Raw genomic sequence first — 72,089 nt, 5'->3', positions numbered from 1 at the left:
TCTCAGGACCCGGCTTACCTTACATGATCTCAGAGACTCTTCCTGGCATGATCCATTGTACCACATAATCGCAGCACTGGGGCAGTTGAAAGAAGGCTTGCAAAGTTTAAGGACAGCAGCTACTATAGGGAAGTTGCAGATACTACAGAATGAGATGTCTTCAAAGGTGGGGAAAGAAAGGTATGAAGGGAAAGAAAAGAAAGAGATGCTATTTTATAAGAAAATGTATTTAATATCTGGCCCAAATAATTAAGGAAATTTGTCCTAAGAGAACACAGCGGGCTGTGAGATAGCTTAGCTGGAATTATAGGAGTTGCTGCTTTGCAGTGGACCTAGGTTCACCCCAGCACACATGGTGTTTCCAGCACCAGGCATCAATCTCTTCTAACCTCCTCAAGCAACAGGCACCCATGTGGTATTATACACATGCAGGCAAAAACGATATAAAATAAAAGGAATAAATCTTAACTTCGAAAAGTTAAAGAAAAAAAGAGCAGAAAACATTGTGAATTTCCAGGTCAACTTATATTTGTGTCTATACTGTCACCTCCATCTCTAATACAAGTTCCACTTGCCTGACTTATCCCTCAAAGTGATATTACTTTTGAATGTGGGAGGTCTAATAAATAAAATGTTCAAATAAGAAAGAATATGATTTCTGAGTTGTCAAATGGCTCAACAAAACAAGTAGTTGTTTGCAAGCCTGAGATCCACAGAGTTCAATCCCAGAACCTAGATTTCCAAAAAATTGTCCTCCCCCCCCCACACACACACACACACCACACACACCCCCTCACACACACACACTCACACACACCACACACAAATAATTTTATTTTAAAATAAATATATTTAGTCTGATGTTTCATTTAGATCATGAGATAAAAGAAAATTCTTCCGTCATGAATAATTTGCCACTTTTATTAATAGATGCAAACAATAATACCTCTGATAAGGAGTGGACAAGTACTTAGATACCAGTGGTCAGTTCAGGATTTATCCTCAAAGCTAGCCATACATTTTAAGACACATTTATGACTCACCGACACTAGTTTAACACTAGCAAGCTATCTTAGTCAGTGTTCTATTGCCATATGAAGAGACACCACCAAGGCAACTGACAAAAGAAAAGCATCTAATTAGGGTTTGCTTGAAGTTCTAGAAAGCTGCTGCTCATGATCACCATGGCAGGGAGCATGACAGCAGGCAGGCAAGCAGGCATAGTGCTAAATTAGTTAAGAGCTTACATTCTGATCCACAAGCACAAGGCTGGAGGTGGGGGGGGAGAGGGATAGGAGGAGAGGAATAGGAGAGCTCACCTGGTAGGACTTTTGAGAACCCAAAAGCTAAACTTAGTGGCACATCTTCCAACAAGGACCTACTTTCTAATCTTTTCCCAAACCAGTTCCATCAACTACAGACCTAGTATTCAAAATATAAAACCTAAGGGAGTCATCTCTCATTCAAAACCACCATACAGGCACTGAAAAAAGTATCAACTTTTTAGATTCAGTTTCATTCCTATAACATAAAATGTGTATCAACACTTACTGTAAAGAAACGATGAGAAAAGTGAGTGGAGTTTAAGCTGTGCTGAGGATATTCTAAGATAACATATCTGCCTATAAAGCATAGGGAGGATAATGTGATATGATGTCAATGACTTTGATCAGAAAAAGGCTTTGAAGTTAATGCATTTTAGAAATCCTAGACTTTTCAGTTACCCTCACAATCTCCTTTCTTTTCATCCCAAGAGTACCTCTTGCACCTCCCTCACAGAACACAAAATGGAGTATACTGAGAACCATACCCCAAGGTAAAGATTCATTACGTGATTGGAGAGGCCCAAAGAAGGTTAGGATTTTAGCCATTCACAAGTGAAAGTTTCTAATAATTTGAAAAAAACAATAAAAAGAGTAAAGCAATGTTCTCCCAAGGCCACCCCAGTGCTCCTCCTCTTCAATATTTTCCATGAATGGATGTTGCTGCCAGGACTCTGGTGTGATTAGTAGAGGGAATTTAAGTCATGGTCCGCTGCATGGTGTTTGACTTATTAGTAGCATTTATACCTGACAGCCCAATAAATATGTAAGAAGACAGGCACTTGAAAAGGCCCCCAGATACACAGCTTCCAATGGGTTAACATAATGAGGCAGTATAAATCACAGTTGGTCGATTCGCTTGATTTCTAAACGCCCCATTTTTACTGTGTAAAAATTTCCTACAGGAGATTTCAGAAATCAATAACCCCATCAGCGGCTTTTGAGGAAGCAAAGAAAAACCCTACCCTTGTTGCCTGCTGGTCTCTGAGGGAAGACTAGATCGATCAGGCTCCAAATCCATCTCCTTAGCTCCCTGCAGCAGCCTAATTAAGGGATAAGCCATAATGCCTTTAAAATGTCCTCCACGCCTGTGCCTTCCTTTGCACAGCAGTAAATTTTTAAAAATCAAATTTCCAAGAGCTGAGATTAAATTTATCCTGCCTCTATTTCTGATATCAAATGTAAAATCCTTCAGCTTGCTGTCTGATTCTGAAGAGCCTGTTTGAGGTTTTTAACAATTTAGTGGTTTGAGGGATTTTGAACACTCATTCTCCCTTGGGCAACCTGTTGATAACTCAAAGTACAAACTTTGTGCTCTTATCTCGTTTTGATGCAGAGCATGGAATTCTCAAACAGCAAATGAGTGTGACTGAAGACCTCTGAACCTGCCTGGCTTGTATGCTCAACAGGACAAGGTCCTTTTGCCTCAGCTGATTAAACACTGACCGCAACAAGTAGCTCAGGGGGTACAGACAGCCCATTTACCACTTGCTGTGGTATAGCTTTTCCTAAACGTTTTAACAAAGTGCCCAGACAGGCTAGTTAAAGAAGAACTGGACCTAATCTTACCAAAGCAACACAAGAAAACAATTAGGCAGAAATGGACAAATTTGATTGTGGTTACCTGAAATCATTATTGGTCACTCTGTACCTCAGCCTTGGCAGTAGAGAACACTATTCCTTTCAACATATGGCAAATGGCCCATTATTCTTTTAAAACAGTTGTTTTACTCTTTTTCATCATTACTGATGAGAAAGAGGGTGGCATATTTAAATATGCATGCCCACATAGGCACACAGGCTTATATGTATGAAGATACACGAAAGGATTTAGTCAACATTTATTGAATGCAGAACACTGTGTGGCAGGAAGTACCAGGGGAAATTAAAAAAAAACTAATTTCTGCCCACATGATAGTTGTTACAGTCTAATGGACACCTAGATGCACAGAATGATGAGCAAAAATTGAATACCTGGGAGATAACAGTTTCCTTTGTAGCATTTTTCCCAACCATGCAAAAAGTAATGTATATTTTGCAAAAAACTTTAGAAAGCAATCACCTGTGTAGCACCAGTGGGAAATATGTATTAGCATTTAAAGATATATCCTGGAAGACGTGTCTTTCTGAGGCTTATAAAAATGTATTTTTAAACAGTTGGATAACAGCTGGGAGGTGCACATCTGTAATCTGAGCACTCAGGAAATAGAGATAGAATTTAGAACTTCAAGCCTATTCTCAGCTACATAATGAGTTTGAGGTCAGCAGTGGCTACATGGACACCCCTTTCTCAAAAATGAAATAAACTGGGTGGCATGTGTTTAATCTCAGCACATAAAAAGACAGGAGCAAGCAGAACTTGCAAGTTGGAGGCCAGCCAGTCTCCTGGAGTAAATTATAGGTCAGCCAGGGCTATGTAGGGGAGATTTTTGTCTCAAAACCAAACAAACAGAGGCTAGAGAGATGGCTTTCGCAGGGAGCATTGACTGTTCCTCCAGAGAATACAGGTTCAATTGCTAACATCAACATGGTGGTTACATGTAGCCCCAGTTCCAGGAGATCTGAACCTTTCTGGGCCAGGCATATACAGACATATATGGAGACAAGGCACCCATCTACATAATATAAATAAGTAAGTAAAACATGCAAAACCAAAATAAATTGTAACTATGCTCAGTTTAACCTCAATTAACTATACCCATTGAACCCATTGTAGCTATATCATTTACAAAATTATTTTGTCAGAGCCAATTCACTGAGTTGCCAGACTGTCAGACACCCATCCACCCTTAGGACTTACCAGGATCCAGAGCTTCTAGATACAGACCTCAGAGCCAGTCTGCTCCTCCCCATCTGCTCATCTATCAGCCATCACACCAGCCACCCTAGTCTGGGGAGAGCATGAAGTCCAAACCCAGAATCTGGGCCAGAACACCATGGAGAAATTCTCAGTTCAACTAACCCACCAGACGGCTAAAACATCCCATCTATTGTTGGATTTTGGAGTTTTAGGATGGACACCCCCCCAGAGGCCTAGGCGTTAAAGGCTCTATAGCCAGTGTCCCCTCATCTACCAGGTACCCCATCCACCATACAGATCTGGGACCCCATGGAATCTGAACGAGAGGCCAAATCATAAGTTTAAGTAGGAACTCACAGAGCCAGTATATCCAGTAAATCCTTCCCCATGAATGCCAGCCTACCGACCCATTGCACTTTGTTGGTACCTTTTTTTTTCTGATATCACAAAAAGTTTATTTAGCAAAAGTTTATATGAAGATGTACATGACCTAATTCTACATCACAATCAAGCATGCCTTTGGGGAGGGATGTGGACACACTGCTGGATACTGGTTAGACTCTTTCCAAGGCTTCTAACATGACGATGCTGTTTCCTCGGATGACCACCATCCCGATGTTGTTCTGCTGCCCACTGGTTGCCATCTCCACACCATCAATCACAAGGCCATAAAAGGGTCAAAGCCCCAAGTAGTATCCCTTGTACATGCCTTTTGCCGTTTAACTTCAAATGATTTCTTTGTCCATAAACTTTTTCAGTTGGAGGGTGGGCTTGTCATGGGACTCTTCGTGAGCTCAACACAGCCAAGGAGTGGGCGGCCCTGTTGGTACTATACAAAATCTGAGTTTGAATCTGAGTTCCAGGAAGTTATCCCATTCTTCCTCTCAGGTATTCAAACACTCTCAGCCCTTTGGTTTTATAGAGCTTGACGCTGAACCCCAAGTTAGAGATACCCAAAAGCAGTATCCTCCCCACCCACTGCTGAACTATTAGCCAGTCTACTTACTACTTTGATCTGGAACCACATGGAGACTGAATCCAGAACCTCAATGTAACCCCAACACTTAGAAACAAGTAACTTTGAATATTTGTTTGTAAATGCTATTTTTACAGTTTCAGAGCTCAAAGAGGGATATGAATAAATGTCTAATGAAAATGGTGAAAACATAGTTGAATGAAATAATAAATAAATAAATAAATAAATAAATATTTTTAAGATGTAAAATAGAATGTAATAAGAAACTCTTTTGGGGAAAAGTAAATATGAAATAAAATCAAAAATAAAAACTTAGGGAAGTTCTAGACCTAGTGGTGCCGGATTTTAATCTCAGAACTTGGGGAGACAGCGGCAAGATGATCTCTTTGAGTTCGAGGCCAGCCTGGTTTACATAGTGAATTCCTGGAGACCCTGTCTCAATAGATAGATAGATAGATAGATAGATAGATAGATAGATAGATAGATAGATAGATAGATAGATTAAAAACAAATTTGGAGAGTCAAATAATGAGATCAAAGGATTGGGTGGAAGAGAAAATGTCAGGCCTGATTTCCCTTTGACTTTTATATGTTATTCAGTTGTCTCTTCCAGTACTCAATATAGAAACCTAGTGGGAACTCTCTGGAATCTATGAGGATGACCTAGTGAAGGCTTCTAGTAATGGGGGGATATGGAGCCTAAACTGGCCATCTTTATAACCAAGAAAGGCCCTAGCTGTGTGGGACTGCAACATCAACCCAATCACCAACTTTTGACCTACAATTTATCCTGCTCAAGATGTGCTGGGGTAAAAGTGAGGAGAGCTCTAGGGGATGACGACCAATGACTGGTCCAACTGCAGGCCCAGGGCCACAATAGGGAGCCCACACCTAATGCTGACTGGACGGCCAGGAACCAGAGGCAGACAGCCTAAAACTCAAGATAGAACTGAACAGGACCAGAAAACAAGTCAATGAAGTGATTCTAATAATACTCTTCTGTTGTACTTGTAGATCAGTGCCTAGCACAATTATCACCAGAGGAGAGTCATCCCAGCAACTGGTTGGGAGCAGATTAAAAAAAAAAATCCATAGCCAAATACTAGGCGGAGCTAAGGGAACCCGAACCAGAAGACGGGAGGAAGGATGAAAGAAGTCATAGAGGTTGAGGGCACCTGGAAAGCACCACCCACAGAATCAACTAATTAGGGCTCATTGGACCTCACAGAGACTGGGAACTGACAGTCAGGGAGCCTGTACAAGTCTGGACTTAGGTCCTCTGCATATATGCTATGATTGAATAGCTTGTGTTCTTGTAAGACTCCTAACAGTGGGAGTCGGAGGTTGTTTCTGACTCTTCGGCTTGCTTTTAGGACCCTTTTCATCCTACTGGGTTGCCTTGCCCAGCCTTGATATGAGGGTTTGTGTCAAGTCTTACTGCAACTTAATATGCTATATTTGGTGGATATCCCTGGGAGGCCTGCTGTTTTCTGAAGGGAAACAGAGGAAGAATTGATCTGAGGAGGAGTTGTCAGGGGAGGGACTAGGAGGAAGGGAAACAGTGGTGGGGATGTAATATATGAGAGAATAATTTTTAAAACTAAGCAAATAATTTTAAGAAATCCACAATAGCTAATGAGATTTTTAAAAATAGTACTAAAAATCTCCCAACTGGAAAAGGCCAGAGCGAGATGCATTTAACACAGAATTCCGTCAGCTTTTTAACATTTTTATTTACTTACGTATTTAAGACTGCTATTCTGCATGTACATGCACATGCCAGAAGAGGGCACCAGAACCCCAGTCATGAACCACCATGTGGTTGCTGGAAATGGAACTCAGAACCCCTGAAAGCAGCCAGTCTCTTAAGTCCTGAACCATCTCACCAGCCCCTTCATGAGACTTTCAAATAAGCCCTAATGACAATACTCCTCAGTATTATGCAAAACACACACAAAAAACATCTTTAAAGTTTTTCTATGAAGCCATAATTACCCTGATACCAAAACCAGAAAAAAGACAGAAAAAGAAAAAGTATAGACCAAAATCTTTTATGAACATGGATGTAATGCAATCCAAAAGGACAGTTAAGAACTACAGGGATGGAAATGGAGAAGAGCCTGAGGACAGACCCAGAGTGGAATCCAGCTCAAGGGGAGGCCCCAAGATCTGACACCATTACTGAGGCTATGGGACGCTCACAAAAGGGACCACCTGACTGCCCTCCAAAAGACCCAACAAGCAGCTGAAAGAGTGGGATACAGGGGTTGGGGGATTTAGCTCAGTGGTAGAGCGCTTGTCTAGCAAAGGCAAAGGCCCTGGGTTTGGTCCCCAGCTCCAAAAAAAAAAAAAAAAAGAGTCAGATACAGATATGTGCACCCAACCAATGGACAGAAGCTGCTGACCCCTGTGGTTGAATTAAGGAAAAGCTGGAGGAAGCTGAGGAGGAGGGGGGCAACCCTGTAGGAGAACCAGCAGTCTCCATTAATCTGGACCCCTGAGGTCTCTCAGACACTGGATCACCAACCAGGCAGCATACACCAGCTGAGATGAGGCCTCCAACACATATACAGCAGAGGACTCCTGGGTCTGGCTTCAGTCAGAGAAGATGCACTCCTTACCGAAACAAAAACCATATGCTAGCCAAAACAATCCCAAACAATAGAACAGCTGCTAGAAGTATCACCATTTCTGTTTGGAAGCGGTACCAGAGAGCTTTAGTAATAAAATCAGCATAGTATCATAAATACAGACACATTGATCAATGGAATGGAACTGAGGACACAGACCTAATTCTAACACCCACAGACACCTAATTTTTGACAAAGTAGTCAAAAGTACACGCTGTAAAGGAAAAAAAAAAAAACAGAATCTTCACCAAAGATGCTGGTCAAAGATGATAGCTTCATGAAGAAAAATAAAACTAGATTCTTCTGGGAGTTTGGTTTTTTTCAAGCCAGAGTTTTTGTGTGTAGGCTTGGCTGTCCTAGAACTTGCCTGCTTCTGCCTCCTGAGTGCTGGGATCGAAGGTGTGCACCACCACAACCCAGTTCCCCATTTGTTTCTCTAGGAATTTGCTTTAAGTTGAATCTATTTGGCTAAAGGATGTGAGGAAAAAGCAGAAACCTTTTCTTTCTTTTCACTTAGAAACTGAGAGGACTACAAGAAGTCCTGGCAGGCCGGACATCTCAAGTGAGATTTTTGCCTCAAAAAGTCTTTAAGGTGAAAACAGGGAACTGGGGGAAGGGTCACCTGGGAGATGTTGCATACTTGTAACCCAAGCAACGGAAAGGCAGACGTAAGAAGGTCATGGGATTTACTGGCCAGCCAGTCTAGTCTAATTGATAAGCTTCAGGCTAGGAGAGGTCGTGCGTCAGAGGATGTAGATTGTTTCCTGACAATGACGCCTGAGATGGTCCTGTGGGCCTCACGTGCACATGAGACATGTATGCACACAACACTAAAAACTAGAGCATGGAGTGCTGGTGGGATGGTTCTAGGGGTGAAGGCATTGGAAGGCTGAGGCAAGATGACCATGAATTTAAGGCCAACCTGGTTTACATAGTGAGGCCTGACCCTCACTTCTGAAAACAACTAATGTTTCAGCATCCAGAAAAGCAAGTGTCCCTTGCAGTGTACTACCATTTCTTTCCGCTTTCTTATTTCTCCAGTACTGAAAGGCACACTTGCAGGTCTTTTGAGATCTAGACTGACCTCAGGTTGGACATCCTTTGGTTTCAAACTGCCCCCCACACACCAAGTTCGAGATTAGAACGTTTGTTTTTGCTTTCTTTGCTTTGCAGCACTGGGTATTGAACCCAGGGCCTTGAATATGGCAGACGAAACTCTCTGCCACTGAGAAACAGCCAGCGTCCTCCAATTTTTAAATCATCTTTGAGAAAACACATTTCCAGCTAGAAGTATAGCTCAGTGGTAGAACATTGTTTTATATATGTAAGGCTGTGGGTGTACTGCCTATTATATACATATATATATATATATATCTCCTTTTTTAGCCCATTGGTGTGATTTTGGGGTGTGCTTATACAGTGTTGGTGTGAAAAATTATCGTATGATTCTCCTGAGCTCTGATTTTGGAGCCAAGAGATGTATTTAAAAGTCTCGACATAGCACGGTCTTTTACCTTTTAACAGAAGGCATATTTGGGGTTGGGTGCAGTTTCTCACTGCTTTGGCCTTCGTTGTCCTCACTTATAGTGCTCATAATATCTTCAAGGTTTGTCTGAGAACTAAATACGACGCTGTACCCGTTTCCATTACATGGTAGGGATACGGTAAATATTGTTTCAACTAAAGGGGGGACCTTCCTAATACCTCTGCAAATAACCCTAATCTGAACCTTTTTTCAAATTCCTTTCCTTTTTAAAAAAAATATTATTTACTGATTTTTATGTATATACGTGCTCTGTCTTCGTGTATACAAGAACAGTGAATCGGATCTAGTTACACAAGGTTGGGAGCCACCATGTGGTTGCTGGGAAATGAACTCAGGACCTCAGGAAGAGCAGACAGACGGTGCTCTTAACTGCTGAGTCATCACTCCAGCCGCCCTAATTTGAATCTTTGTAGGTGACCCGAGCAGCATTTAAAATGGAAATTCCTAAAATCAGGTGGCAGTGGACTTGTGAAATGCCAGCTTTCAGGAAGAGGAGACAAAAAAGTCAGTAGCTGCTTATCTGAAGCCCGAGGGGTCTAAAATAGCAAGTTCCAGGCCTGGCAGGGGTGCTTAGAGACGCTAGCTGAGAACAAAACAGAACAAAACAAAACCCTCTAAGTAATTTAAATAAATAAACATAAAATTTAAAGCCTGGAAATTCTCAAGTTCCCACCTAAAACTTCTGGGCCCGAACTTTAGGGTGGGGCGGGAGTCTGTCATTCTAACCGAGTGTCTTTATCTCTCCCCAGGAGGGCTGTGAGTCAAAGAGCTTAGAGCAGCCTTGGAATTTTTCCCTGGAGTTCTATGGGGGTGGGGAAGACATTTGGGAGCTGGCGGTTTCCAGTCAGCGTGCTGGGAAGGAGGGAACTTCCTTCTCTGAGGAGACTGGGAAGGCGGAGGAGCGACTTTTTGTTGAATGTGGTTCCCTAGAGAAAGCAGCTGTGCATCTGGGGCGAATGTGGGTGAACTGTGTGGGTGGACACGGTACAGGCCTGACATACGACCTCTGTGGAAAGTTGAGGTGGATATGCTCAAGATTATTTTTTTTTTCTGACTGAGGAGACTAAAGAGGCAAAGACCTGGTCTCTGTTCTCCAGAGAGACCCTTAGTATATTTGATGTCAGAGCATCATTAACCTGATTCAACTTTAAACATTTTATTCTTCACAGCAAAAAGAATTTAAGTAAAGAAAGGAATTTACTTGTTAAAATGAGTTGCTACTCATAAGAAATAGCATAAACGTGTCTTCTCTAAATCCACACCTTTGCCTTCTGTCTATGACCCTAGTCTTAATTTATTGAAAAGGCTACATTCTAGTTGCTTTGGCATGAGTTGCAAGAGTGTTCTGACTTCGGGACCCCAAGTCTGAGCTTTTCTGTTTTTGATACTGAAGGCGCATCTCACTACGTTAATAAGGGAGGTTGCCTTGAAACTCCCTAGACAGCACAGAGTGTAAGAAAAAGCAATGCTGCAAGAGCAGCCGGGGCTGGGGCTGTGACTATAAATCTACTCTGAATCCCTTTAATATCAGTGCAATTAGCCAGAACTCATTGTATTTTAGTATGCAAGCATTTGCAATAATACTTCCATCCTAGAATTTATTTTCCTGAGGATAACAACTCCAGTTAATTAAGTTACAGGGAGGTTGTGGGAGAAACAATATGCACCACAATGAATTTTGCAGAGATAATAGTTCTGAGGGATCTGACAGTTTTCAATAACAATGCCAGGATAAACAGGACGTTTGACAGGCTCGTGCCTATAGTCCCAGCAAAATGGGGCCATTGTGCTAGAAGTAAATAGAATTGTATCGTTTGCCACACGCATTTTTTGAAGGGTTGGGGGCTTTATGTGCTCTGTGTGCTTTACGTTCTAATCTTTCCTTTGTTCTGTTTTTTATTACAATGTATTAATTGTGCAAAATAATGGCCTTCATTTTGACCTTTTCTTGTTTCATCCCTGTGACATTTTCACACACACACACACACACACACACACACACAAGTTACTTTGATCATGTTAATGCCTTCTGTACCCTCAAATGAATCACACATGGGAGAATTCCAGGGCTGTCAATGGAATCTACACACACATCTTTATAAAAGTGACGAAACTACATTCGCCCAGGATGCTTCTCTTCCACTATGGGATTAGGACAGAGCTTGCGTCTGTATCCCAGAGCCCCAAGGCCTAATGAAGAGCATTGGCTCAATATTTATTGAATGAATGACTTAATCCAAGGAATAAAATGAATGAATAGAGGCTTGGGAATCTGATTCAGTGATAGTGCTTGCTTAGTGTTCATAAGATCCTAGGCAAACGTTCAGTTTGGTCTCAGTGCCAAAATAAATTAATACTTAATTTATTTGTTTAAATAAAAACACTAGTGAATATTTACCTTTGTATCTTTATGCGCTTCCTTGGAACCAACTGAAGAAAGCATTTACACTTCACTCATATCTTAACTGTTACCTTGAACCTCCCTAAAGAGCAAGCTGGTGAAATGGAAGCACTGAGAAATAAATGGTTTTCTGGTTAAGAGATTTTGGCCAGTGGATTTTTTTTCATTTATTCATTTATTCAAATCTATTACCAGTCAGCGATCTTCAAATGAGGCAGTATTTGTTCTCACGAAATAGACATGCAATTTACAATGCAAAATGAGTGTGTGTTAAGCCAAGTGAAGATGAGGAGAACAGAGAGTAAAGCTCTGTTGTGATCGTACCTGCGCTGAAACCCAACCGAAGGACAATGGAGAGAGGGGCACTGGTAGAGGCAGAGGCTGAGGGAATTCCATAGGGTGCTCAGTGTGTGGAATGGCAAAGTGAAAATAGTGGCATCAGAGAAGTCCATGATTGTTACTCAAAAGATTCTTAAAAAGACATTAGAGGCAGTAGGTAAACTAAGTAAATATTCAAGTTGTCTTTTCCACACAACCTTTGAGTGTCTTAAAATAGCTCTTATATTTTAAAATAGTGGAGATATTTCTAGGGAGAAAAATGAAGTTTCAAGCACATAGCAGCTGTAAATGCTATCCCTCAAATATTATTTTTTAAAAGAAAATCCAAAAAACCCAAACAGATAGCATACATAAAGAGCTTAAAAACAAAAACAAAACAATATTGAATCAGATACAATCGATCTTCCTTTAAAAAAAAAAAAACCTAACGATTTCCATTGCTATTAGGAGAGATTCAAAATCTGCAATAAAAACTACATACTAATTTGTTGATTCATTTAAAAAATATTGATTGAGTGCTTGTTAGCATTTTAAGATGGGGAGATTCTGGTGTGAGGGGGCGGAGCCAAGCTTCAGTTCCCACAATGTTTACTCTCAGAGGGGTAGGAGCCAGCAAGCAGGAAGACTGATAGATTATAAACATACAAATAAAATCAATATATAAACAAATGGACTAATTAAATTCTAATGTGTGAGTGCCGTGAAGAAAATAAAATAGAATCTTTGTTGGAGAAAACCATCTAGGGCTTCAGCACCCCAGGTTCCATTTTCTCACCCCAGGGAATGTAAATAAGGCTGTTGAGTCTCTCCCAGTTCCTCCCTCATTTTCCAGAACCACCTTTTCAGGTCTCAGGCACAAATGCAGCTGTTCTTGGTACTTCCATTGGTACACACCTCCCCTCTCCTTTAATGTTATTTACATTGATATCAGTTCAATGACTGTCTTACTACACCGGTCTTGTGATGAGAGCTACTGATAGATCTAAATAGTGGCCAGCAGATCATAATGAACACAAGGAGGTTTTTTTTTCCCCCAACCATTTCATTGTCACATGGAAAACATAAGTAGGCGGAGCAGGAACTAAATATTCAATAGTGTTTGTTTAGATGATTCTAGATACTCAATGGCATCATGGGCCACATGTGAATAGTTTCCTAAATACCTGAAGCAAACCTGTTAAACACATGTACATTGTAAAATCTCTACGACAATACAGAAAAAGATAAAAGAAGATTTAAATAGCTAATAATGGCCATACTTTACTTGCATGTATGTCCATACGTAGGGGTTGGGTATTTAGCTTAGTGGTAAAGTGCTTGCTAAGGCTATCCCTAGTACTGGGGATATCTCCCCTCTCCCTCTCCCTCTCCCTCTCCCTTTCCCTTTTCCCTCTCCCTCTCCCTCTCCTACTCCTACTCCCTTTCCCTCTCCCACTCCCTTTTTTACTCCATCTCCCTCTCCCTCTCCCCCTCTCCCTCTCTCTCCCCTCTCCCTCTCCCCCCCTCTCTCTTCTCCCTTTCCCTCTCCCCCTCTCCCTCTCCCTCTCCCTCTCCCCTCTCCCTCTCCTCTCCCCTCTCCTCTCTCTCCCCCCTCTCCCTCTCCCCTCTCCCTCTTCTCCCTTTCCTCTCCCCTCTCCTCTCCCTCTCCTCTCCCCTCTCCCTCCTCTCCCCCTCCCCTCTCCCCTCTCCCCTCTTCTCCTTTCCCTCTCCCCCCCCTCTCCCCTCCCCCTCTCCCCCCTCTCCCTCTCCCCTCCCCCCCTCTCTCTCTCCCCCTCTCCCTCTCCCCCTCTCCCTCTTCTCCCTTTCCCTCTCCCCTCTCCCTCTCCCTCTTCCTCCCCTCTCCCTCCTCCTCTCTCTCTCCCTCTCCCTCCCCTCTCCCCTCTCCCTCTCCCCTCTCCCTCTCCCCTCTCCCTCTCCCCTCTCCCCTCCCCCCCTCCCCTCTCCCCTCTCCTCTTCTCCTTCTCCCCCTCCCCCTCCCTTTCTCCCTCTCCCCTCTCCCTCTCTCCCTCTCCTCTCCCTCTCCCCTCTCCCTCTCTCTCCCCCTCCCTCCCTCCCCCCCCCCCCCTCCCTCCCCCTCTCCCTCCCCCCCTCCTTCTCTCTTCTCCCTCCCCTCTCTCCTCCCTCTTCCTCTCTCTCCCCCCCTCTCCTCTCCCCCCATTCGTCCTTTCTTTCCTCCCTCCCCAAAGGAATGTAGACTTCTAGCTAGATATATTTCTCTTTTTTTTGCTTTGGCCTCCTCATCTGGCAGCCCTGAATTCAATCCCTGGGACCACCCACAATGTGGGCGGAAAGTAACAACTTTGAGCAGCACAGCAGGCTCAAACACACACGCACACACCAAAAAAAATGTAATTTATAGATGAAAACATGCTATATTATGTCTAGTATTTTTTTAAAGACAGAGCCTCACTCTAGCCTAGGCTGGCCTGGAACACACTAGGTAGCCCTGACTCACCTTGAATTAGATGCAATCCTGCTTGATCCACTTAGGTACCCTGATAACAGGCAAACACTGTGGTACCCAACTACACTGGGGCTTTTGACACATTACCAGATTGTGTTTTAAAAGTTACATGACTTTTGAGCAGGGTATGGTGGTACAGGTTTGAAATATCAGTACGAGTACTTGGGAAGTAGAAGGTTGACTGTAGATTCAAGGCCAGTCTGGGACTCATAGGCGAACTCTCCATTTTAAAATGTCTCACACTTTAATCTCAGGCTGGCCTGGAATTCATTATGTAGCCCACAATGGCCCCCAACTCTAAGCAATCCTCCTGTTCTCAGCCTCCCCCGTTCTTGAGTTTTTATTGTGTTCTTTTTTTAAAAAGAAAACGATTTATTTATTTTATGTATGCGATTACACCGTCGCTGTCTTCAGACACACAGCAGATGAGTGCATCGGATCACGTTACAGATGGCTGTGAGCCACCACGTGGTTACTGGGAATTGAACTCGGGACATCTGGAAGAGCAGTCTGCGTTGTTAACCGCTGACTCATATCCTCCAGTCCTTTACCGCGTTCTTAAATGGTGAGATAAACAAGTAGTTTAAGTGCTTTACAGAAAATTAAATAGGTAAGGGCACTGGAGAAGGTCAAATAGAGTGGTTATAGGTTTCTCTGGGAGGTGAGGCCTAGGAGATTAATGTAAAAATATCAAAAGAAAAATATTCTAGTGTAGTTTATGTGTGTGTTTTTGTTGGTGTTTTGGGGTTTGTTTGTTTGTTTGTTTGTTTTTTCTTTTCTCCTTTGATTTTATGAGATAGAGTTTCTCTGTGTAGCCCTGGCTGTCCTGGTACTCGCTCTGTAGAGCAGGCTTGCCTAAATTCACACAGAGATCTGCCTGCCTCTGCCTCCTTAAGTCTCGGAGGGCTTTACATGAGCCAGTATCGCCCAGCTTCCAGTCTAGTTTAAGCAAGTGATGTAGTAAATGTTAGGTTAGATTTGGAATAACAGTAAAAAGCTAGTCTACTGTTCTTTTTCAGAAAACAGAAAAATGGGGGTGGAAACACAGAGGCGTCCTTAAAACGCGAGTTAAGGTTCTTTTCCCCTTTAACTAAACAATGGGAACCGAAAGCAGCATGGCACATTCCCTCCCTTTCTTTAGGCTTAAGCATCTAGGAGATGCTTCTTTAACTGCCCTTTTAGAATTCCCTTTCAGACTTTTCCCATCGATTTACAAATCAACGCCCCCTTTTAAAGTACTCTAGTTAGAGCCCCGTGGAGTCCTTTGTACTCTAGTTAGAGCCTCGTGGACTCCTTCGTACTCTAGTTAGAGCCTCGTGGACTCCTTCGTACTCTAGTTAGAGCCTCGTGGAGTCCTTCATCTCCACTTTTTAATATTGCAAATTCACTTTTGTCCCTACCGTACTCCTCCATCCCTTCCCACGTTTAATCTCCAGTATTTAGCAACAAATTGTTTTATAAATGTATTTACCCTAGATTACCAAATCCCATAAGGACTGAGAATTCCTAAACTATTTCAACTTAATTTATGGCTCAACTTCCTCAACATCTACAGCTGTGCTTGATCGACAGTTGGCATTCAATAAACACATGTTGAATAAAATGTTGGCTGCAGTCTACACTAGTCGGGACTGTGTGAATCAATGCAGTTACAGTGATAATACATTCGTGTTCTCTGAAAAGGGCTTCAAGCCGCCCGACTGTGACGTCCTTCAGCTTTCAAAATGGGAAAGCGAAGGTTCCCACAATTCTCAGAACGCGAATTTCTCGCTACAATTCAAAATGGCGAAGGAGGGTGGGGCCTGTCACATGGTGGGCGTCCCAGCAGCATTTTTTTCCCGACCCGCCGCCCGCCTGGGCGGGTAGTCTACCGGTCTCCTCCTTTGCCCACTGGCCTTTTCTAGGACTCAACTGGGATTGGCTGGCTAGCATTCTGGGAGTGGAGCTGTGAAACTAGGACCGCACCATCACTTCCTGTTGTGGGCAGTCGTTTCCTGTCACTGCTAGGTAACAATGGGGAAGATAATGGCTGCTTGAGCTACGTCTCTGAGCTGGGCTGTACTAGGGAGGCGGGTCTCTCTGCCGGTTTTAGAGGCGGGCGAGAAGGTGGCGGCAGGCGGCGGCGCGGCGGAGCCGAAGTGGCGGCAGCGAGCCCAGTGAGTCCACTCCCTGGCCGAAACATCCGAGTAAGAAAGGCACAGGTACTCTGAGAAATGGGATGTCGGGCTGGAGGTAGGCAGGGGCGTCGCGGCTCTCAAATGGCCAGGGTGGCCAGCCGCGACCAGGCACCCAGTACGGCCTCCTGACTGGCTCACGGCTGGTGGGGGGGCTCCAGGCGTAGTCGCCACTGCCATTTTAGTTTGGGTGGCGTGTGGCGGCTGGCTCTTGGAAGAAGGGGAAGGAGGTAGGACTTCTCCCAGGGCCTGAGTCGGGGCCTCGGCCCCTCCCAAACTACGGGAATGCTTTGGGGAGGCGATCCTGACCTGGGCCCCAGGCGTGGGAATGGCTCCAGTGCTTCTCACTCAGAGGTCCTTAACCTCGTCGTCCTTGCCTATGTTGCGTATCGGGCCAGGGTTTGGGGAAGTGGGGTGGAGGTGCTTCTTAACTCAGATGTTAAACTCTTGAGCCTTCAGATTTTTTCACAGAATACGCGGAGCCCCATTTTGAACCCTTCTGTGGGCATTACCAGTTTGTTACCCTTCTGGGGCTACGATAGTCTTCCCAGAGGATCGGGGGACAAATGTGGTTTGCGCCCTGCCTTTAGCTCTAAGTGTATCCTTGGCCAGATATTACTGGAAGGGTTTTCCTTCTCCTTAAAAGAAAACAATCAAAAACCATAAAAACGGAGGGAAAAGACATTGCGGGTTGTTTTCCCTGGTAAGTGTGGGAATTGAGCCAGACTATTTTCAAGTTAATTTCCGTGTGATCTGCCAGCAGTCCTACCCCTCCCCCACTCAGAAAAAACCCCTAAGGGTCTCAGCTTCTGCGGGCGGTACCTGCCACGTACGCCATAGCCTAGTAACTAGTATTAACCGGTTGGCTTCTGCTTCCTGAATACCAGTCCCTTTTCCCCCTTCTGTGATTAATTTCAAGATGGAGGGACAGCCACGTTCTTTCCTGGACAGTTTCACCCATACTTATTCCACAGGTTAGTCTGGCAGTCTGAGGCCCAGCAGACTACTTATTTAGGTCATTTTTTTTCTCTTTTGGATGTGAAAATGATTTATAGCATATTCTCTTTCACTCCTTGCAGTCCCCACAATATTTTTTGCTAGAAATAAGTTACCTATATTTCTTGAGTCATAATTACCCACAGGGTTGGGACGATTGAAGACAGAATATTAAGTGTAGTCCTAATCATTTCTTTGATTCTTTAGAGTTAAGAAGCAGGCACAAAAGGTAGATCGCCTCTCTTGGCCTTTAATGGAAATCTTTTATCTAACTCCTGGTTCCTCTGGCCTTGGTTGTCCAAATATCCTAATACTAATAACATTAAATTAGGTTGATTTATGATATTTCTAAACTAAAAATGTGTTTTAAGAATTTGTTTTATTTTGAAGAAAATACGGTTTAACAGGAAGAATAATGAATAATTTTTTGTTTTTTCTAGAGCGGAGGAAGAAAACTAAAACCAGTTTTGTTGGATTTCAGTACTATGTCATAAAGCAGGTAATTATTTTTTGTGTTGTCTCCTGGTGATTTATAATATAGAATGCATTTTACAAATATCGTTCCGTTCTACAGCCCTGTGGTTGAATGGGTTCATTGGTGTTACCTATTCTTCATGATGGCTTTTTTAGTGTGAATTCAAGGGGGTGCTTTTTCAGTACCTGAAAGTCATCTATTGCTTTTATCTGTGGCATCCTGTCCATTCATCTGTCTCCCCTGTCTGTCTTGTCTCATTTATCTATCTATCTATCTATCTATCTATCATCTATCTATTCATCTATCTATCTATTTTCAAGACAGGGCCTCTCTATGTAACACTGGAACTAGCTTAGTAGATCAGACTGGCCTCAACTCAGAGATCCATTTATCTCTGCCTTGTGAATGCTAGGCTTAGAGATAAGGTGTGCACTGAAAGAAAAGTATGCTGCTTTTTTTAAGATTGTTAGAGACACCTGGGTATAAGAAATTGTTTTTTAACTGTTCAGTGAATAAAAATGAAATATCAATAGAATATGAGTTACTTTTTGTGTGTCATAATTTTCTCCTCAGGATTCAGCAGTCATATTGGTATGTATTACTGTAATTGGAATTAATTTTTCATTATTATCAACATTGTAATATAACCATATAAATTACTTCATGCAAATCAGGATGTAATAAGTATTCCTAGAAAGCAAATGTAAAACTTGGATTGTCCTAAACAAACTGGTCTGGATAGTTAACTTGAGGTCCATTTTAACTCTATTCTTGAAGGAGTATGTGCAGGCTCTGTGTTTGGCATGACATTACTTCACAATCTTAACAGTCAGGACTTCACGGGATATTAACTGTTTTTTAAGGAGGAAACAGACTACCTTGAGTAAAGGTTGAGTGATTTGTTAAATTGTGGAGCACTCTATTTTATCTCAGGTCTTTGGTCCCAACACTGAAGTCACCAAACTTTAATATCGACATACCTGTTGCTTTTCCAGTTACCAGGAAACTATTGGAAATTAAGCGATAATCTGTAAGTTATCTTGTATCCAAAACCATTATTAATGCTAAAAGTCATTTGGTCTCAGTGGAACAGGGAGAGGGGGAGAGTAATCTAGCAAAGCATTGCATTATTAGGGTGATTTGCTATAGAGTTCCTGTTTCATATATTAATGTTCTTGGTTTAAGTTGAGAAATTTACTTTTAAAAAAAGTCAGTGACGTGGTGGCCTGGCGGTTGGATAGCCAGACATAGGAGGATCACCACAGTTTGAGTCCAACAGATCTAGGTAGTGAATTGCAGACAAGATGGTGAGATCTTGTTTCAAAAGAAATCAGAAGGCTTTTAAAGAAATAGCTTAATAATGAAATCTTTAGGAATGTTAGGCAGATTTTTTTTTAAGATTTATTTATTTATTCTATAGAAGTACACTGTAGCTATCTCCAGACACACCAGAAGAGGGCATCAGATCCCATTACAGGTGGTTGTGAGCCACCATGTGGTTGCTGGGATTTGAACTCAGGGCCTCTGGAAGAGCAGTCAGTGCTCTTAACCACTGAGCCATCTCTCCCAGCCCTAGGGCTGATTTTTTTGATTAACATTGTAAGTAAGACTTTCAATAAGAGTAGGTCAAGTGGAGCATTTGCGTTATAGAATTGTATTATATGTACTTTTCCCATAATCCAAGAGGACTGGGAAATAGAATATTCTCTGACTAGCATCCTGGTCCTTTGATTTTATAGAGTGGGTAACAGATAACAAAGTCAAACCAGACCAACAAGGTTCTGGACTTTTCATCACTGCCTCGGAGGACATTTTTGTTTGTAGGTATACTTATAAGATGGAGACTTCTATATCCTTCGGTCCATCTATAGTACTTTGAAGTTTTGATAATTAGTGCCAGGTATAATGGTTGCATTTTTTCCCCACATTACTTTATTTCACCTTTGAATAGGAATATTTCCTAGATAGTGTAAAGCAGTTTATCTTTTTTCAGTTAACTGAGGTGTTTTTCAAAGATGATTATCTTGTTTTATGAGTAGGGTATGTTTTTGACCATAGGGTTTTTCATGGAAATTTTAAAAGATTTAAAATATATATAATATATATATATATATATATATTATTTTATATATATTATATATGACTTACACTGTAGCTATCTCTGTGCACACCAGAAGAGGGGCATCAGATCTCATTATAGGTGGTTGTGAGCCACCACATGGGTGCTAGGAATTGAAATAGGGTCCTCTAGGGGAGCAATCAGTACTTTTAACCACTGAGCCATCTCTCCAGCCCCTGAAAATTTTAATTATCAGTTTTGTTTAGATTTTCTCATATTACAATGCTTAAATTTGAGATTTTATTCCTTTAATCCTATTAGCTCCAATAGATGTGGAACTTAAAATATCTGCAGTAAACAGCCACACAGTTGTGTATCTGCCATGTGTGTGAAAGTGAAAGGTAGGTTAATGGTAATAACCACACATCTATAGATTTTAGTGTATTAGTCAGGGTTAAAGGCCCCACTCGGTGATTTTCTGTGTAGAAATGACTACCTCAGAAGGACAGAGCACATGTTTATTAAAGACTTGTTTTCCTCAACTAAAATGAATTTGTTGGTATAGGTGATAAAGCCAGTCCTTTTTTTTGGCTGTGTTTTACTTTTATTTTTATTTTTTTGAGGCAAGGGTCTCTTCTGTAGTCCAAGCTGTCCTGGAGCTCATTATATAGCAACCCCATGGAAAGCTCTCCCTGTCTCATCCTCTGGATGTTTGGAAAAATATTTTTGTTTTGTTTGCTTTTAATAAGATTTGTTGTATAGCCCAGACCATCCTTTGAACTCATGGTATTCCTACCTCAGCCTTCCAACTGCTAGAATTATAGGAGTGTTTCACAGGCCCAGCTTGATAATTTCTTTAATTAATTAATTTATTTATATACAAGTACACTGTAGCTGTCCTCAGACACACCAGAAGAGGGCATCAGATCCCATTACAGATGGTTGTGAGCCATCATGTGGTTGCTGGGATTTGAACTCGGGAACTCTGGAAGAGCAGTCAGTGCTCTTAATTGCTGACCTATCTCTCCAGTCCTGATAAGAAATCTTATATCCCAAAAATAGTATTGTAAAGTTACTGGATTATTTGTCCAACACTGCCAATAGTCAGGGATTTTTTTTGTCAGTTACTTTTTAAGATAAACATAGACATATAGGATATTTTAACTTTGGAATAATAAAATTCAAATTTGAAGCAATTCAAAATTGAGTTTATAGAGAGTAAATTCTGATCTAACGAAGAAACAATAAAGGAAATATGGACTGGGTGGCTGTAGATTAAATTCTGTCTGAATGACTTGAATGAGATGCAGTGTCAGCGTGGCTTCCTACTAACCTGATCCTATAAATTGGAGGCAGTACAGTTTTTCCATCCTTTAGTTTTACATTCCCGATATAGTTATTAATACTCTTTCAATTCAATTATTTTTTAGAGGACTTTACAGTTGGAATTGCAGAACTGTAAGTCCGAACTCTTCCTGCCAAGAGCTTTCATGAGGGACATTCTGAATCAGTTTTGATTTTCAACTACCTTTTACAAGAGGTAAAGATAGGAAATATAAAAGCAATGCTAAGTGTACATTATTATTTGGGTAATAGGTAATCTCCTTAATATGGTGTCTCAGGAGTGTTGAATGCACTGTATGGTCTGGCTAGTGTACTACTGAAAGTTATCAGCAAATTGTGTGGACGGTGAGCAGAATCTTCCCATAAATAAATGCACTAAAACAACCCCTGTCCAGTGTTTTCAATTGACAACAGTATTTCACCTGTATGTATATATACATCCTGTGTGTGTCTGATGCCCATGTAGGCTAGGGGAGGATGGATCCTGGAATCCAAAGTTACTGATGGTAGTGAGCATTGTGTAGTGCTGGGAATCAAATCAGGTCTCCTGTAAGAGCAACAAGTAAACCAAGGCCATCTTATCCCTTTATTGTCCTTGTTTTTTTTTTGGTTTTTGACAGCGAGTAACTGTCTATAACTCGAATTGTGCCTGCTCCTGCCTCCTGAAAGCCGGAATTACAGGTATATTAATGCTTTTTTTTTTTTAAGAATGCTTTGTGCTTTTGAAAAAGTGAGAGAGAGGAGAAGCACACAACCATCCATCCACTTGTGTGTATTATGTATTTAAGAAATTTAAACATTCTACAAAGGAAAACTTTTGAGACAGGTTTCTCTGGGTAGCTTTACCAAATCCTGGAACTCACTATGTACATCAAGCTGGCTCGAACTCAGATCCCTCTGCCTCCTAAGGGCTGGGATTGAGGCAGGTAATACCACCCCTGCTAAGAAAAATTTTAACATTTTAGTATCTATGTACATAATGGTACTTTTATCCTAACTTGAAATCTAGTAGATCATTTGATTTAACTTAAAATGTTATTGTTACGGCCTGGGATTGAAACTAGAGCCTTACACATGCCAGGCAAATACTCACTACTGATTGGTAAGTTACAATCTCCTTTTTACTTTTGTTCATGTCTTGTGGAAATTGTTAAGTGACCCTAGAACTAACTGTAGCACAGACAGGCCTTGAACTTTATGATCTTCCCTGAGACACAGTTTTCTATGTATCTTTGGCTGTCCTCAGATCTGTCTGTCCTTTTATTTAAGATTTATTTATATATTTATCTATTCATTCATTCATTATATGTAAGCACACTGTAACTGTCTTCAGACACATCAGAAGAGGGCATTGGATCCCATTACAAATGGTTGTAAGCCACCATGTGGTTGCTGGGAATTGAACTCAGGACTTCTGGAAGAGCAGTCAGTGCTTTTAACTGCTGAGCCATCTCAGCTCCTGATATCTTGCCTGTCTTGAGTGCTCAGGATTAAAGGGCCCATCACCATACCTGGCTGTAGTTAAAATAAACAGGTGGTTTTTCTTTTTGGTGTTAGTATTATTGAACTTAAGCTTTATTGATAAAAATAATAAAGCCTAAGAAATAAGTAGGATGCAAGCTGAGCTGTATGGCTCAGTGGTATAGAGTGCTTGGCTGATATGCACAAGCCATTTCCAGCACTGCCAGAGAAAGTTATAGAGCCAGCATGGTAACATGGGGATAGCCTACATAGGGAGACCATGTCCCTCAAAAAACAAGCAGAAAAGAGAAGATCCAGCTGTTTGTGCTAAGACACAATGTTTTGTGGGTGGGTTATAAGTCAGTAGAAGAGTGTATTTATCAATTGAAAGCTGTTTTTTTAGTGGGCTTTGGCAGGATGTGGGCCTGTAATCTCTACCTGGGAGGCCAAAGCAGGAGGTTAATAGTCAAATGTCAGAATGCTGGAAGGATGTAGCTCAGTGTGATAGGGGTGCTTGTCTTATGCGTGCGTGTAAGGGTCTTAGGTTCAATCCTTAGCACTACAAAAAACTTTTTGCATGATTGGAAGCTTTTATACAAGGATTGGTATAAAGCCAAGCTCGTGGGTAGAATTCCAAAAGTTGTACCTATTGGGACTTAAGGAATATATTTTAAAGCACACAACTGGGGTGTGCAGGGAGGCAGTAGTCATTTAGGGGTGACAGGTTGATTGCCCTTTGGAATCAGTGTTGTATTTAATTGTGGCCATTCACTGTCCATAGGGCTTTCACACAATCATTCCTCCTGTTCTACAGGTTCTCACTTGTGAAATCATGAAATGGAGGCAGGTTCCCTACTTTATGGAACTGTTGTCAGGACTATGTACAATTGTTTTAAAGATCTGTTTTTATATTGTTTTATAATCAGGGGCTAGAGAGCTAAGTGCTTTTAAGAGGATTGGATTTTTCTCTAGTGTTGACTTTTTATTGGTAATCTTTGAGGAAATAATTGTTCTAGAATATCTGAAGCTAGTCGTATTGTATATACAAGTGTATGATCTGTGTTGTGTAGGCCTTGTCCCCTCAGCTCATGGTAGAAAATCAGGGCTTCCCACATACTAGACAAGCACTCTGCCACTGAGCAATGTGATGCTCTTTTTCTCTACTTTAACCAGAAATGTATCGTAATTCCTTTCATCATACGTGTCTTAAAAGATATGAACATTTTTTACTGATTATTTTATACTACACTGGAGAAAAGTCTGTTTTTTTATGTGGATCATGCATGGTTCTTCGACACACCTTTACCTTTAAAATGTTTTTTCCACCTAGCAAACAATAGGAACATAGTATCTGTTAAGTAGAACTCATAACTTAGCTTTATATCACCTTCATGTCATGCCACGCCATAGTGCAGGACTCCTTTACCCGGCATTGAGACCACTGCTTGCATTCAGAATTTTCTTCAAAGTGTACTTGCAGGTACCTCATGTTCTGGGACCTGAGCTAGAACTCGCCATTATGACTTTCCCCACAGGGTGGATGTCCCTTCTCAGTGCTGAAATCTCTTCATTTACTCCACTCTTGGCCAATGCAGAATTAAAGCAGAAAGGATGGAGAGTTAGGACACAAGTGGGGGATGAATTAAATCAGATTTTATTCTCCTTGTCCCCAAAGTAACTATACACAACAAATTTTTCTGATGGAAGCCATTGCCTTAGCAAACACTTCTATTTAGCAAGGCCTTGCTAGTTTGCTTGCAGTTTTGGAATAAGAAGCATTTTGAAGAAATAGTATGTATCTGTGAGTGTAGAAGGAATATAGAACTGTGTCATTATGGAAGTAAAAGGATTTTGGAGCTAGTCTCAATGACATTTTTAGTTCAGAGGGTCTTTAAGTCAGTCTATTTTGTTCAACAGATTTCGTGAGTTTGCTTGCTTTACGAATTGCTGGATTATATCTCCATTTGGGGACATTTGTTATGCCTTTGTATTGAAAGGAAGAATTATTGGCTTTCCTGTTCTTGTCAATTCTTGGCTCTAGTTTGATACTGGTTGTATTCTCCTTTGCATTATACCCTTCTATTTGAAGGTGTCTTTCTGTTTCTTCCTTCTTGCCCTATCCTTTTTTTCAAAATAGGGTCTCACATAGTTCCTAGCTAGACTACAACTCACCATGTAGACCAGACTGGCCTTGAATTCACATAGATCCATCTGCCTCTGTCTCTGCCTCCTGAGTGCTGGGATTAAAGATGTGCATTACCATGCCTTGCCTTTCTCTTTGTTTTTGCTGTACTTTATCTAGCCTTATTACCTTTGATATAGGGGGTTTTTATTTGTATTTTAGCCCATTCTCATTGTCACCTGTACTGTTCTGGCTGGCCTGTGTAAACCAGGCTGGCCTCAGTCAGAGATTCATGTGCCTCTGCCTCTTGAGTGCTTAGATTATATGTGTGTGCTAACCCACTGAGTTTAAAATACTGTTTTTAAATCTCCCATTTTTTAAAAAGTCTTCTGCTTCTAGGTTTAATCTCCTTGATGCTATTAAGACTGTGCCAGTGTTGTTGGCATGTGAGTTTTATCTTAGGTTCATGTCCTTCAATGTCAGAATTTATCAGATGTTTTTGCCTTCTTTGGAAAATCTATATTTTTAAAACCCGTTCAACTGGCAGATATCTGAAATTATTTACTGATTTTTTTCACAAGTAGATTTCTTCCTCACTTTACTGCCTGGAATGTTGATGGCTTTAAGAATGTTAATTAAACATTGTGGTGGTTTTCTTTAGGACATTGTGGCTTGAGGATTCTGTTTTCTTTCCCATTGTGTTTTCTGTTTTAAAAAAGTAGCTGCTGCTACCATTACCAATACCAGTTTGTGATACTTGTAAGGAAAATGGCAGCTTGTGTTGTTTTTTTACATTTGTTTATACTTCTTGGCCCATGTACTTTTATGACTGTTCACTCTAGTTTCTGGCCCTTCCATAGTGGCAAGTTATTAAAACACTTGCCAGAAATTTCTATAAAAATTAAAGAAACTTTGTAATGAGCCAGGAAACTGGAAATACTGTGGCCCTACCCCCTACCTCCTTGGCCATGTTCATCTTATTGACTTAAACAGTAAAAGGCTAGTGTAGAGAAGGGTAATGTAAGGGAAACAATGCAAGTCGGAGTGGGACTATTTCTAGACTGTTTAGTAAGTGGGCAACATGTGATAAGGCCTCTTTATGCTTTGTAAAATCTAGATAGATTTGATTTTATTGTTTAGAGAACAGTCCTTGTATCTTGATTTTGGCTTTGAACTCTTCCCTTGGTCTTGCAAGTATGAGGATTATAAATGTGAGCTACTATACTGAGGAGGTTTTGTTTCTCCCTTTAGGACTGATTTATGAAGATACTGGTACATGTATGTGGGGGGAGGAATAAATTATAGTTCTCTCTACCACAAATTTATTTTCATACTATCATTGTTGGTTTGGGCTACTATAATAAATAGAATGGCTAGCTGTTATAAACAGCATGAAGCTTGAGAGTTCATGAAATGAGTAGTCAGAATCAAGGCCCCTGGGCAGCTTGATGTTTGAGGGTTGACTTCATGGTTCTCACTGTATTCTCATTGAAGAAAATGTCAAGGTAGCTCCAAAGGTTTCTCCAAGAAGATCACACTAATCCTTACTTCCTAATGCTATAGCTTTGACGGTTAGGATTTCAGCATGGGAACTTGAGGTGAAAGAGAACACAAAGTTCCAGAAAGTCTCCCCCCCCACACACACACACCATTTTTTCCTTGCCTTTTTTCTGTTTTTGTTGCTATTTGATTTTGGTTTTGGTTCTTGTTTTGGGATGAGGTATTACTGTGTTTCCCAGGCCAGCCAGGAATTCAAAATTCTCTGTTCTCAGAACCAGGCGTGGTAGCTCATACTTTTTCTATAGTACTTGGATCATGGAGTCAGGGATCCAAAGTTTGAGGTCAGCCTGTGCTACATGAAACCATACCTTAAACAAATATCCAAACATCTTTTGTCCTCAGTCTACTGAGTATCTGAGATTACAAGCTTGTGCTGCTGTGATTGGCCTGATAGTTATTGCTGATCAATGTCAATGTGTAATAATAATAATAGTTGATTACACTGCCACCTAATTAATACAAGTCAACCAGTCAGAAGAAGGTCATTCTTTTTAGGGAACAATGTTCTCAAGTCTAAAGTCAATATATCTTAGTGACCACTTGCACTGTTTGTCCACTGTGGATGACTTGAAATGAGATTTTTTTTTTACACACGTCTTCATTTTTGTGTCATTCATAAATTTTGGGCAGGGGTTGTACATGTTACATCTTTGAAAATGCCTTTTCACATGCACGCATTTAATTTTAGTAAAGAAGACATGATTTTAATGTGCGTGTGCATCTCTTAGAGATTCAATTCCCAAGTATAGCTTTTAGGGTATCATTAGAATGAGCTGCTATTTCCTTCAAGGCTGGATAGAAGCTCCAGTTATATGCTGTATGAATTTTTATTTTGAGATTTACTTATTTTATATGTATGGGTGTTTTGTGGGTTTATTTTTGCCTGCATGTATGCATGTGCACCAAATGATTGATTAGTACTTCTAGAGTGCCAAGAAGAGATGTCAAATCCCCTAGAGATGGAGTTACAGATGGCTGTGTGAGCTATCATGTTAGTAATTACTGTGCCAGTGCTCTTTGTTTGGACTAGGGGCATGGTTTGAGACATGACATAGCTTTAGCCATCCTATCTTAAAATTCACTCTGTAGACCAGTCTGACTTTGAACTCCCAGAGATCTGCCTGCCTCTACCCTCTGATTGAAGGAGGATTTGAGGAATACCATGACTGGCTGGCTGGAGCCAGTGTTCTTAACCACCAGGCCATTCTCCCAGCAATGAAGTTTAAAACAGAGGAAATTTCACTTTTCGCTTTTTGGAAGTGTAGTTGGAGCTCAGAGATCTGCTAACTGCCTAACCATCAAAGGAATAGAGTTTCTGTCTTTGATAGCCTATTGTACAAGTGTTCCTACCAAGTTTTGGTATGTATTGCTTGTCCTCTTATTCATTAAGAAACATTATGAAGATAAGCCAAACCTAATTCTCAAGGTACGAATTTTTGAAGGTAGTTGAAGTTGTTCTCATTAAAAAAAAAAAGATCTTGAGGTTCTACTAATCAGTAAAACTCTAACCAAGTTAAGCCTGTGGCTCAAATGAAGCAGGTGGGTGCCATGAGTTCAGGTCCAGCATAGTGAAACCCTCTCTTCAAAGAGCTTGGTGGTTTCTGACAGAATCAGCACTCAGAAGGCAGACCTCTGAGTCTGAGGCCAAACTGGTCTGTTAGAGTGAATTATAGGCCTGCCAAGGCCACATAGTGAAATCCTGTCTCAAAAAAAAAAAAGTTTTGACAAAAAAAAAACAAACCATACAACTAAAGATGATTAAAGCCACAAGAATGAGTTTTTATATTGACAGTGTTGGTTCATTAATACTATATGGTTCATATTTTTCTAAGTATTTGTTGAACAAAATAAAAACGAAAGTGAACAGAGGCTTAAACATCTTAAGTTTTGATAAAATTAAATAGTCCAACCAGGTTTTTCCTACTCCATATATTTTACTGTTTTAAACCCTTAACCCCATTCAGAAAGCTAAGCCAGGAAGATTGTGTTTGAGCTGACTGGATTCACAGATTTCCTTGGCTCAAATAATTAGGAAAACCTGAGCTGGCTGTGATCTTCAAGGGTGGAATGCAATGCCAAGGCCCCAGGTTCAGTTCTTACCACAATGTAAAGCCATTTTAGATTAAGCGAAGATAAAAGTAGGCTGGGCATTGTTGAATTAGGCCTACACCATGCCAGTTTTGCTAACCCCTGACCTAGACTCTTAGCATACCAGTGTTTCCCCAATGTTTTTTCTATTCTATTCCATTTACTTGTTTTTCTTAAAATCCACCCCCATGCCTGCATTGTGGCCTATGCAGAAAGATCCAGAATACATAGCATGTGTTTTCTGAAAGTACAAGCTTTAATTCTGGGTCTTCTTTCTTTTTAGATAATACCCACTTGTTCATCAAGATGGAGAACCAGACTCCACGATAAAGAAGTGACCAGGTCTGCAGCTCATGTTTTTGTAGCTTGATGGACCACTTGATAGGGAAGAGGCTTACAGTTTGAAGGAACAATCTCAGTGAAGAAGATTATAGACTCTATGAGAGACAATAATTTGTTGGGCAACCCAGGTAAGCTATGTTGCTTTTATATACAAGTTGCTGGGTTTTTAAGAAAATTGTTTTATAACGTTTCTTTTAGTTAACTAAAATTTACGGTGAGATGTCAGATGGCATTTACTACTATTTATTATTGTCTGGATTTTATTCCCTTTTTATACAGAATAGTCTTTGGTCAGATATGCTTGTGGTTTTGGAGTTAAAGTTTTAGTGAAATGGATTAAATAAGAATCTGGTTTTGAACAGTTTATGCAGGCACAAAATAACTACTTGGCCTTTGGTTTTAGGGATAGACTCATCTTATTTTGTCATCTCATCCTTCTGAATATGTCCTGTCTGCAACCCTACAGAGTTAGTTGTGGGTAAACCAACCGCCAGAACTTGTCCTTAGTTATTCTTTTCACTGAGATACAATTCCTGATCTTTAGTTACACTAAGTCTGTTTCACTCAACCTGTAGACAGCCTCGGTCTAGTTCAAATGGAAGGTTTTAGCAAGGTGAAACATTTTGAGCTAATAGTACTAAACTTTAATTAGAATATCTTGAACCGTACCATTACTAGATGTATTTTGTGTGCTTTTTGTAAAACCTTAGTGTGAGTACTAAAGTCTGACATGGTGGTGGCTGTGCCTATAATCCCAGCTGCACAGGAGGCTGAGATGGTGGAGGTCCTTGAGTTTGAGGGCTTATCCGGATGGAAAAATAGAAACTGACTTTGCCGTCTATTTGTAATTTGGCAAAATTGTTCAACTTTCAGGCGAAAGTACTGAGGAAGAGTTGCTCAGAAGACTACAGCAAATTAAAGAGGGTCCACCACCACAGAGCTCTGATGAAAATAGAGGTACATTTTGTTTGGGGAGGTGGATAGAGGTTGGAAAGATAGGAAGTTTCCAATAGGGAATATCAACCAAAGATTATCCAGAAATTCCACAAATTAATCTGGTGCTAAGTACTCATAGAAAGAGAAGTGACATGTTCTTGATATTTGGGGAGTGCTGTGGCTGCCTCAGCTTTGGATTGTGTTAATTGGGCAACAGTGAAAAGACACCTATTTAAGTTGAGATTTTCCTCCTCTTGGTTTTCCACATCCATTAAAATGTTCTCCTACTCATTTCCTTATATATAAGCGTGGCTTTATCAGCAAAAGGAAATGCTGCTTCGTTGGCCTAGCACCTTTCATTAGTTGTTTGTTCCTCTTTGGGAGGGGCATTAGCAATGACTGGAGGCATGTTTGGTTGGCCCAGCTAATAAGAGTTTGCTGTTACAGGCAGGGAGCAAGTATGCTGGAGAATGGTACTTCTCTCTCTGCAGGAAATAAGCCTATAACCTAGGAGCTGTGATAAACGTTTAATGTGTGAACATACTGTTAGTTATGCTGTTACTCTAGGTTCAGACTGTTCATTTGATAATAGCCTTTAGTTTTATGAAAGTTGAAAATCTTGATAATTGACAAATATTCAAGTAAATATAAACTGCTAGCCTTGTTTATATTTTTGCTCGGGCTATAAACATTTTAAAACAACTTCATGGTTATCAAAGGCAGTTAAGCCCTAGATGAAGTAATAGAGACTGATGAAAATTTGGTAGAAAATCCCAGTGCTAGCTGTCCCTGACTAGTGATGTTGTAGTTGATTTTGTTTAGATGGTGGCTTGGAAAATCCATGTTGCCTTCCCACAGTCTCACAGCATCTTCTAGAGCAGTGGTTCTCAGCCTTCCCAATGATGACCCTTTAATACAGTTTCTCATGTTGTGTCCCCCAATCATGAAATTATTTCATTGCTACTTCGTAGCTGTAATTTGCTACTGTTATGAGTCATAATGTAAATCTGCAGATAATCTTAGGTGACCCCTATGAAAGGGTTGTTTGAGCAAAGGGGGTTGAGAATTGCTGAGTCTTAAGTGTCTTAGCTTTCTCTTTTCAATGTAAATTTGTAACATTTGTTCAGAATTGCAAAGTTCTTTAATGTTGTTTATGAGTGTTATGTTTCACGATTGTCCTAATTTTGTAGTTCCTTTCTCTCTCCCCCTCTTTGTTTTAAACAGCTGGAGAGTCTTCAGATGATGTGTCCAACAGTGATTCTATAATAGATTGGCTTAATTCTGTCAGACAAAGTGGAAATACAACAAGAAGTGGTCAGAGAGGAAACCAGTCCTGGAGGGCAGTGAGCCGGACTAATCCAAACAGCGGTGATTTCAGATTCAGTTTAGAGATAAATGTTAACCGTAATAATGGAAGCCAAACCTCAGAGAGTGAAAATGAACCATCCACTAGGCGTCTTAGTGTAGAAAGCATGGAAAGCAGCAGCCAAAGGCAAATGGAAAATCATGAATCAACATCTGCCAGACCATCTAGAGCAGAACGCAATGCAGCTGAAGCATTAGCAGAAGTGCCATTGACCAGGGGTCAGAGGAGGGCAAGAAGCCGGAGCCCAGAACATCGGAGAACCAGAGCAAGAGCTGAAAGAAGTAGGTCACCTCTGCATCCAACAATTGAAATTCCACGAAGAGCTCACCATAATATCTCACCTCAGACCTTGGAGCAGCCTTTGGAAAATGAGCCTGAAGGGAGTTCTAGAACACGGCACCACGTGACTCTGAGACAGCAGATATCTGGACCAGAGTTGTTAGGTAGAGGTCTTTTTGCAGCTTCTGGATCAAGAAATCCCTCTCAGGGGACAAGTTCTTCAGACACAGGTAGCAATAGTGAATCATCAGGATCCGGTCAAAGACCTCCAACCATAGTTCTTGATCTTCAAGTAAGAAGAGTTCGTCCAGGAGAATACCGCCAGAGAGATAGTATAGCTAGTAGAACTCGATCAAGATCTCAGACGCCAAACAACACAGTTACTTATGAAAGTGAACGTGGAGGTTTTAGACGTACCTTTTCCCGTTCTGAACGTGCCGGTGTGAGAACCTATGTCAGCACTATCAGGATTCCTATTCGTAGAATCTTAAATACTGGATTAAGTGAAACTACATCTGTGGCAATTCAAACCATGTTAAGGCAGATAATGACAGGTTTTGGTGAGCTAAGCTACTTTATGTACAGTGACAGTGATTCAGAGCCTAGTGCCTCAGTTTCCAGCCGAAATACAGAGAGAGCAGAATCACGGAATGGAAGAGGGAGCTCCGGTGCTGGTAACAGCTCTGCTTCCAGCTCAAGCCCTAGCCCTAGTTCAAATGGTGAAAGTTCAGAAAGTAGCTCAGATCTGTTCGAAGGCACTAGTGAAGGAGGCCCATCTGGCCCATCCAGGAGAGATGGTCGACATAGGGCTCCAGTTGCATTTGATGAAAGTGGCTCTCTGCCATTCCTTAGTCTGGCTCAGTTTTTTCTTTTAAATGAGGATGATGAAGACCAACCTAGAGGACTCACCAAAGAACAGATCGATAACTTGGCAATGAGAAGCTTTGGTGAAAACGACGCATTGAAAACATGTAGCGTTTGCATTACAGAATATACAGAAGGCAACAAACTCCGTAAACTACCTTGCTCCCATGAATACCACGTCCACTGCATCGACCGCTGGTTGTCAGAGAATTCCACCTGTCCCATCTGTCGCAGGGCTGTCTTATCTTCTGGGAACAGAGAGAGCGTTGTGTAATGAGGACAGAACTCTCAGCTGTGTAGCTGGAATAGTGATGGGCAAACAGAAATCACCTGCTTTATGTCCACTTTTTTTGAGTGGTGCTTAAAATATAAAGTCACAACCTGAATTGAGTCATTGCTGTCTTAGGGAATCCTCTCTTTTCTCTAGTTTCTCTTTCAGGATGGAAAGAATATTTTACAAGCAACATTTTAGGACTTAAACATTTGATTTCGGTACCAGTTGAATTGCTAACCTGTTCCTGATAATTTACCCATGTTCACTTGTCAGTTTTTCCTTCGTTGTCTTAAGGGCTGCCTTTGCAGTGGCTCCTTCCTGTATTCTATATCTCATTGATCTCTTTTGAAAGTTTCCCAGGCCATAAGAGAGGTGTGAAGAAAGTTCCCATTCAAGACTAAGTTCCATTATGTGTTTTGTAAGTGGTTAACTAAAACTATACCATTCCCATTATTGACACAAATTCATTCACATTCTGAATATTGTTTGTTCACCTTCCAGAGTAGGTGATGATGGACATATCAGTGTAAATAACACTAAACAGTTAGCATCTTCTAAGTGTATTAACTGTCCTAAGCCCATCACTGTGGCACACAATAGAGCAAACTTAGAGTTTAATTGAGATATTTATCTTGTGGAAATATTAAAAAGCCTATGCTTGTGTAAGTGAAAAAAACCACATCCATTTGTTTAAAACTGTAAAGCTATTTTGTAGAGGCTCAGTACTTTTCCAATGCACTGTTGTATTAATGCATTCAGAATTGTAAAGTACCATGCTTAGAAATGAGAACTGCTTTTTTGTGAGCCAGCATAGTAAAACAAACACACCAAACAAAGTACGAAGCTGCTTTTGTAAGGGTGTAGATGTTAAGAGCAGAACATATCTATATTTAGTGTTTTTGTGAACAGCTACTGTGACATGAGAAGGAAAGGACCATGCAGATCCAACTTGGATTTAGGCAGGAATCGATACATGAGGGTGAAGAAAACGGCCCTGAAGAATGGAACATTTTCATGAAGACTGTAAGTAATTCAGAACTGGATTCATACAGTGAGAGCCACAGCAGCTTGACCCACTGTTCTGCTTGACTAGATGAAGCAGAAGATCAGTACATTTGGCCGAGCTTTCTCTGATGTATGAGAAAACAAACCACTATTACTTAGTACAAGTTAAATTGATGTCTTTACAATCTGCTCCTCAAAAACAAAAAGTAGAGGAAAAAGACTTAAGCCAATTTTAAGTTGTAAGTGTATAGATGTCAAGGATTTCAGTTGGTACAGATGTGTGTGCTATTGGACAGGTCTCAGATTTGCTTGTTTGAGACCATCTAAGGTACCGGTACACACTTGGTTGCTATTTCACTGCTTTATCTAGCAGATCTAATGGGCCCCCTTTAAAGACCTATAGTGAATGAAGAGATTTTTATTTTGTATTGAAAGTGAGTCATGTCGGGTTGTTTGAAATTCCGATTTTAATTGTGTTGCCCATATTTGAAGATGAGATGACTGGCTCTTATCTATGAACACGCACTTTATTGTTGGTTTGTAGAAAGACTAGATTGTGCTAACCCCAGTATTCTGTTGTTTCGAGGCTGGCTGGGGTTGAGATTAGTCTGGCTGTGGAGCAGATATGTAAACGTTTGTCTGGGAAGGCTAACTACCCAGTGCAGTACTCTGGAAATGTTTTACACAGATCTGCTTTAGGAGTTACCTGCTTACTCTCACTGATATTGCCTTAGCTGTAAAGATTATTTCAAAGTACATTCTTTCATGTTTTCTTCTGGCTTTCAGTCCTACCTAAGTATTAAGGGAAATTAAATTGTAAATAGGTAGTTGTTTACAAAGGATATGTACTGCTCTTGCAAGGAAATAATGTCCAAACAAAGCTTCACTTATTTTTTTTAATAGAAGCATATTTCACTGTTTATGGCGCTTATGTAATACATTTTTTATCTTTTTAAAAGAATTGTCCATGTAAAAGTCAGGGTTCCTTTATATTTGTGAGCCTCCTTGTCACCTTTCTATGGTTTTCAGATCTGCAGGATAGTCCTGATTAAGACACAGCAAATGAATTTTTCTCTTGGAAAAATGTTCCATTTTAGGGGTGTTATTTTCTATAGCTCAGAAACAGCTGCAGCACATTCTAAACAAAGTGATGGACCGCAGGCACCTCCCTAACCTCCCCAAATGTATTATTCATTTCTGAAGGATTGAAGTCAGACATAACTCAAGCAGGATACTGGTTATAAATGGAGATGTTGAAGCTATTCAAAAACACTGGAAGTCAGTCTTTACATTTCTAGCTTTCAGTAGAATGCACATGTTTTACATGCATGTGGACCATTTCAGAAAGCACTCAGACATTGGGTGTCTGGATGAATGCAAGTGTTTTTAGTGGAGTTGCTCTTTTCCTTTGGAGCCCACGGCTGTTCTGTATTACTAGTTACAGCTGTTAAAGATAAGGGTGTTGGTGTCGGTGTCAGGTGTGCAATGAAGAACAGGGATCTTGTTTTCCTCACCCATGTCTAAACGCCTATTCTTGAGGGAACATTTTCTTGCAAAAGACTTTACAATTTTGTTTTTGTATCTTCGTACTTTTTCTTTATTACAGAAAGGTTCTGTGTTGAAGACCTATTTGAACTTTATGCAGTAATGTTGGGGGATTACATTGTTTAAAGCATAGGGGAAAGTACTAAAGCCTGATTTTCCATGAATATTTCAAAATGTTTTAATCCACTTAGACTAAAAGTTTGCAGTGCTTTGGTTTATTCCACACAGCTTACAATGTTGAGATTTCTTAGTGCTGAAAACAGAATTTGACAAGTTAAAAATGGCAGGCTGTTTGCAGTAACCCTGGAAAAAAAGAGCTATGGTGGGAATTTGGAACATTTTCTCTAAAAAGAAATTGCACCACCAAGTCCTCCATGTTAATATAGGTGGCTTTGGTTAGGAGATGGGGAGGCTCACATGCTAATGTTGGAACAGGTAATTGTCAGATTGATAACTAGTGGTTAGTGTCAGGAGATGCTCAGTTTTTAGGGACACAAAATTGCTAGAATTCATCCAAGCTAGGGAACTGGTTTGCTCTGTTACCTTAAGCAATATTTTGCTTTGTTTTGTTTTGTTTTGTTTTTTCTCCTGGGAAAACTTTGTTTCTGTGCCAAGTATTCTCTGCTTTCGTCAATGTCTTATAGTGATGAAGGGTTAGCATTTAGCACACTTTGTATTTAACCACCTTCTTCTATGACTGAGTCTCCAAATACCCATGTGATGAAGAGGTCTATGTTACAAAATGACTGTTAAAGGCCATTTCTGACAGTTTGCTAGAATACAGTGGCACCTTGTGGTTGACTTTTTTTTTAACAGATGGAGGATAATTTTTTTATCCTCCATGAAAGGAAATAATTTGTAATCTGCCTTAGCTGATTTGTTTAATGTTTTTCCTGACAGGCTTCTGTGACACATGTCTTACCAAAAATATGCAGTACCTGGAAGCCATTTTCACAGGGCACTTAGGTTCTTGGCTAATCTTCTAAGACTGTTCTGATTCTTGCTCTCTTGAAGTATTCTTTCTGTACCTTTGTAAGGAGGTAGAGAGGGCACATGTGAAGGTGTCTCTTTTTCCCCTTTAGTACAGTTCAGTATGTCTAATGCTCAGTAACAGTGTTGTAATTGAGTTAACTAGTAAATGGTTCTTTTAAAAGTCATTTTTAAGTGTACGTTGATGTATCATGCCTCATTTGGGAAGTTAAAGTGCAAGGTCTGAGGAAAGAGTATTTCTAAGTCCCAGTTTAAGCAAAAACAGCCGTGAGCTCAATCAATATCCACCCTTTAGATTTTTGTAACATTCTGAATTACCGTTATTGAGGTAAGGTCTTGCCGCGACTCCCAGCTGGCCTGGACCTCTGAACCAGGCTGGCTTCAAACTTGTGGCAGGCCTCGTGCCTCTGCCTCTTGAATGTTAGGAATGCAGGTACTTAGCACTCGATTCCTTTACCTTCACTGGATCATTTCTAAAATACTATCCAACACTCCAGGAAGTGAGTGGCCTCCTGTAAGTCATCATAGTTTGTATCTAAAAGCCTACAGCTTAGAATAGAACTACTACCGGGGATTTTTTTTTAAGTATCAGGTTTATGATTTTTTCATGTCCATGTAGATGTCTGGATTAAAATCTTAAAAAGGTTAACTCAAAATTACAGTGAGATATGGGACTTTTTGAATATTTTGAGAGGGTCTTGTTTTCTAGCCCAGGCTGGCCTGGAATTAGTGGTCCTCCTGATTAGGGGATTATTGATGTGTGTGTCCCCCCACCCAGCAAAGATGTGTTTACTGAAGTCCCACAGCTGCTGTCTAGTCATTTGGGAAAAGCAGCTAGAGATGCGCAGTGAAGGTGAACCCTGTCAGACCACTGTGCCTTGTTTCAAGGATTTTCTCAGTTCTCATTCTGAAGATTGTTTCCAGTTGCAAGTTACAGTCAAGCCAGCTACCCAGCCTTAACTCTGTTCAGTGCCCTGTTACTAACGTTTTTAATGGGTTGGTTTATACATGTTTAAACCGTCCAGCAGTTGGATTTTACCTCTTGATAGTTCCATTTGTCCCTGGTGCTGCTTTTAAAGGTATAGGGCCCTGTGAAGTGTCCAGTGGAGTAGGTACGCAGTTGGCCTGGTAATGGAAAAGCTGCTTTGGAATAGATGTTTACTTGGGTTCCTGTGCAAAACTGGGCAGCAATCCTGGAAAGCTCTGTAAAGCCTGTAAGGAAGGATTTGAAGAGGGCTGCCCTTAGGTCTTTGAACATGAAGCACTTGTGTGCATGCTGTCAAAAGACTGCAGTGATTGTCATCCCAGGCTTCCTGACCTCCAGGAAACACTTGGAAAGGCGACAGAGGAGCACCAAGGGAAGGGAATTTGCTTGGCTTGTTTTGTCTGTTTTCTCATTTCCTTACCATTTAAACCTGAACGAAACACCCTTCTCCGGTATCTGATCCAGCAAACTCTTGGTTGGGAAGCCCTGTGTTGAATTTCGAGAATGTACCACTTTGTACAGTGCTTAACCTGCTAAAACTTGAATTTGCAGAATAGAAGACCTTTTGGAGAGGTCAGTCATCAAATCTGTTTACATTTATTACTAGCTATCTTTTAGGAGAAGTTTTTCCTCTATGTATGATGTCATACTGCAGACTTAAAATATGGACTATCAATAAATGCATGAAGTAACTGATTTGTGCTTTTTTCATCCTTGGGTTTTGAAAGGTGAAACTGATTAAGGTTCTGTGTTTAACTGGAAGTCGCGGGCAATTTTTTAGACTCAAGGAGGATCACTGCAATCTTGATTCTGGTGGCTCTGGCTGGGTTTTCGTGAAATAGATGAAGATTTTGTTATTTGCTTCAGTTTTCTCTCTTTGTTGAATGGCTTAATCTTTTGATATACAAAAGGTGAAAGTATATGCTAAGAATCTGGAAAATTAGTAACATTTGAAGTAGGTGGGTCTTTGCTGTTTTCTGCCCTGACTACTTGCTTGACCTCCCTGGACAGAATGGGTGAGTGTGTGCTTGTGTTCCATCTTGTCTCTGAAATGTGTAAGTCTTTCATTGAGTTGACTCTTTTTAGGCACATTATCACACAGTGATAGGTGGTAGAACTTTACACACCTTAAGCTGGCAGTGTTTAAATTCCTGTGGTCCCTGCAGAGGTCTCTATTGATATTCAGACTCGGTTCCTCAGTACAGTCTTGGTGAAGTCTACCCTTTGTGTCTTCAACTTTTTAGAAGTTGGGTGTTGAGCCCAGGGCCTCAATTTATGCTAGGCAAACGCTCTAGTGCTGAGCTTGACTCCTCAGACTTCTTAATGTTGAGGCTGTTCCCTAGTCTGGCCTTGGATTTATAATTCTTACAGCCTCAGCCTCTAAGTAAGTAGCTTTAATTACAGACCTGCATCACTTCAAACTCATCGTCCCTACATTTTTTTTTTAATGAGGCTATTTAGTTCTGATACAGGTGGGTCGCAGAAAGGTGTGTCTGCATAAATATGGTCCAGTTTTTTAAATAGTGGCACCATTTGCATCATGCCCACTAAAAACTTTTACCAGGCAATATAGTCACCCACTCACCTACTCTAGATGTGCCACAGTCATGGCCATCCAGTGAGAAGTTCAGCAATGTTTCTGAACTGGAAATTCAGACATCCTTGTTCATCCCATGTCCTTCAGTGCTCCATCCACTCAAGTATGTGAGCTCCGTTTATATGTTTGAAATGGAAATAATTATGGCTTATAGATGGATTTCAGGGTTTGCCAGCATCATCTGTCTACACAACCACCGGAAAAGCCTGCTTCCCTGTGCAAGAGACTGTTCATCTTGGTACTTTAAAAATGTTAAATGAGACATAATCTTCAAGTCTTCCCCTCAGCCATTTGCTTAGTCCAAACTGCTGTCAATTATTTGGAATGGTTTGTTTTATTTCGTTTTAGAATGGCCACACCTTAAGTGGTAAAATATCCATTGAGATAAAGGTCATCATTGGAAACATAGGATTGACCAGAAAGGAAAAGTGAACTAGCTGAATAGGATTTGCTCTTATTGGAGCTCAAAAGTGTTCTAAGCAATTTTAAACAAAAATCCTCTGAGCAAATAACATTCTTCAAAGGCGTGGCAGCTCCACTACTAACTTTAAAGGGCATTACATTTTCTGATTCCAGTAACCTGGCTGGCATACTAAAAAGGTGGCTCAAACCTCTAGTTATTTCACATTTCAAGTCAAGCCGTAACTGAGGCCTATAGTGCCTGCCTGCACAATACCCTGGATTCAATTCCCTGAACCTCCAAATTTTGCCCAGACTTTATAGAATAAAATATGGGAAAGGTTTTACTTCAGACTTTTGGAAAATTCCTGCCCTGGAACTGATTCCAAAACACATTTAACCTACTGAATGGATGCTTATTTAATTTAGTTGGTCTATCTTAAAGGGTGTATTTGTAATGTCCAAAAGTGATTTAATACATTGATACCTATATTCTTTAATTCTTACACATAGATTTATCCTTTTAAAAATCTCATTGACTATTGGTCAAACAATGCCTTACCTCGGACTGGAGAGATGCCTCAGCCCGGTTAACAGCACTGACTGCTCTTCCAAGGTCCTGAGTTCAATTCCTTAAGCACATGGTGGCTCACAACCATCTGTAATGGGATCTGATGCCTGTTCTGGTGTGTCTGAAGACAGCTCAGTGAACTCACATACAATAAACACCTTCAAAAAAATCATACCTCACAATCAGACTAGCTTAGGACTTGAAGAAATTCTAAAAACCAAATGAGGTCATAAAGAAGCCGGACTAAGAGTACAGAGAACTTCAGAATGAAAGATGTGAATGGAAATACTCGGTCATGTCCTGTAGCCCTGGGAAAATTAGCTAAAGTCTCAACTTACCCATAGAATGCAGGATGGTCATACTCCTACCTCACTGAGGATTAATTTACAGAGTACTTAATATAAAGCTTGCCATCACTCGAAAAGGCTTACATTTGTAATGGGCTGTTAGCAAAATCTGCTGTGCGTTCTAATGTTAATTGTATTCAGGGCATGAATGAACCCCCCAAACCTGGCCTTCCATAGTTTAATATTCTAAACAGAATTATTAGCTTCGGAGACCCCCAATTCCATAGCCAGAATACACAAAACAGACCAATGACTGGGAGATTTAATCTTAAAAATATTTTATTATTCTTTGAAGCCTGTTTTGTTTCTAATGAAGACACAGAAAGGGTATGGACAATTGGGACCAGAAGTGCAGGTGAACTAGAAGGTAGAGGAAGGGGTGTGTGCAGAAAATATATAAAATTTAAATCTTTTCAAAAAATTAAAATGTAGTCTATAATCTTTCCCAGATTTATCAAGCCCTGCTCAAGGTATCTGGACTTTTCACCAATTTTCAAACTTCATAATGCTGATGCTCAGGGCTTTTGAAAACTTTATTTTACATGTATGTGTGTATCAGAGTGTATGTTCATTCACCATGTGTGTGTAGGACTCCTCAGAGGTCAGAAAAGAGTGTCAGATCCCCTGAAACTGAAGTTACAGACGGCTGTGAGCTACCATATAGGGGTGGTAACCGAGTCCAGGTCCTCTGAAAGAGTAACCAGTGCTCTTAAGCACTGAGCCATCTCTCCAGCCCCAATAGGCATCATTTTTAATTTGGACACCAAAACTGTTGACTTAAAGTGCCTAGCGAAGCTTCTCAAACTACCAATCACCCTTTTGGTCTTGTATTTTAGTGTTTATTGGATGTCATCAGTTGTCTAGCTATCACATTATCTAATTCTCAGAGCAACTTTTCAATGTGTATGTCTTTTCCTAATGGTGAGTATTAAGCATTTCCCCACATTTCAAAGAGAGCCAACAAGTACTGGAGAGGAATTTACCTGTAGAACCTGTTCCCAAAGAGGCAGGCTCACTAAGGTTTTGGAGACAGTGCCATGGAGGCAAATTTGAGCAGCTAGAAGTTCAGATGGAGGCAACTGCTTGGGGCTGGAGTTCTAAAACGATTCCTGCCCTATTTTTTTTTCCTGTGTAGACAAATACAGTGGCACATTTACTCTTTTGTCATTTCTTTTCCTAAATATGTTTTGGTAAGGCTGCATGCCACAGCCGTCAAAGCAGGGGCCAGCCAGTTCTTCCAGCCTCAGCCTCGGGACACCACTACAGTAAAATGTCCCACAGGAGCTGTCCAAAATGGCGGCTCTGCTTAAAATGGCCGCACCACAATAGCTCTTCACCCCTCAGCCATCACAGGGGCTACAGGAACTGTTCACAGTGGCACATGGCCTTTCCTCCTTCAGTTTATTGCCAGCATGAGAAGCTGTCCACAGTGGCAGCACCTTTTTCCTGCCTCAGTCTACAGCCTCAGTGAAACACTACTGCAGGAACTGCCCCAGAGTCTGTCCACAGTGGCAGCACCTCCCCTTCAACCACCCCAGCAGCCACACAGAGATGGTGCCTCAGCAAAGCCTGCTGCAGCTGGAAAGGACTTCCCACACTGCATGGGGGCTGATGCAGAAAAAGAGGGTTTAAAAATCACCAATCCCTGAGCGTCCCACAAAACCTACCAATCCCTGAGCTGCCCAAGCTCAGGACTGAAGTCCCACCAATCTCTCACTCTGGAACTATCGCCCTGAAAGCTCACCCCCCCTCAGAAATCCTATAAGTAGTGCCCCTTTTTGTCCAATTCCCCACTGTCATTCATTCCTCCACATCCTGGGCCCTCCAAAAATCTCTCTTGAAACTTTCTGCCTGGAGTGACTCTCGTTGGAAGGAACCAAAATAAAAGAAGCAATGAAGAGAAGAAGCAAAGAGGAGAGGAGCTAAGGGTCAACTGGGGGTACCCTTCCTGGGAACTGCCACACCTATGTTGAGGAGGTTTCCTCTCAGAGCGTGCACTCTGCCCCATACTTAGGATTGCCTTTCCATTGGGACACTGTCCCACCTCAGAGCTTTGTTCCTGAGATTCCATGTCCCAGGATACCCTTCCCTCCAAGCAGAAACACTCTCTCTAAGAAAATGTGTCCTATTCAGGCTGCAACACCAAGCAAATCTAATTCTTTGCAGAATTTGCCAGAGGCCTTGCCAGCACAAAGGAGGCACACTAGGCAAAGGGCAAAAACAATGGAAGAAATAGAAACTAGTTTAAAGGGATCTGATCAATTCTGGCTTGAGTCCTGGAATCCTGCCTAGGGATGAAGAAACAATAGGCTGGGGAGTGAAGCTGACGCAGGTGAAGTTTTCTGACTGCTACACCACAACATGGAGTTGTTTATTATATTTTCACAGGGAGAGCCAGTAGCTTTGTCTCCATAGCAGAGCAGTCTCAGGCTGTAAACATCTTGAAGGAGGACCCTGCAGTTGTTAGTCTTTGCACACACTGATTAGTCATTGTAGCAAACACTCATACTAGGACTACCAGGGAGCTTTCTGCTCTGTCTCTTGAGCCTGGTTAATGACTTTGCCCATTCATCATGGGCCAATTGGTCTCAAGTAATTTGCCAGTCCATGCTAAATGTCAAAATGCACATTCATTCAAGCTTTTGATGAGCCTGAATTTGCTCTGGAGACTTGCATTGTAGAGGAAAAACAGCCTCCATATGTACACACAAGTACCCACAAAATAATACTAATAATATAATTTTTTTAAAAAAATAATTAGAAACTTATTGATTAGGAAAACCCACTCCAACTGCAGCACAATATGTATATAACCAATCAACAGTGCTGGTTTATTGTTCCCTCAGAAACAGGCACTCCTACCAATTTCCACAGAAACCTCTTTATTCCTTCCTAAACTGTAAAAACTATACAAATAATATTCTGTATAAAATAGCTACAGTTAGACATTTCTGCCATTCTTAGAAAAAGCAGGCATGGATTCACAAGTGTTTTGACTTTATAGTTAGCTAGGAAGTGATAATACATCCATTTAAGTATTTGTTCTGGGGGGCACCAGGAAAAAGTAGACAACAGAAGAATAAAGGCTATCTACCAGATCAGACTTTGACCATGATGAAAACAAGTGTTTCCCAGCACCAAATCTCTCCAATGTTATTGCTGAAAGTTCGTGAAGTGTTATCAGTCCTGTGAAGAAGGAGCCTTTGGAAATTAAGTTTTTAGAAAAAGCTAATTCATTTGCCTTTCCTTGTTTTTTGTATGTGAATATACTGTAAAACTTGTGACCTTTTTGAAGTGCCTAGAATCTGATTCTATGATGGAGGAGTGATGATGTCTTGGTGTGGGTGATTCCACCTCTCTGCATGTAATTCTGACTGCTTAGCAAGAAGCCAGAGGAACACATCACCACACTTTTCTTTTTACTTTTTTTCCCAGAGCTGAGGACCGAACCCAGGGCCTTGTGCTTGCTAGGCAAGCGCTCTACCACTGAGCTAAATCCTCAACCCCACACTTTTCTTTTTAAGGGAAAGGTTATTCTAGATCATCCAGATTTTCTTCTCTCTCCACTCTCTCCTCCCTCTCCTCCACCCTGTCTCTCCCTCTCTTCAAAATCTTAGGTGTAGTCTATCCAAACCAAAGGCCCAAATGGAGAAAAATTATTTTGCCTTGGCCGCGACCTCTCTTTTGTGTTGTGTGGGAAGGAATGTTCATATCAATAATTTTATTTAACTTTTAATTTAATCTATTTTTAGAATTCCATACATGATCATTGCATTTATACCAGTTCCTTCCCTGCCTCTTTTCCTTAACTTCTTCTGCTTTAGCACAACACAGAACACACACACACACACACACACACACACACACACACACACACCTGCGAAGGGTTTCATTGCTGTGAAGAGATACCTATGCAAAAGGCAAATTTATTGGGGCTGGATTACAGGTTCAGAGGTTCAGTCCATCATCATCATGGTGGGAGCATGGCACCATCTAAGCAGACATGGAGCTGGAGGGCCGAAATCTAAATCTTGTTCTGAAGAGCAGCAGGGAAGACTTGCTTCCAGGCAGTTAGGAGGAGGATCTTAAAGCCCACCCAGAAAATGACACACTTCCTTCAACAAGGCCAATCTCTTAATAGTGTCACTCCCTGGGCCAAACATATTCAAAGTAACACACGCACACTGTAATACATATAATAATACAATAAAACAAATATATGTACTACAATATAGTACATATGTAAATATTTAATCCCAATTAGGATTTATATACCACCTTCTCACTTCCCAGACAAAGACACAATATCTTTATGTTATTTGTAAGTCTTTTATGGCTCTTGAAGCTAGACAGATATCTACTCTCTAAGATATTTAGTATACTTCCCTTTCAATAACCTGAGTTATGACATCTACTCCTCTTTGTCAATTAGCCAGCTCATGGCCATATTTTCATGGTTACCTACCTCATAGTGTCATCTCCCCTCTCCACCTTCTTCTCTCCCGCTTGTAGTCCTCTTCAGTCCCTAAGCCCAGTAACCAAAACCCCACCTACCCCTCTTCTGTTCAGCTATAGGCTGTGGGCATCTTAATTCAACCAGTAGTTTTTAAATTAAGGGCAAGGCCATATATAGCATCATTTGTTATATGTGAGGATTCTTGTTGACCTTAGGGGGCAACCAATGCCTTTGCAGCTAGGATTTAGCATTGCAATACATAGCAAAAGACCAAACCTCAGCGATGTATACATAAATACAATCTACTGAGTCCATTTAATGTTGTTCATATGTATGTGTTTAGGTAAAGACAATTTGGGATTGGATAACTTTACAGAATTGGGGGTCCTTAGGAAAGACAAGCTCTCTCTCTCTCTCTCTCAGGGTCATTATTGTCTAGCTCTTCATCCATAGAGGTGGGGCCTTGCGAGATTCCCTTGTCCATGTCACGGGCGTTATCCTTGTGCAGGTCTTGTTTAGTTGATCATATTGTTTCAAGCTCATAGGTACAGTTTTCCTATTATGTATAAAAGGTGCTATCGTCTCTATATAATAACAGGTATCCTGGTCCTCACACTCTTACAATCTTTATGGACCTTCTTCCATGTTGTTCCCCCAGAATTAAGTGTAGGGATTGTGCTATAGCTCTGTCAACTGGAGTTGGGCACTATACACTCAGTTCTTCCCTTAACTTTTGTCAGTTGTGGCCGACTTTAATTGTCTCTGAAAGGAAAACGCTTATTTGATGATGAGTGGTAGCTACACTTAACTGTAGTTTTAACACAACTAGAAATTTTATTACTTTAAGAAAGCAAAGTCAGCCGCCCTCACCGAGAGCTCAAAAGCAGCTCCCCACGAGCAACTTGAACCGTGGGACCACAGGTAAGACAAACTTTTCTGCTCCAAGCAACCTGCCTGGTGGACTCAGGACAATCAGAGGCAAAGATTCCCAACCTCCGCTGATCCCGGCCCGCAGCTCCTGCTCTCAAACCCCTTAGGGAAGAGCCTCACCGCCCGGACAGGTGGGCACTCCCTGGCTGCAGGGCCAAATGGGAGACCACCAACACTGCCCACCCACCCCCATCCCTGGCCCAAAGGAAGCTGCCTCGGCCTCTGGGAACGGAAGACCGGGGCACTTTCGTGGCAACAGATCCCCATGGTCAGACACCGCCTGGACCTGAAGGGGTTTCGGTCAACAGTTCTCTGCACCCAAATCCTGTGGGAGGAAAGCTAAACCTTCAGAGGGCAACCGCCTGGGAAGCCAGAAGAGACTACATTCTGCCCCAAATTTCTGACTCCAGAAAACACCCTAATGCCATCCCCGGGACCCCAGGGGCTCCCGGAAAAGCTGGCATGAGCCTTCCTGGTTGCTGCCCTCACCGAGAGCTCAAGCAGCCCCCCAGAGCAACAGGCTGCGAAACCACCAGGTAAGACCAACTTTTCTGTTCAAGCGACCTGCAGAGTAGACTCAGGACACAGGCCACAGGACAGCTGAAGACCAATGAAAGGAAAGACTACCACGCCGAAAGCAGAACCTCTGCTCCATAACTGGCTGAAGAAAACAGGCAAACAGGTCTGCAGCACTCCTGACACACAGGCCTATAGGACGGGCTAGCCACTGTCAGAAATAGCAGAACAAAATAACACCAGAGACAACCTGATGGTGAGGGGCAAGCACAGGAACCCAAGCAATAGAAACCAAGACTTCATGGCATCATCAGGGCAATTCTCACCAAAGCAAACACTGAATATCCAAACACACCAGAAAAAGCGGATCTAGATTTAAAATCACATTTGATCTTGATGCTGGAGGACTTCAAAAACATGAGGAAGACTCCCCTTAGAAAGCATGAGAAAACATAAATAAACAAGTAGAAAGCCTATAGAGAGGAATCACAAAAATCTCTGAAAGAATTCCGGAAAACACAATCAAACAAGGTGAAGGAATTAAAAAATGGAAATAGAAGCAATAAAGAAATAAGAAACACAGGAAACAACCCTGGATTATAGAAAAACCAAAAGAAAGAGACAAGGACCATAGATACAAGATCACCAACAGAATACAAGAGGTAGAAGAGAAAATCTCAGGAGCAGAAGATTCCATAGAAATCATTGACACAACTGTCGACACAACATTGCAAAACGGAAAAAGCTACTGGCCCAAAACATACAGGAAATCCAGGACACAACAAGAAGATCAAACCTAAGGATAATAGGTATAGAAGAGAGCAAAGACTCCCAGCTATATCTTCACAGAGAAATTGGCAGCATGTGGGCAGTGAACTCCTTGTAAGGAAATTCTGTAAGTGCTGAAAACATGTTCTACTCCATTGAATTCTTTCCCAAAAGCTATAGTTTTAAAAACATGTCTTGGCAATTAAACTACCATTAATACCTTGTAATTTTTCTAAGTGGAGATAGGACTTTTTACTGTTCATGGATACTAATTTTTCATTCACTGTTCATTATGTAGATGGCTTTGTGTCATAACATCACTTTTTAAAACAAATGTTGTCTACTTTATATTTTTATAGTTGAGGTATGTTCTCCTCTAGTAATTGACTCGCCTAGTGATGAAAACCTGGAAGGTTCCTAGCGAGCCATTCTTAGTTCATGATGGAATCTGGAAACACTGATTCTCGTATCAGTGAACGAATCAACAGCAACAAAGGAGTAAATAAAGTCCTTGGCAAGAGGGAAGGTCAGGAAAGTGAAAGTGAAAGCATTCTCCTTCTTTTGTACACTTTTTAACTGGACTGCTACTAGAAGGTGTCATTCGCAATTGGGTGAGTCATCCTGCATCTATTAAGACTCCCTACTGAGGTGATTACAATTTGTGACAAGTTGGTATTAAGCAATAATTGCACCATTAGGGATCGCTTGCCCTTCTGGTCATTGTTGTGGTTCTCAGCTTTTACAGCTGGGTAGGGGTAATTGCTTTTATCCCTTGGCAGCTTACACAGCACCTTCAACTATTATGAGCATTAGATCCTGGGAGAAGGCTTCTGGTGTGGCTGGGCTGTCCTGAGGACCAGGACACACTTAATATGAATTAGAAGTTTTTTATTGAGCCACATAGAGACAGCTAGGGACACTCCTCTTTGACTACAAGTCCAAAGAGGGGCCCCAAGCTGAGAAAACGAGGCTAAAACACTTCAAGTTTGTTATATTCCATTGCACTAGTTCTGATGGCTCTGCTTAAGCATGACAAGGTTATGAACTTTAATAAGCACCAGTTGTGTCACCATGGTGTTTTCTGTTTGGGGAGCAGAAGCATTGTGGTTACAGAAACAGAACAATGCAGGTTAGCAGAAGTCCCTGTAAGGCTCTGCAGTACCTGATGGCAGAGTTCAATTATAGCTCAAGGCTGGGTCAGCAATTATTGAATAAATTTTTCTCACTTCAGTTCCACTTTCTACAAGTCCTGTATCTGAATTGTTTGATATTGCCAGCAATAGGATCTTTTATTTTATTTTATTTTTTACAGTCCAGTCGTTATCCTCTTCCGGGTCCACCCTCCGACACTTCCTCATTCCATTCCTCCTCCAAGAGGATGTCCCCACCCCACCCTACCAGACCTCCCTCCTCCCTGGCGTCTCAAGACTCTCAAGGTGTTTCTTCTTTCACTGAGGCCAGACCAGGCAATCCTCTGCTGTATATGTGTTGGAGGCTTCATATCAGCTGGTCTATGCTGCCTGGTTGGTAGCTCAGTGTCTGAGAGATCCCTGGGGACCTGGTTAATTGAGACTGCTGGTCTTCCTATAGGGTCGCCCTCCTCCTCAACTAATTCAAGCCTTTTCCTAATTCAACCACAGTGGTCCCCAACTTCAATACATTGGTTGGGTACAAGTATTAGCATCTGTCTCAGTCAGCTGCTTGTTGGGCCTCTTGGAGGCATACCGTATGGTCTGTAAGCACACCATAGCATCAGTAATAGTGTCAGGCCTTGGAGCCTCCCCTTGTGCTGGATCCCAATTTGGGCCTGTCACTTAGCTCAGGCTCTAAGATTAAAAATTGATAAATGGGACTGTCTTAGTTAGGGTCTTATTGCTGTGAACAGACACCATGATCAATGCAAGTTTTATATAGGACAACATTTAATTGGGGCTGGCTTACAGGTTCAGAGGTTCAGGCCATTGTCAAGTGGGATGTGTGACCAAGCATATGCAAACCATCACATGGAACTCATGAAACTGAAAAGCTTCTGTAAGGCAAAGAACATAGTCATTAGGACAAATCGACAACCTACAGATTGGGAAAAAAGTCTTCACTAACCCCACATCCAATAGAGGACTAATATCCAAAATATATAAAGAACTCAAGAAGTTAACCTCCAAAAAACCAAACAACCCAATCAAAAAATGGGGTATAGAACTAAACCGAGAATTCACAACAGAGGAGTCTTGAATGACCTAGTCACCAGAGAAATGCAAAGCAAAATGACCCTGAGAGTCCATCTTATACCAAGATCAAAACTCAGGTGACAACAGATGCTGGCAAGAACGTGGAGAAAGGGTAACACTCCTTTATTGCTGGTGGGATTGCAAACTGGTCAACCACTCTGGAAATCAATCTTGAGATTCCTCAGAAAATTAGAAATAGATATACCTGAAGACCCAGTTATACCACTCTTGGGAATATACCCCGAAGATGCCCCACCATGCCACAGGGGCACAGGCTCCACTAAGTTCATTGTGGCCTTATTTGTGATAGCCAGAACCTGGAAACAACCCAGATGTCTCACAATGGAAGAATGGATACAGCCAATGTCATTCATTTACACAATGGGATACTAATTAGCTATTAAGAATGAGAACACCATGAGTTTTGCAGGCACTAGATGGAACTAGAAAATATCATCCTGAGTGAGGTAACTCAGACCCAAAAGGACATGCATGACATGTATTTACATTGATTTACATTGACTACTTTCTGGGTTTTTCTTTCTTCCACCATTCTTCATCCTTTTCTCACTCTTCCAATGCCCTACCACTAGATAGGAGTGGAAAAAAAGGATAGAAAGGAAAGGGAGCAATGTTATCATTATGCTACTTCCTGCTTAATAGGGGTGTCAAGTTTCTTGCGGGCAAGTTTGATCTTCACTGTCAGGATATCTAATTTCTTCTTTCTTCTCTGTGCATGACTACTTAACAAAGAGTGACCAACAGCAACCAACTATTATTTTAATTTTTTAAATCTTAGTTTTAATGATGGTTCTTAAATGTTTTAACCCTCTTTCTAGCCCACCACCCACCAAAGGTAATGGAAAAGAAAGGACATGGGAGAAATGGACCTGTTTAGAAAGGGATCTATGTTGTCAGGGAAATCAACAGGACTGATTCAGTTCAACAGCAGCTCGATCTGCTTACAAACACTTTGTGGATATACCCACATGATCTAGCAGATTTGGTAGAGGCAGATAGCAAGCCTAAATGAGCCTTAGCATGACAGCGTCAGCAGGAAGGACAATAGAACAGCTTAGAGAATTTGTCAGCTGTGCCTCTCTCAGCAAAGTGAGGACAAGAGACCAGCAAGCATGGCACAGCTAGCTCTATAAGCAAAGCTAGCTCAGCCTCGGTCACTGTCTGTCGAGTCCTATTTATACTCTCCAAACATCTTGTGTCCTCCACGGATCTTTCCTCAGCACATGTCTTGGCTCAGGACTAGTGTCTATCTCTGCTGATATCAGCCTGAGTCTGCACAAGTGGCAAGAAGCCACAGCACACCACCAGAAGTTTGGTTTTTTTTTTTTTTTTTTCTTTGTTTTGTTTTTTTTTTTTTTCTTTTTGGTGTATTTCTCTCTATGGAGTCCTGACAAATGGAGCTCGACTACACAATATTAGGTGGACCGATATATGTGTGTCGTTATTGAAGAATCCTTCATCACGTCCTTTCACGTGCTTGTTTTAGCAAAATGTCCTTTTATTGTGTCTGCTGCATCAAAATGTTTCTTCACATGTCTACCCCAGGAGTCTGCTTTAACCTTCCACCTGTGTCCATTTTAGGAAAACACACCTTCACATGTTTGTCCCACCAGCACCATCCTGAACACAACTGACTTCCAAAGAACCCTAAGTTTCCACATCAACCAACAACCAACCACCCAGGACCTTGCCTCTCAGGGGTCCTAGCAATTATCTACCCTCTGAAAAGTTTCCAGAATTCTAAATGTCACACAATTGCAGAAACTATCTGCTGCTGGCAGAATCACACCCCTGCTCAAGCACGAGGCAAATCATAGCCACTGCTGTGGGCAATTCAAAGCACATTCTACACCTGGGACTAAAATGAAAATATATTCTTATAATATTTTTGTGTCTTTTTAAAGAAACAAAATGCCAAAATTGTTACTACAGGTGTAATTTCACTTGTATGTGCATATATGTGTGTGTGAGTATGTATACACATACACTACAGTATACATTACATATGTGTTTGTAAATAAATATAAAATTATGTTCCTGTATATTCTTTTGGTTTTTTTTTTTTTTTTACTTTTCAGGGTTTTTAATAGTCACATGCAGAAGTTTGGTTCATTTCAGCTCCTTCACTGCCAAACCTGGGGGCAGGGACTGCTTCAGCTTCTCTGCCTTCTCTTTGTCTGTGATAACCAGGGTGTAAAGGTACCTGCTACAGCGGACCTTGAACTTCACATTATCCATGTTCTTCTTGATCTTGACAGATTTGGCATCCTTCCGCTGGGCTGTGAGTAGAAAGTCCTTGATTTCCTCAATTTTTCTTTTCTTTTTTTAAAAGATTTATTTATTTATTATATATAAGTACACTGTAGCTGTCTTCAGATACACCAGAAGAGGGCATCAGATCTTGCTTTTTTACAGATGGTTGTGAGCTACCATGTGGTTCTTGGGAATTGAACGCTGCTAACCTCTGGAAGAGCAGTGGTGCTCTAACCACTGACCTCTCTCCAGCCCATTCCTCCAATTTCTTGAGGCATGTGGCGATCGGGCTCTCAAGGCCAGCACAGGGCCAGTCCGAAGAGAAAGGAAAAAAAGTTTTATAAAAAGGTTCAGAGCTAGGGGAATCCAAAGGATAATATGAAGCATTTGCATTTGCCTTTCTGGCTTGTATTAATTACTTTTACATTGCTGTGGAAATGCCATGACCAAGGCTACTTAAAGAAGAAAGTTTATTTTGGGGTTGCAAAGTGTTACTGTGCATAATAGTGGGGACATTAGGTGGCAGATGTGGTGGCTGGAGTGCCAAGCTTCAAGCTGAACATTCACATCTGGATCCACAAGTAGAAAGTAGAAAGCACATTGTAAATGGTGCAAGCTTTTGAAACATCAAAACCTACCTCTGGGGACATTCTTCCTCTTGCTGAGCCAAACCTAAGCCTCCCTGAACAACCACTACCTAAAGGTCAAGTAATCAAACACCCAAGAATATTGGTGACATTTCAAGTACTTAATTAAGAGTTGGCTTAGAGTTTCAGAGAGTTAGTCCATGGTGTACATCATGGCAGACTGGCAGGCATGATGCTAGAGCGGTAGCTGTGAGTTTACATCCTGATCCATGAGTACAAGGCAGAGAGAGAGTGAGACTGGGCCTGATGTGGGCTTTTGACACCACAAAGTCATGCCACACCTCCTTCAACATGTCACAGCTCCTAGTCATTCTTAACAGTCCACCAACTGGAAACCAAGCCTCCAAATATATAAGCCTATGGGGGCCATTTTAATTTAAACCACCATATTTCATTCCCTGGCCTCCACAGTCTTACAGCCATAGCACAATTCAAAATGCATTTACTCCACCTCCAAAAGTTCACATAGTCTTTCATAGTCTCAATACTGTTTAAAAGTCTAAAGTCTCTGCTGAGACTCAAGGCAATCTCTTTAATTGTAATCTTTTGTAAAATCCAAAAGCAAATTATATACTTCCAACATACAATGGCATAGAATATGCATTACAATTCCAAAAGGGTGAAAAGGAGCATAGTGAGGAAAATACTGAACCAAAGCAAACCACCAGGACAAACTCCAGCTGTTGTCCAGTCCAGCTGTTATCTATGTCCATTCGCGAAGGGCTTAGATGACTCTTCAGTTCTCCCATTCCTTCCTGCCTTGTGGATTAGAACACACTTCTCTTTCTTGAACTGATTCCATTCCATATTGTAGCTGTCCTCAGGAGACATCAGGCAGATATGGCACGTCCAATACCTTGGGGTCACAAATGCTGAAGGCACTTCACTTTAACAGCTTCATTGGACAGCCTTTGTAGGCCTCTATGCATGGTCTCCCCTGCCACACATCTGGCTTCAGATGCTGTCCTAAACCACAAAAGAAGAATCCAGAACCCCTTTATTCCCTGTATCATTCTAAGGACTCTAAAGCCAGAACCATGGCTGATGCTACCAAGTTCCATTGTCTGTTCAGAATGGAGCCTGGACTTCCCTCCTTGAATTACATGATTCCAACAGATAATTCCTAGGCCTTTTATTTTCCAAGGTGCAGTATTAACTGGGATGAGCTTTTTTATCTTGATGGACTTTTATTCAACACCTCCTCATCTCTTTTAGCACAAATTTGCTCAACATTACATTCTGAGTGTTCCTCAATATGTGAATTGTGATTTTTCTCTTCCCTTTCAATGCCGCCTGTTTGTTTGATATAATTAGTGTTTATATGCTGGGAGTGAGTTTCTTTTTCTAATTCTGTGTGTACATTGTCTTGTGTGCTTCTTGTATCTATATGGGTATATCTATTTCCTATGCTTAATTTGGGGAACGATTTTCCTCTATATGATCTTGTTGGACTATACTGCCTATTCTTGACATGGATTCTCCTCATTCTACATATAATTTGAAGATTTGGTCTTTCATGGATATCCCTCAGTTCCTTTTTGTGCTTTTAAAAAACTGTCATATTTTTTGATTGAATGGTTCATTTCCTCTACTTTATGTTCATGTTCTGATACCGTATCTTCAGCATGATTCATTCCACATTTAAGAACATCCCTGAATTGTGTAGTTGGACTCTACCTGTAGTTTCTCAACTTCATATTCTTTTCAGCCTGATTCCTCCTCAATATTTCTACTTTTTGTCTAAATCCAGGTTTCAATAAAAACATCAAAGAGGACTAACTAGAGCTGAAAAGAACGAATTAAAAAATCCACTCCTTACTAGGTGCACCACTCGGAAGAGCAGGCCCTACACTGTACTGGGCAGCACAGTAGAACTGGCTCTAGTGAGGTGGACACAGGACAACCAGCCCCAAGGGTTCTGGGGAAGCTGGACCTGTCCCTCCCCTGGGCAAAGCAAGAGAGCTGGTTCTGGTGGCATGGAGATGCAGGAGCTGGTGAGCTAACCAGAACAGCTTCTACCCAGGCCCTGTGTGTTGGCCTACTCCAACATCCCTGTTATTTATGAACTGCTGGAGCATGAAGGTGCTGGGGTTGTCCAACAGATCCAAAGCTGCAGGATCTCCATGGCACAGGTCAACAACAGGATATCTGAGAGGACTTCCTGTGAGGAGCCAGTATTGATAGTGTAGCAAAAGCCTGAGGTGTTGTACCATACCAATGAGTCATTGCAGTGAACCTTTGCAAGTAAAGAAGTGTGGGCAAAGGGGTATATAGTATGTGACACATTACAGCTTTCATGACAAAGTTTTGTTTGTTTTTTATTTTGTTTTAGGGGGGAGGATGCAAGGGTGGATGTTAAACATGAAGGGACTGGAACATGAATGGCTTTGGAGGTGTGATGTGAAATTTACAGAGAATCAAATAAAAAAAAAAAAAAAAGCTGGGGGTGGTGGGAAACATACTTTAATCCCAGCATTTGGGAGGCTGGAGACAGGTAGATATCTGTGTTCCAGGCTGTCTGTTTTGAAGATTGCTTGCAACACCATAGAACAATAATGTTTCAACAGCAGACCCTGGGCTCCCAGGGATGGCTCACTGTCAAGTGTGAGGTTCAAGACGATTAGGGACTACAGGAAAACTGTCTCAAAAACAAACCAGAGCAATCAGGACAAAGGAAGGATCTTACAGTGGAGGTTAATCAAACGGAAGAAATCTCAGAACTCAAGTTAAGAGTGGAATGTCTTAGGTGAAAAACAGCAAGAAATATGAAAAAAAGAACCAAGGATAGACATAGAAAATATGAAAAATAATAATGAAAAGAGCGAAGCTTTCCAGTTATATAGGATAGATGAGGATGAGTTGATTCCCAGGTCAATGGCAGACAGCTTTCTGAAGATCAAGAAAAGCCAGACTTTCCAAACTAAAGAGAACAAGTAAAGTATACAAATGCAAGAGAAAGTCCCAGATGCCAGGAAAGCAAGAGGCTCCCAGAACCCAACAGGGATGAAGTTAGCTGAAATACCCAAGGCGAGAGGAGAACCTGTAAACCATATCCAGAGGTTGAGCCGCATGGCCTGGGTTGGGGGATGGAACCACCCACTCATCTCAATATTTAGCCAGAATAGCTCTAGTCTAAAATCTGAGGACAAGTGGAGCAGAGGTCTGTCGTCTCAAACCTAGTAGACACTATTGTGGATGCCAAGAAATGCATGCTGGTTGAGAACCTGTGCCAGCTGTCTCCTGAGGAAGCTCTGCCTGAAGCCTGACCAATACAGAAGGCAAATGCCAGCAGTCAACAGTGAACTGAGAGCAGGGGACCCCAATGTATGAGTTAGAGAAAGGACTGAAGGGCTGAAGTGTTTGCAGCACCATAGAACAACAATACTAACCAACCAGACCCCAGAGCTCAGGGAGATAAAACCACCATCCCAAGAGAGCACACATGGAAGGGACCCCATGGCTCCCAGCCACATACATGTAACAGAGGGACGGCATATCCTTGGCACATCTCAGTGGGGAGAGAGGCCCTGGTCCTGCTGGCGCCCCATGCCCCAGTGTAGTGGAAATGCCAGGTGGGAGGTGGGAAGGGGTGGGGACAGGTGGGGGAGCACCCTCATAAAACAGGAGAGGATGGGATAAGGAGGTTGCAGAGGGAAACAGGGAATGGGGATAACACATTTGTGAAATGAAATAATAAATATCAATAAAAAACAGAACACAAATTGACAAGACTAGAAAAGAAACATTCCACAGCATATCAAGTCAAAATACTAATATACTGGAAGAACAAAGGTGATTGAAAGCCTCAGGGAAAATGGTGAAAGCTGGAAGGGGAGAAAACTCGCAGGAGGCCTCAGTGAAACCAAGCACAGAAATCAAGTGCTCTGAGTGGGAGAAACAGTCTTCCCCAGGAAAGAGAGCACACCAGTTAGTACCCAAATGGTCAACTCTAAACCTTATACCTACAGTGAAAATTATATATATGGACTGAAGAGGACCATCTATGTGTGTGTGTGTGTATATCTATATCTATCTATCTATATATGTACGTGTATGTATGTATGTGACAATTAAAGAAAAGGAGGCTACTTTTAATTAATTATTTAATTGTTGTTATTAGGGGTTGGTGATTTAGCTCAGTGGTAGAGCGCTTGCCTAGCAAGCACAAGGCCCTGGGTTCGGTCCCCAGCTCCGGAAAAAAAGAAAAGAAAAAAAAAAAAAGGGGTCAAACAGTTGACAAATTCCCACCGCACTTGACAGAGACCAGCAATATAATTGTTGTTATTAATTAATGACAGCAATACAGTACATGGGAGGAATTAGACGGAAGAAAGGGAGGGGAAAATATGTAATTCTAATCTCAAGAAATTATAAAACCAGTGTGCCCTATTAAATCTCTTAACTTTCCTCAAAGTCAGCATGACAAGTCAAGATTCTGAATGTCCCGTTTTGTGTACTTTTTGTATCTAAAAATTAATAAGTGCCTTGATTGTCTTTTTTTTTTTCGGAGCTGGGGATCGAATCCAGGGCCTTGCGCTTGCTAGGCAAGCGCTCTACCACTGAGCTAAATCCCCAACCCCCTTGATTGTCTTTTTAAAATTTAAAAGCTCCCTCCAATTTAAGATAATTATGGAGAAGTATATTTCAATTGTAGCCATTGTGATGTTTGGCGGTGTTTTTTTCTGTTTATTTTCTTAGTCACAGTTTGTGTTTCAGTAATTACAGCTTCATTTCTCTGTCTGTGGTGGAGAGCCAACCAAATATGGTCAATTTGACAGTTTGTAACCAACTGAGTCTTCATTCCAGGTGACTGGGATCACACCCAAGTTTATGGGACACAGGTGTGGCCCTGAGTGTCCAGAGCACAGGACTTTTAAGGTAAAAACAAGTCAGGATATCTCTCCCTCGGCAGCTGCAGTGGGCTTCTTCCCAGAAGCAAGCAATTGAACAGAAACTAAGATAATTGTTAAGCTGGAGGGGTTCTGCACAAACAGGCTGCGATACGTAGCTAAGATATCTTGACCTTTGGTTTCTAGAGTAGAGCTTGGTAATTTTCCATGGGATTCTTTAGGAGATCAAATTCTAGTTAAACCTGAAATGACGTTAGCAATAGCAAAAGGTGGAGAGACCTTTGCACTGTCATTTACGTCACATTCCTACAGACTCTTGGCTATACTTTTTTCTTTTTTGTTCAATCTGTTGTTTCCTGTATTGTGTTGAGATTTGGATATGAATTATTTTAGCCTCTTTAGATCATGGGAAGTTTTTCTTTCTTTTTGTACTATAGCACGTACTTTTGTTTGATGCAGTAGTCTAGGTTGATAGTCATGGTCATTTAGAACTTAGAGTGCATTTTTCCAGTATCTGCTGGCTTTCAAAATTTCCATTGCAAAATCAGTTGCTATTCTGATGAGTTTTCCTTTATATGTGACTTGTGGATTTTCTTGTGCAACTTTCATTACTCTTTCTTTCTTTTTCTTTTCTGATTTTGACTCTGTTTACTTCCTGTATCTATATGGCCATGCCTTTCCTTATGTTGGGTAAGTTTTCTTCTAAGATCTTGTTGGACATCTGGTCTATTCCATTGACTTTGGATTCTTCTCCTTCATCCATACCTATAATCCGTTTACCACTTTAGAGGTGGTGGGACCTGGGAAAACAGAAACAATAAATGAGACAGACTAAAGTCTCATGCAGTAGGCCACTTTATTCAGAGCATCAGACAACTTATACTCAGAAGTTTAAGAGGGTCACATGAATAAAGTGTACAATCACAAGAACAAGCCACATGTGGCACACAAGCCACACATGGCAAAAAAACGTATTTTGCCATAGGGTGTATTAACAAACAACAATATTCAGTTGGAATGAATAATCTGAAGTAAGCTCATTCCTATCCACCACACCTGGAGAAGCACAAAAGCATAATCCAAGAACAAAGTTTGTGAAGGAACTGAGGTCGCAAGACTCTTGTCTTGGTCTCTTGGAGTGTTCTTAAAAGCACTCCGAAATCTCATCACATGACTCCATTCTTGGGATCATAATTCAACTATTTGGTCTTTTCATGGTGCCCTGCATTTCCTGTGTGTTCTCTTACTGTGCCTTAAATTTTTTTGTATTTTCTGATAAAAGAACTTTTCTATAGGACTAGGGGAATTGGTTCAAGACATTCTGTCTTGTACATTCATATTGATTTTGTGTTTGTAATGTGACCTGGCCATGTCTACTTCTTTCTTTGGTCATGTGCCTGATGTGAGTTTCTAACCATCTGCCTTAGATTTGACGAGTGCAGGAGTTGCGTGACTGGGGTTAGGCCAGATAAAACTCGTGCGTAAGTTGCTTGATTGGATCTACAGCAGGCGCAGCTGCTGTGCAAGCCGTTGGGACTGTATAGGCCTGTGGGTGCGGAAGTTGCAGTAGGGTAGAGGGAAGGGAGAGAAACAGGAATAGGGAAAAGGGACCATCTGGCAGAGCCAGTTTGTAGGTCATGGGTCTGGGTTAGGCCTGTGAGTGTGTGGAGATGGTGGGCACTATATTCATATTACTTTGTGTTCATATTCTTATCATATTGTGCACACATAGCCCGCGGACTGAGCCTCTCTGCCTGTTTGCAGGCTGAAAAATAAACTACAAGGAGCCATATTTCCCTCCCATCTGGCCCCTCATAGTGTTACTTTCAGTTTGTGCTAACAGTATCTTTGACTTTCAGTGCTTTCAAAGTAATTGTGTAGTGTACATTATCTACTAGCCTAGTTTAGGCTCTATTGCCTGCTAAAATAACGTCAGCTTTAAAATCAGACCATGGGAGCTGGGGGCGTGTTCTATGGCAGCACACCATTGTAATTCTAGCACTGGGAAGTTGAAGCAGGAAGGTTGCAAATTCAGGGCCATCTAAGGCTACATAGCAAAGACTCTGTCTTAATAAATCAACAAAAAACATGTAAGTTTTGACCCTGGAAACTTGAGTGATGGGATTCCCAACTGACGCCTTTGTGGATGACTCGAACATCTACCCACAAGAGTTCTACAGAGAACATCCTATGATGTAAAGCAGACACTCTTTCCATTCACCACCCCAAGATAGATTCCCCTTACTACCATTCAAAGAAGAACTTCCAGAGTGGCCTTGAATGAGAGAGAGAGCCAGAGAGATGGGGATTGATTGGTTGATGAATGAGTCATATCTCGAAATGTATTGGATACTTGTATGTTAGCTATTGGTTCTTTTCACAGCCATTTTTAAACACTCATAATAATACGGAGGCAATTGAATATTTGTGCTCTATAAGTAAAATAAAATTAAAGGTTAAGTAACATGTCTCTCTACAATTATTGATCTTGAAAAAACAGTTGAGGCCTAAACATGATCGTCCATACCAACAATCTCAGCACTGGAAACACTGGAGTCAAGAGGGTCAAGAAGAGTTCAAGAACATTTCTGGTTACCTAATCAACTGCATGAGACTTTGTCTCAAAAACAAATGCAAACAAACCAAACAAATCTTTGGAATCTAAGTTCCCAGCACTGTCATGGGTGCAGAGAGCAATGTGATGAAAAAGACAGAGGCCTCTGCCTACAACAGAAGGTATTTCTAGTGGAGCAAGTGAGATGATACAAGTCTAAGTACAAACTCAGTGAGGCAAGGAAAATAAACTGTGATATTATTGTGACGGAGATGGGTCCTTTAAGAGCTGACATAAATTAATATCTAACCGACTCGAACGAGACAAGACATCTATGCCTCTGGGAATAAGTTTGGCTCCTTAATTGGAAGGAAGAAAGGGGAGGGGATTGAAGAGGAAAATCAATAAAATCTAAAGCAGGGGGAACAGTTTGTAAGGTTTCATGGGTCAAGGAGAGTTTATTCTGGAATGAGGTATTTGGAGTGCCTTAAACATGGAGCATCCCAACTTCAGGAACTACTGAATAGCAAGATTAGGGTTAGAAGACATATCTGACACACAAGCCACCAAACGACACAATGGGAAAAACACTTCTCCCAACGCAGCTGTCCTTTTCTATGTCCTGGTGGAAGCGTAGAGAGGATGGCTGAAGGGCTGCCTCCTGGCTCTAGGCTTTTGATTTCTCTTCCCAGAGTTCTTTGCTTTCCTAAGGAAGTTGGTTTGTGCGATTCATATGCACAAAATCATGGTTATTTGTTCTTTTAGTCTAATATGATTCGGGTGTTCTTTCCCTGTCAGTACTGAGGACATTTTCAGGTCCAAAGACCCATTATCACAAAAATTAAAAAGCTTCTCACTAGAAAATCCTTGTTCTGGTTTTCCTTACTGTGCCTCTAGGGGCAGGCTTGCCTAGCTAAGAAACCAAAGGGTTGGCTGGCTCTTTTTGCCTATTCCCTAATATTTATCAAGAATAACTAGAGCTAAATAAAATATTACTTTTTGTGATTCTATATACATCCTTTATTGTACATCCTTTATAGGTTCATTGTCTCCTTAGAGACAGATAGAGACAGACAGACACACACAGAGAGACAGACAGATGGGCAGGCACACACACACACACACACACAGAGAGAGAGAGAGAGAGAGAGAGAGAGAGAGAGAGATTGCCTTTTCTTCTACACATGTCTTGGCAGATCTCGGCAGAGCATGCTTAATGGACTTTGCCACTAATTTCCCTCCCAAGAAATCTGACTGAAATTTAGAGTCCTCCCATTACAAGTGGCCCTGGGTCCTTTCTACCACCTGGCGTTGGCCACATGTAGGGATCAGTCTCTAATGAAACATACTAGTTCCAAGAAATGACAGCCGGGCCTGTGCCACCACCAGAAACGTGAGCTAGAGCATAACTGCCCTAGACCTTAGGGGATTTTTATTGTTTGGTTTTTATTTGTTCAGTTTCGCTCACAGCATGAATAACTCAATATAGATTGACCAATGGTCCCTTCATGGGTTAAAATCAAAACAGGCTCAACTTCTAGTACAAAAACAGTTGCAACTAGGATATAAAGTACCTAAGTTTGTGCGATTAAATTTACTGAGGTATTTACCATCTAGTCTATGGAGGACATTCTCCTCTCCTTCTCATCTAACCAATATTTAAGTAATTCGGGGTAAATAAACTAAAAGAAAGATTTTAATTTGGGGTCATCTGTATATCACCACTAAGAATTTGAATCCTTTCTGTTGCTTTCTGGAGACACTTGGTTAAATTCTACAAGAGATGTAACACCTGAAACAGAAAGGGTTATTATCTTATTAAATAATGCTGCTGCTAAAGTTGTAGCTCAAAGAATGAATTTCTTTTTTTTTTTCTATTTTTAGATTTTGGGGACCGAACCCAGGGCCTTCGTTTGCTAGGCAAAGCGGCTCTACCACTCAAACTAAATCTAACCCGAATTTCTTATTTCCTGATCATTTATTTATTGTTTCTTCCTTTTCATTTCTTACTGGAATTATATATCAACACACTAATGGTATAATAGAAATTTATTATGTCATAATTCTTCACAATAATCTGTAGTTCCTTATTTACAAGAAATTGTAAACTTAATGATGATGGGAAGGACACATATTAAACAACTTACTGGTAAAGAGTCTATATAAATAATGGTGCTACTAAATAAAATTCACGTTGACTATGTGGTCCACACTGATAATGATTGGCAAATTAAATTAGCTTGTTACTCAGGATCTAAAGAGAATAACTATAAAAGAGATTCCTTTTTAGGATTCTTTTTGAAGATACCCCATGGATATTACCTAAAATTACATCTAAAAATCCTATAGAGATTGCTTTTAATGTCTTTACAGGTGATGCTTCAAAACAACAAAATATGCTTTTACATATTCTTATATACTACAGCATACTGTGTGTGTCTGTGTATATATATATATATATATATAAAACTTAGATTTAACTCTTATTTAGAAAAAAGATCCATTACAACATATTGTACATGTAACTTAGATTCAACTCTTGTTTTTAAAAACAGATGCTTTAAAATAACAACCATGTGGCTTACCTCCATCTTGGATGATGACTTCATCAGCATGAAAGCAACCATGTGGCTGGAAGCTACCTTACTAAGGTTAAATGGTACATGCCTTGTAACTTCATCACCATCACAATAACTGTGTGATATAAACCAACTAAAGTAGCACCTATAAAACTTCTTAATCTTACTGAGCCCTCTACTTATTATTGTAGACTGTTATTTTTCGACTAGAGAGGCAACAGAAGGTCTATGAGATATTTTGGATCAGGATGGATTTTTTTTAAATATTTATTTATTTAATGTATATGAGTACACTGTAGCTGTGTTCAGACACACCAAAAGAGGGCATGAGATCTCATTATAGATGGTTGTGAGTCACCACGTGGTTGAGATCTGATGCCCTCTTCTGGTGTGTCTGAACACAGCTACAGTGTACTTACATATAATTAAATCTTTAGATGTTAGCTTTTGGCTTGACAATGCAGAATCTAAATGCCTTTTGTCAGGTGGGATAAAAGGCACACCTGAAATAAGAGACAGTATGATGTTATTTTGTCACACTAAATATTGGTTTTTATCCTTTAGGACCAGTTGTCTGGATAAAAGACAGTATACAACTATTTAATAACATCAATGGGGTATATTATACTTGAACTAATCTAACTGATCAGTCCAAACACAATACTAAGTATGTTACCATAATTAAATACTCTTTAGAAAGTTCTGATAGTGGAAACTATAGTTGAATGGAGATGAAAAACAGAATATTTGAAGTATTGCTTACCAAAGTTGCTATCATAGTACCTAGAAAAATACTCTCCATTGCCAATGGTTTACAGAATAACCTCTGGCTTCTTTTGACACATGACAGTCAACAAGAACAATCGTTTCATATTAGAGGACACCTGTCTATTCCTCGGTTTTTAAAAATAATTTTATGCCAGGCCGTGGTGGAGAATGCCTTTAACACACAGTACTCAGGAGGCAGAGGCAGGCAGATTTCACTGAGTTGGAGGCCAGCCTGCTTTACAGAGCGAGTTCCAGGACAGCCAGGGCTACACAGAGAAACCCTGTCTTGGAAAAAACAAAATAAATTTATTTGGTATAGGAGCCACTCATAAGCATTATGCACAAATAATGGGACAAAGTAGAACCTATCTCCACCCATATTCCTAGGTCTTCTGATCTTCTTGGATGGTGCTCTTTTATCACACTGTTTATGCCTTAAATGCACTCATAACTCTCTTTATTGCAATTCCACCCCTAATTATACCCTTTCTCATGTAAACAACTGCCTTTGGGGTGGATTTTTTTGTGAAAATGCTACTTATACTGCCATTTCTCTACGTTCTCAAGGTCTGTGCAGGATAGGCCGAACTACAGACATTTTGCTTTTCAATCGATCAATAGAACCAAGAGAACTCTTTCTGGAAATTCTTTGCATCCATTGAATCATGTAACAGTTGCAGCCACAATTTCTATCCCAGGAATGGTTACTGGTCTACAAAGAGAGGTCTCAAAGATGGCCTGTGTGAGTAGTAAAATTGCTAATACCACAGCAAAGATCCTAGCAGAAATGAAGAAATGGGTGCCTTGAGAACAGTTTTACAAAAAGGAGCTAATTTGTTGCTCAAGTACAATCATGGTTACCAACAACTTCCTGGTATGTGTTGCTTAATGTGTCAGACTTTTCTCATATTATCGATAGTCAAGTTAATGATTTGCATAAACTCTCTTAAGTGGCCTTTGAATGGCCATTGTGGTTAAGATGGCTTTCTTCTTCCCTTGGTCCTGTAATAGCTATTATTGTTCTCTTATGCTTGTCTATATTAACTGGACTAGCCAAGGAGGCAATGCATTCTCTATTATAGCTATTATTAAAACAAACTCAGAAATGGGGAGATGTAGAAGGACATGAGGCCCTGTCTCTAAGGCCAGGCTTCACTTTAATCCCCATATTATTATGTTTATCCCAGACTCCTGAGCATTGTTTCTCAGCAATATTCTTATAAAAGAGGTCCCACGTAATTTAAAAAGAATTTACTATTATGCTTATTACAAACCCTTCCCTCCTACACCCTTTATCCTAAGTGTCATTTCTCAGTAGAAAGAAACATTTCTCTTTTTTTTTTATTAACTTGAGTATTTCTTATATACATTTCGAGTGTTATTCCCTTTCCCGGTTTCCGGGCAAACATCCCCTTCCCCCTCTCCCCTTCCTTATGGGTGTTCCCCTCCCCACCCTCCCCCCATTGCCGCCCTCCCCCCAACAATCTAGTTAACTGGGGGTTCAGTCTTAGCAGGACCCAGGGCTTCCCCTTCCACTGGTGCTCTTACTAGGATATTCATTGCTACCTATGAGGTCAGAGTCCAGGGTCAGTCCATGTATAGTCTTTAGGTAGTGGCTTAGTCCCTGGAAGCTCGGGTTGGTTGGCATTGTTGTACATATGGGGTCTCAAGCCCCTTCAAGCTCTTCCAGTTCTTTCTCTGATTCCTTCAACGGGGGTCCTATTCTCAGTTGAGTGGTTTGCTGCTGGCATACGCCTCTGTGTTTGCTGTATTCTGGCCGTGTCTCTCGGGAGAGATCTACATCCGGCTCCTGTCGGCCTGCACTTCTTTGCTTCATCCATCTTGTCTAATTAGATGGCTGTATATGCATGGGCCACATGTGGGGCAGGCTCTGAATGGGTGTTCCTTCTGTGTCTGTTTTAATCTTTGCCTCTCTATTCCCTGCCAAGGGTATTTCTTTTCGAAGATGGTACAGGTACTTTGCCAAGGAGTTTTGATGAAGTCATGCTCTAAGCTTTGCTGTGATAATTGTCATGAAGACACTTTTCTCAAAGTTCTAGAGTGCTGAAATATGTCAAAAAAATATACTGCTCAAGGTCAGCACCATCTAAGTCGTGTGGAATCGGATTCTTGCCTTTCACAGATCATTCCTGTTGGCAGTTGCATTTTCAGACACGTCCACAAAAGGAGTTTTTGGGAAACTGTAGAAGTAAAATAAGGAAAAGCATCACACCCAGGAAGCACATCCTTGGCCTTCAGGGAGTGTACAAGAGAACAATGCACAGTAGTGGAGCTCTGTGCCCCCTTGGGGCCAGTCTAAATAGCCTAGCTCTGTGGGGAGCATAGACTAGCCATGTTGCTCCTTTCCACGTGGCTACGCTACGAGTCTCAGAAACCAGGCCCGGATGTAGGGCTTATGAAAAAGGCTATAGTAAAGGCAGAAGTAGTTTCACTTGCTCCTCTTGGAGTCACAACGGAAGCCTGCAGCTCGTTGCTGGCCAGTGAGAGCACCTGGAGGTTGTTGATTGTCTCTTGGCTCTTAGGAGTAGCCCTGAGTCACCTAGCCAAAGGGAAAATCTTGACAGCTTTGACTGCCACCTGGATTTTGTGCAATCTGACTTAATTAACCCAGCAACCTAACTGTTTAAACAAAACAAAGAAACATAAAAAACAACAGAATATAAAAACAAACAAAAAAAAAAAAACCAAAAAAAAAAAAAAAAAACCCTGTCACTAATGAGATTCTTTAACTAAGGTCCTTAATTGAAATTTCTAGGGCCTGAAAAAAGTAATTTATAATTATTTATGGTCTGGCTTTTACAAGTAACAGGAGACCTTGTAGTTGACTCTGAGAGAGGAAAGGTACTTACAAAACAATTGAAGTTTTAAAATGCCACAAGACTGGTAAAGAGACACCTAGGACTTCCTTCAAATGTTTAAACTAACAAAGTAATTTACATTCAAGATTTGACTCTCTTTTCAGCCATTGAGGAAGTGGTATATATGATAAAAAGAAGAGAATGTCATGATCTGTACATATACCTGGGGTGCCAAGTGATTAATTATCCCATAGCGCTTTTGCAATTTTGGAGATGGGGTCAAGGAGACAGTTGCCAGGGTCTTATCTTTTGAGAATTTACAATGATGCTGTGGTGGTTTGAATGAAAATGGCCCCCAATAGGCTCATAAGAAGTGACACTATTTGAAAGAATTCTGATATGGGGGCTGGGGGGATGGCTCAGAGGTTAAGAGCACTGACAGCTTTTTCAGAGGTCCTGAGTTCAATTCCCAGTAACCACGTGGTGGCTCACAACCATCTGTAATGAGATCTGATGCCCTCTTCTGGTGTGTGTGAAGACAGCTACAGTGTACTCACATACATAAAGTAAATAAACCTTTTTTTAAAAAAAAGAAAAGAAAAAGAATTCTGGCATATGGCCTTGTTGGAGTATGATGGGACCTTGTTGGAGGAAGTATGTGCCACTGGGGTTGGACTTTGAGGTTTCAGAAGCTCAAGTTAGGCCCAATGGCTCACTCTCTCTTTCTGCTGCCTGTGGATCAACACGTAGACCTCTCAGCTCCTCCCCCAGCACCATGCCTGCCTGAAAGCTGCCATGCTTCCTGCCATAATGATAATGGACTAAATCTCCAAACCTGTAAGCCAGCCTCACTGAAATGCTTTCCTTTAGAAGAGTTGTCATAGTCACGGTATCTCTTCACAACAATCAAAAACCTAAGACAAATGCCTAGCAGAAAATGAAGTTTTCCTTACACTTTGCATTCTCTGCTGGCTCTAGATCATCTGCATCAAGTCATTGATTCTTGTGGAGGTACAGGCTGATAACAAGTCTGTAGGGCTATATTAACAGAGTTGATTTTATTTTGAGATGGCATAACGATAGTTTAGTAGTTCATTATATTCCCCACTGGCCGAAGGAAAGTGAGTAGAATCTGGGCAATTTAATTTTGAGGCCTCCAATATACATAGTGTTTGACATTGACACCTATGAATGATAATTAGGATACATAGAACAGTGAGACAGAAAATAAATATCTATTTTACCCAGGTCCAATTTGGTAAAGAGGAAGTCAAATCCCAGGCTTCATCTTGAGTAACCTTTTCTGCAAGTTTTTTTTATAAACATTTATTTATTTTATGTACGTGAGTACACTGTAGCTGTCTTCAGACACCAGAAGAGGGCATCAGATCCCATTACAGATGGTTGTGAGCCACCATGTGGTTGCTGGGAATTGAACTCAGGGTCTCTGAAAGAGCAGTCAGTGCTTTTAATTGCCAAGCCATCTCACCAGGCCTTTTATCTGCTGCAAGTTTTGTAACTCGAGTTTTTAACAGGTAATGTGACACAGAAGGAGCCTGGAGGACAGCATGAGCTTTGCTATAGTAATAGGCTTCATAGATAGCTATTTGTTCCTTTTGCCAGAGAGAAGGGAAGGAATTCCTTTTGGTGGAGAGGAACTAGTTTCCTTTGGATTTAAAATTGCAGCCTTTTGCTAATGATCAGGGGCAATGTAGTCTCTTCTGTAACTGTTTCTCAGCTGAAATTAAGACATTACTGTCAGACCCAGGAAGGCTGGGATGCCAATCAGGACAGGGCAGGATACATCTGGTCCGCTGTCTAGATCATGTTGGACCATTTGGAGTTAGTGAAGTACAGGAAACTTTGGAGTAGTCTTAAATGATGGTCCAACAGTATTTCATTAGCAGAACAATTCCTGCTATGAAAACCTTATCTGGCATTGAAAAGACTCAAGGATGTCTGCAGTGGAGGGCATTGCTTGATCAAGTTTGCCTGGAAGTCGCTGGCCACATGCATTTGGACCAGGGCTTCTCCACTGGTTCCTGTTGCCCCCAGTGAGACAGCAAGGCCTAGGCCAATGAGCAGAGGGATGAAGATCTCTCTCTTCTTTCAGCTTCTTTCCATCTGCAAGGCAAGTTCTTCAAGTTTATAGAGATAAACCTGGGGAACAGTTATCATGGGGGTGCAGGAGCCTTGGAAAGAGGGATGCCTTTTCACCAGAGGAGAGCAGGAGTGTTAACACATACTGATTTGGTGATGGCGATGCCATGGGCAGATGTATGGAGGGATTTTGAGGAGGGTCCTGCAAGGTAAAATGGGGGGCGGGATAGGTCAGGTCGAAGAGAGGAATGTCCTGTGCTTTCCTTGTGGGTAAAGGTCCATGGAGGTCTTGGAGGGAAATGTTAATGGGAACAGCCACTAATAATGGTCGGGAGAGAGAAGCACAGAAAAAGCATTGGAAAGAGCATGGGAAAGAGGTCAGCTGCATATTGCATGTACTATAGCCAGGAAAGGGTAGATTAGTGTTCCTTCTGAGATTGGTTTTCCTGTTGAAGAACATTAACATGGGTAAAGACTGATTTGGAGGTGGTAACAAGTTAACGGGAGACATGTAGGTCAGCTATGGGGTATTTGGCATAGCCGTTAAGGTAAAGTTTACCCATGACTCCGATTCGCCAATGTTCATCCGATGGATCTCTGATGGAAAGCTGAAAATGAATTTGAAGGTTGGTGAGCATGGTGCCGCTGCAGCTGGTGAATTCCATTCTGCAGCTACAATGTCTGCAACCTCCAAATATGGAGACTTCCTGGAGATGTTTCCCTGTGTTTCAGTAAGGAAAGCAGAGGAAAGGGCTGGGGTAATGGAGATGAAATCCAGGTGTAGGGGCTGGAGAGATGGCTCAGCGGTTAAGAGCACTGACTGCTCTTCCAGGGGTCCTGAGTTCAAATTCCAGCAACCACATGGTGGCTCACAACCATCTGTAATGAGATCTGATGCCCTCTTCTGGTGGGTCTGAAGATAGATACAGTGTACTCATATAAATAAATAAATTTTTAAAAGAAAAGAATCCAGGTGTAGTGGGATCTCAATCCTGGTCCAAAATCCTTCAAGTGGGCCAATCCTGGGTTTGTATGATTTGTTGTGTCTGTTGTAGGTTTCCCTAGTGAAGAATCTCCCTCCAGTGGTAGGTGTTGGTAATGCTGGGGAAAGGCTGGGCAGTAGCGGAGTTAGCATGAAGAATGAGGAAGACAGCCAGAAGAACAGAGGAGATGGGGGCTTGTGGAGGTCACATGGCCTGGGCAGCAGTCACCAAGTGCTCTGGATGTGGTGCTTCCTCTGCCACCTCCTCCTCCCCCTCCCTCTTCTCTGTCCTTGATCTGCCAGAGAGAGGCAAGTCATCTTCTTGGTTGGTGGGGTGGTGTCAGACATTTCTGGCAGGAACCCAGATAGGCTTAGGCTTTGTCCTGTGGAAAAAGACAAACAAAACCCCTCCCAGTTATAAGGAGAGGGTCTGGTCCCTTCCAAATTCCATACAAAGGACCATGCCATCATACTAGTATTGGGGGTTAATTTTGGTGTGCGCCAATGGAGGGAGAGAAGAGGGTGTTTGGAGTTTTTGTAGATGTTAAATATGCTTAGTGTAGTCAGAGTCATCATTAATTGTACAGCAGAGAGGGGTACATGGTTGTCTTTTGTTTTAGAAGTCGGGTTTTCAGGATTTGATGTGTTCTTTCTATTATTCGTTGGCCCTGAGGGTTGCGAGAATCCCTGTATGATGGGTAATTTCCCAATGTGTGCCTCTGCACACATTTGAATTGAGAGCTAAAGAAGGCAGGGCCATTATCAGTTTTTATCTGTTGAGGAATTCTCATGATGGCAAAGGTGGGGAGCATATGGTGAATTAGCCTTATTGAGGTTCCACCTGTTTGGGCTGTAGCCCATATAAAATGGGAGTATGTGTCTATAGTGACAAAAATATATTTCTGTCTACTAAAGTGGGGAATATGGGGGACACCAATTTGCCATAAGGCATTGGATTGAGGCCTCAGGGATTGGTGCCCATTGTTTGTAAGGTAATAAGGGATGTGTAAGAGGAACATGTTTTTATTATCCTTTGTTGTTGAGCAAAGGGGATGTGGGGGAAGGAAGCATGAAGCCCCATTATATTTGTGTGTGTGTGTGTGTGTGTGTGTGTGTGTGTGTGTGTGTGCATGAATGGAATTGATCTGCTTGCTCACTGGAGGCAGGAATGTCCCTGTTAAGGCGGTTTGGTCAGCGAGTGCATTTCCCTCAGATATGGGGCCTGGCAGGGGACTGTGAGATCAGACATGCTGGATGTAGATGGGGGAGGCCCTTTCCTGTAGGAGGTTGGAATCCTGTATGAGTAGACGGGACAGTGGGTTGGCATCTAGGTTGACAAAGGATCTTGACAACCAGGGGAGCAGACTGACAGCATATACACTGTTTGAAAAGAGGTTAAGGAGTCCTTTGACTTCTTTTAGAGCTAGATAGATAACATATAATTCTTTGTATTGGAGGGAGTGATGGGGCAGCTCTCTGAATGGAAGAATAGGGGCTTCATCCTCAGGGGAGTAGTATATTACTGCTGCTTCCCTCTTTCCCTATTGGTAAATATTGAGGGTCTCCCACTATGGGCTTTTAAAAAAAATAGTTTGGGGGCAGCCATTACAAAAGAGGGAGGGCAGAGGCCCATTTTTTGTCAGGATAATGGTTGTCAATTTGTTCTGGGAATCCTATTAAGCTGATAGCAAAGGCAGAAAGATTTTTGATTAGGAATTAAATAATGGAGAGGGAGAAGAGGTGACAAGAATGTCAGGTTCTTTCCCTAGGGTTTGTAGGGCTCTGTCACTGCCATTTTTAATCATACTAGTGACTGCATCCACTTCATTTAAAACTTGGGGTGCATCAACCATCAGTGTGTGGAGCCATTCCAGCACACCCTGGTGTTGGTAAAGGGCTCCCACAAGTGTACAGGAAGAATTAAAGATAAAGAGCTGTATGGGTATTGTTGGGTCATACCTAGCAAGAGTCATATCTTTTAGTGTTGCACTGCTAGCCATGGATTGCTTAAGGGAACAGTGTTGTTGAGGAGGAGGGCCTTTTATCTCCTTTTAGGAGGATAAAGAGGTGTTAAAGGGTTCTTGTGGGAAGGGAGAGCCAGGGTCAAAGCCAATTAAGGTTACCCAAAAAGCTTTGAAGGGAAGCAAGAGTTCATTTTTGAGGGAAGGAAAGGGTGGGTTTGAGGGGGCATATTGAAGTAAGGGAGATCTCTGTTTCTAAAAATGCAATGGGCAGAATAAGTTGGATTTTGTGAGGGACTATTTTTAATACAAGGGCAGATAGGGAAGGAATTAGCTGGTCTTTTAGGTTGGGAGGAGGAGGTTGAAGAGTCTCCCCATATTAAGACATCATCCACATAGTGTTATATATTGAGTCCCTTACTTAAATAAGGTTTAATGTAATGGCTACAGCCTCCTAACAAATGGTTGGATTGTTAGCCATTCCCTGAGGGAGGACAGTCCATTCATATTGTGTGGCTGGGCCAGAGTTGTTAATGGTGGGTACTGAGAATGCAAAGCGTTCACAGTCTCAGGGGTGGAGAGGGATGGAGAAAAACAGTCTTTTACGTCTGTTGCTAACAGGGGAACACTGGCAGGGATGGCTGAGATGGGGGGTAGTCCTCTTTGTGGGGAGCCCAGACTCTTATGGTTTTGTTAATTGCCCTCAAATCTTGTAATAGTCTCCACACCCCTTAGCTCTTTTTTATAGGGAACACTGTGGTATTCCATGGACTGCAGGAGGAGTGGATGTGTTGTAGCAACAGCTATTCTTCAACTAGCTGTGTGAGGGCTTTAAGCTTCTCCCTTGATAGAAGCCACTGAGAGACCCAGATGGCTTCATTAGAGAGTCAATCAAGGCAGAGAGTATCAAACCTAACAATGGCCCCTAGAATTGGGGGTGATTTGAATGAGGGTTTTTAGGATTTCCTTGGCTATAATTTTATAGGTAATGTCCTCTATCTTGATGTGATCTCTTTCTGATTGGGTGGTAAGCACTACCTCTTAGAGATTGTAAGAAATCTCTCCCTAGAAGACTGGTGGCTACTTGAGCCACCAGGGGGCGTATGAGGCCAGCAACTCCATCAAGGTCCTCTCATCTACAGGCCTGTTTAGTGGTAAATGCATGAGATAATCCCCCTAGGCTTGGGAGAAGGAGCCCAGGGATCAATTGTCAGTCATGTGAGATCTCTTGTCTTAAAATTGTCTTGTCTGCTCCAGTATCAACAAGGCATTTGAATGGCTTATTATCAAACTACAAAGCTTCTGTAAGGCAAAGGACACTGTGGTTAGGACAAAACGGCAACCAACAGATTGGGAAAAGATCTTTACCAATCCTACAACAGATAGAGGCCTTATATCCA

At 41.4% G+C, this 72,089-nt stretch overlaps 2 protein-coding genes and 2 pseudogenes across 3 annotated transcripts; 2 read left to right on the top strand and 2 right to left on the bottom strand.

Moving 5' to 3' along the window:
* Positions 1-4,676: 4,676 nt before the first annotated feature.
* Positions 4,677-6,876, bottom strand: LOC116889326 (annotated as a pseudogene).
* A 23,071-nt stretch (positions 6,877-29,947) lies between these two features.
* LOC116887971 (E3 ubiquitin-protein ligase RLIM) lies at positions 29,948-32,934 on the top strand (the record flags this gene model as incomplete). Its single annotated transcript, XM_032889410.1, has 2 exons — positions 29,948-30,056; positions 31,260-32,934. Coding segments are annotated over 2 exons (1,668 nt in total), but the record flags the coding sequence as incomplete, so codon positions are not given.
* A 1,078-nt stretch (positions 32,935-34,012) lies between these two features.
* Positions 34,013-37,846, top strand: LOC116888419 (annotated as a pseudogene). The gene has a single exon (XR_004386310.1). The product of XR_004386310.1 is annotated as an uncharacterized LOC116888419 (transcript).
* A 13,439-nt stretch (positions 37,847-51,285) lies between these two features.
* On the bottom strand, positions 51,286-52,789 carry LOC116887970 (60S ribosomal protein L38-like). The gene is made up of 2 exons (XM_032889409.1): positions 52,724-52,789; positions 51,286-51,495 (listed from the first exon to the last, which is right to left on the bottom strand). Exons 1-2 carry the CDS (start codon positions 52,787-52,789, stop codon positions 51,286-51,288), a joined length of 276 nt encoding a protein of 91 aa, XP_032745300.1.
* Positions 52,790-72,089: the final 19,300 nt, after the last annotated feature.

This window comes from Rattus rattus, chromosome X, assembly GCF_011064425.1.
Source record: "Rattus rattus isolate New Zealand chromosome X, Rrattus_CSIRO_v1, whole genome shotgun sequence".
In the NCBI taxonomy this organism is placed as follows: Eukaryota; Metazoa; Chordata; class Mammalia; order Rodentia; family Muridae; genus Rattus; species Rattus rattus.
The sequence above is the reverse complement of the archived record's forward strand: the minus strand, read 5'-3'. Positions and strand labels throughout refer to the sequence as shown.

Excerpts from the sequence above, each read along its gene's own strand:
- LOC116887970 (XM_032889409.1), bottom strand. The coding sequence starts at position 52,789 with ATGGACATAGATAACAGCTGGACTGGACAACAGCTGGAGTTTGTCCTG. Across the intron at positions 51,496-52,723 it reads TGGTGGTTTGCTTTGGTTCA|AAAAGAAAAATTGAGGAAAT; the intron begins GTATTTTCCTCA and ends TTTTAAAAAAAG.